Below are 72,089 nucleotides of genomic sequence, written 5' to 3'. Positions count from 1 at the left end.
CTGGACACAGTGCAGCAAGAACTGTTTTTGTTCTTCTTCAGCCGTGATAAGTCCGTTAAAATGTTGCATTAATTTAACAGCCCTTTCAGCAGTATCATTCACAGCTCTCAAATGACTTTTTTTTTTTAGCTTCCAGAAAAGCAGCATTACTATCCCAAGAAGATGCATCTTCCTTTAGAAAACTGCCGTCGATCTGCAGTAGTGATAGAAATTGTTTGCTCTTCTCCGATACGAACTTACTGTTTACTCTGAAAAAAAAAGAAAAATAAGTTAAATAACAAAATAAAAATCAGCAAAAGATTTTAGAATATCACAAAAAGTCAATTTAACTTACCAAATCACTTTTGAGACAGTTCTACCTTGGACGGGTCATAGCGTTTGCGAAAATCTGTGCTTTAGTCCCTGTTGAAGTTGGCAACCATTTTCTTTTTAGTTTGGTTATCAACTTCACCATCAAAAAGTAATACACTGACTGTCTCGTCACATAAATACCACAAGTGATGAGTAAACTTCCTTAAAGAAGCTTTAGAAATTGTTGCGTCAACTTTGTCGTACTCTTTTAACATCTTCAAGAAGCGCAAATCTTGGTTAGGTGCTTCGGTCGTCACTGTGCATTCGAGCCAATTTTTAAGATACAATCACAATCACGACAAGTAAGCAAACATCTTGTAGAGCCTTTTTGTTCTTCGCAGTCATTCTACATTGTGACTGAAGTCACTGCTTTGAAATACATCGCTCTCGTCATTCAGCGTGCCTGATGCAAAGCTCCGGAGGGCTTAATTTTAATTTTTTCTCTATGTCTGCTCCTAAAAAAACATACTTGTATTACGCACAGTTCGACCAATTCGCGGTAGTCATCTCTTACAAAACCTTTGTCTAACTCTGCCTTATAAAATATTAACAAAGCTTGAATGTCAGCCTCGGCGACACGCTCTTTTATGAAATTAACAGATGGTTCAGAGTTACAAAGATGTACGTTTTTCAAATATTCCCTAAACTTTTTGAACATCGAAATATCTGGGCTACTAACACCTTGCTTAATCTTAGTTTCCAAGACAACTTTTAGGACCAATTCATAAACATGATGACCACAGGCGAAAAGCAGCAATTTTCTTCCTAAAGTTTGCTCCAAAATAGCATAACCCTATTGAAACGGCCAGTATTGCAAGCTGTTGTGTCACAGCACAATAATTATATTTTACCATCGAGGTTCCAGTTGAAGAGAGCTGTTGAGGCGACCTTAGCTTGATGTCTAGTTTTGGCACTGCCAGAAGCTGTTCTCTATAATCGAACGAAGCAATAACTGGCAAGCGTTCTTTTTTGCGATTCGTACATCCAACCCGTGTAATAGTTTTCCATCCCAATGGAGTGTGACTACTTCAGGTACATTGTTTTGGTTTTATTGCTTCTGCCCTTAATTTTCTACTTTCAGGGAAATCATCGCTACTCAGACCAAGCGCTTCTACCACCGTATTAAGAATGTAAACGGAGTCTCCAATGTTTAACTGGCATCGATCTAAAGCCGCAACTAGTTTAGGTGCAATGAAATTCTTTCTACCTCTTTTTGTTCATGGTAGGTAAGGTCCGACAAGCTGAGTTCAGAATTCAAGATATGTTCTCCGTCTGAATTTTCTACACTTTCTAAGTTGTTTGTGGTGGAAGTAGATGCAACAGCCAGTGATGCTCTTTGTCTTACAATCCTTTCCTCTTCTTTCAGTCGTCGTCGTCGTCTAGATTTTTCTTCTTTTTCCGCCAATTTTTTGTCTACACCCCCTAAGCATCCCGTGCGACCTGGCCCTCTTTCTGTTTCATTACAAATAATTTTTCTTCCTCTATTTTCATTATCTCAAAAGCATCAGCAAGTGCAGTATCAAACAAATTATCAAGATCAAATTTGAAATTGTTCTCACGGCTCTTGAGCGTAACCTGAGTTTTCTAACAATTTTTTGTGACTCTCTCCAAACATGATATAAATCAACAAGTTTCTTTAGGCAGTGGCGAAATGCTTGCTTTTCCCCAATATATAATATAATGCACTCCCTAATCGCAAGATTTCCACTTTCACTAACAGTCAGTTCAACCTGACGGATATTATAACATAGGACTTGGAGAACTTGTCGATTAGATGGTAATGTTTGACCATTTATTTGATAGGTACTCAATCCGATAAGGAAAATGGAGCACTAATAATCTCAAGAATCACAAGTAGTTACAAGTCACAGCGCAGTACTCATGCAACTTGTATGGAAAAGTTTAAATCGCAAGCCGGCATGAGTTATCGATTATACAGGGTGACCAAAGGGAATCTGACGTTTTTGAAATGAACAGTACACAGTTATTTTAAATGAAATATTTTATTTTAATACACAAAATTCTTTGTCATGACATGCCATTTGAAGATGAATATTATTTGTGAAAAATTACGCCGGGTAAGTGGTGCCCATCCTCCTGAATGCAGTTTTCCAACCTTCTCCAAAAATTGGCCATCACACGAGTCATCAGTTCAACATCAATTGTAGCCACCTCTTTCCTGATTGCCTCTTTCAGTTCTGCCAATGTGCGGTAAGGGTGAAATTTTAAGTCTTTCTGTAAAATTGTTCGCAGAGATTCACGGCTCATTCTTAATTCGCGCGCGTGTTTACGTGCAGAGCGCCCAGGGCTACGAGTCAGCGCGGCTCTCACACGCTCGATGTTGTCTGGTGCTCTTGCTGTCTTAGTCGGACCTGGTGGCTTCTTTTTCACAATAGATCCTGCTGTTCGTAGATTATGAACCCAACTGAGAATCGTGTTGCGGCTTGGAACGGTTCCACGACGCCCACGATTGAAACGCACACGAAAAAGTCGCTGCACGGTAATAACAGACCCGCCATTCTGCACAAATGCGTCATACGCAAACATGCTATGTTCAACCGTCCACCGCTCCATAGCTACTGAAACGGCATCGAATGGCGAGATTACTGGCTTGTAATTCGCCTCCCTACTCCTCTCACCGGCAGAGTACTAGCCATCCCAAAAACGTCAGATTCCCGTCGGTCACCCTGTACATCGAGCTAATATTTTTTTCTAGACAAATTAGGGTTATGACGAAACTTTTAAGAAGGTATGCGTAAAAAAATATTGAACTTGAAATTTAAGAAATACCCTAAAACATACATAATTTTCATATGAAACTTTTATTCAACAAAACATCTTTTTCAGGATGAATTACATGACTCCCTCGCTTTCCGATAAAGGCAGCTGACCGCTGATCATATAGAATATATATTATATTATAAAAAAAATGTAAAATTAAAATATAAAATTTTGTTTTGGCTCAATAATCTTGCCGATTAGCTTTTGTAGAATTTTCAATACACAGGAGGTTGTTTTTTATAACGATTTTTTTCTCACCGGCTTAAGAATAGAAACTATTTTGAGTTGCCTATTGTTTTCAGAAATACCATATAAGTCATGCTAATGTAAGCCCCAAATATCGCTATCAGCAACTGTACTATTATATTTGTTTTTCAGCCCATGCCGCTGAATTAACTTAGTCACTTAAAAAAAATATTTGGAACGTGCGCCACTCTCATTACTGAATTCACTGCAGTGGTAAATTAATGGTCCAAGGTTAACCCGAAATGACTGAAATTTATTATCAAACCGGAACGACTCCAAGGTAATTGCCACGTAACTGACTTCATCGAACCTTTCAGCCACAAAATAAATAGACAAAATTACAATAACAAAAGAAACGAGAGTGTTAGGTTAGGCAAAATGCATGCGAATGCACCTATCCACAGCTACTGGCATGTATGTTAGCATTTGTCACTCATTTGCATCCCGTGAAGCACACCCCTCGCAGGTGAGGAGCTTCATTAAAGTAAATTGCAACGTGATGTCGATTTCGTGGAGCTGACATGAGCATACACGGACGTACATAAGGGTATGTGTGGATGTACAAGTACGCCGTATCACCTGCCACTTTGAAATTCCACTACGACCCACACGATTTGCACGACATCGTTGGTGGTGTGCGTTGCACATGGCGGGGTGTTAGCCGACGGCGAGGCGACAAATAAGCGACATTCCGAATTTAACAAACGAATGAATCGCTTCTAGCATTGCCAATGTGGCCTCCCGCTCCTGCTTGGTACTCGGAGCGCACACATTTGCAACTGCCACCAAGTAGCGCAATTTGCGTGCGGGTATTTGCTATATTAGTGTGACCAAGTTGCAAAAACAACAATACCATTGCACTTGATGGCGCGAACATGTTGCAAGCAAAGGTCGCGCCGCTGTCATTTTACCACTGAATTTGTGCTTCTTTTTGCTTTTGTTGCAACTGGTTGATTTGCTCCTTCTGTTGGTGCTGCACAAAGTCGATATTATTATTGCTGCCACGGGCAGCATTTAAATGCTGTTGTCGCCCTATTGCAGGCGTTTGGCGTTGTTTTCGCTCATTTTTCTATCTGCCTTTTTGAAACGATTGCATTTTTTTAGGATTTATTTTTCATGCCATTGTTTATTGCTTTCACGGCTTTGAATTGGCGCAGCGCATGGACTTTGCGCATTATTCTCATGTTGCACGTTGCACGTTATATGCGCTCCGTAGTGGCGTAAGTTGCATGCCAATATACGCGGAGTGTTGAATATTAAATGTAGAATTTTTACTAGCAATTGTAATGCGTGTCTCCTTCGTTGTGACACTCATTTTGAATTTCAATTGCGTATACGCCCTGGTTAAGCGACCGTTTGCTCGCAGCTTCGGAGACTTGAGCATTTTTCGGTGAGCGATATTACCTGCTTTATTTGCTTTACGTTTTTTATCACCGATGAACTCGCATACGTTTAGTATCGGTGCTGGTGACCTTCGACTGTTAGAAATATTTGCAAATACAGTCGAATCTCAATAAGTCGAACTTCGATATCTCGAATATTTGATATCTCGAATCAAATTGCTTGGCAATAGCGTTTATAGTGAGAATTGTGTGTAATTTTTACTTGATAACTCGAACTTCTATTACTCGAATGTCTTGATAACTCGAACAAAATATTTGGCGCCAGCTTTGATAAGTCGAATTTCCGGGGGAATTCCCTTATTACGTGTTGCTTATTTTATAGCAAACAGGTGTCAGCAGTTGGGTCGCTGCACTGTTTAAGTCCACAGGTATTTTATTAGTAGTTCTTACGCGAAAATAAAATCTGTTGACATGTCATCAAAACGTTGTTTCAAAACTTTATCTATTGATGAAAAATTTAAACTAATAAAGGAAGTAGAAATGGGTGCGCGAAAAAAAGATGTAGCTGTAAAGTATGCTATTCCGGCAAATACAGTCTCTTACTTAAAGAAAAAGCATTGGAATTTAGTCAAAAATTAGAACAACCGAATTTCAAGGCAAGCACTGGTTGGATCGATAATTGGAAACGAAGGTATGTCCATTCATAAAATAAATGTGCAAGCTGGCACCTAAAGTTATTTTTTTCTAAGATCTGGTATACCTATGTCATAAAAAGGCGTGTGGTGCATGGATATCGATGTTAAGCCTGAAACCATATCTAATTGTTTTAGAAAAGCCGGCTTCGGTCAATATTGTGAATGGGAGGAAGAAGATGACATTCCTTTGGTTTTCATAAGCGAACGCATAAAAGAAAGGAGTAAGGAAGAAATTCAACTGCAGAATGAATATGAAGCTTGGCAAAATATCAAAGGTACAGAAGGTGTCACCTTTAATGATTTTATGCATGTGGATGACAATATTGTTACTTCAGAGTTTCCCACAGATGAAGATATTGTGGAGCTATTGGGATCTAAATCCGAATTTGAGCATGATAGCGAAAGTGATATAGAAGATGATTTGCAAGATGATATGCTGCAACCAGTTTCAAATGAGCTAGTTGCAAATTCGTTCAAGATTTTGCGGTCATATTTAAAAACCAATAAATATACAACCGATTCTCTGTACAATGGTTTAAATAATATTGAAGCTTTTTTTGAAGATCATAAAAAAAAAATCCTCTCGTCAATCCCAAATAACTGACTTTTTCACTTTAAATGAATGAAAGCTATACATCTATTCATATAATATTCTTAATTATGTATATATAATTTTAAAATATACACATACAATATTATATAGCAACTATACACAATTTGAAGCATGTACTGTTTTATCAATAAAATTGTTTGCTAACCCTTGAGTTTTATGGATGGTTTTATTTTGTTTATGGATTTTTATCTATGTATATTATATTTGATAACTCGAAATCTTGATAGCTCGATTTTTTTTTGTGGCATGTCATAGTTCGAGTTATCGAAGTTCGACTGTATATTATCGAATATTTATTTATTTTTTTTTACTTTTTCTCTGAACTCTGATCCCTGATGATTCCTAATTGAGCAATCTACAAGTGACGCTGATGGCGCATTCCAAACTTACTACCTTTTAAAGGCAAATACATTTGTTGAGAGTTGTTATATTGCATGGAGATATGTATTACTGTGGACAAAAAGTAAGGTGAATTTATTTGTCAAACTTCACGGGATTAAAATTTAACTCTAGTTATTTTTTTATGAGTTGGCAGCACTGTTAATAACATCTGGGCCAACTTTCATGTGAATGTCATTATCAGTAATATATTTACGCTTGTGTTAACCAAACGACCAAGAGTGCATTTTCCGATTTTACAATGTCTGATTTGATTGAGCAGAGAAGTGCCATCAAATTTTGTTTGCGGAATGAAATTTCGGCTGCGGAAACGTTTAGCATGTTGCAGAAGGCATTTGGTGATTCGACCATGTCGCAGAAAAATGTGTATAAGTTGTACAAAGACTTCAAAGAGGGTCGAGAACTTGTTGATGAGTTGGAGCGCTCCGGACGACCATCGACGTCAACAGATGACCAACACGTCAATAAAGTGAAGGAGTTAGTGCTCAAAAATCGTCGGTTGACTGTTAAAGACCTTACTGATATGATCGGAATATCAGAAGGATCTGTGAAAACCATTTTGAAAGACCATTTGGGCCTACGAAAAGTTAAATCTCGTTTGGTACCGAAAACTCTCAATTTCTTGGAAAAAAGTCGTCGCGTTGATGTGTGTGAAACAATGCTTTCAGACTATCAGGACAAGCTCAAATGCATCATTACGGGAGATGAGACTTGGATTTATGCTTACGACCCTGAAACAACCGACCAATCAAGCGAATATCGTGCTAAGGGCGAGGTCAGACCGAAAAGAGCACGTCAAAGTAGTTCAAAAATAAAGGTCATGATGACAGTTTTTTTCGATTTTGGTGGTGTGGTGCACTATGAATTCCTTCCACCTGGCCAAACTTTTAATAAGGAATATTATTTGAGCGTTATGCGTCGTTTACGTGAAGCAATTTGTCTAAAAAGACCAGAATTATGGGCCAACAACTCTTGGTTTTTGCATCACGATAATGCACCGTCTCACACTGCACTCGTTCTTCGTGACCATTTCGCCAAAAATTCCACGCATATCGTTTCGCAACCACCGTATTCGCCTGATTTGGCTCCATGTGACTTCTCCCAAAACTCAAGAGACCACTCCGGGGAACGCGTTTCGAGTCGATTGAGCAGATAAAAGCTGAATCGAAGAAGGTGCTGATGGCTATACCGGAAATGGACTATTTGGCAAGTTTCGGGGATTGGAAAAATCGTTGGTATAAGTGTATTTCATCGAGAGGGGATTATTTTGAAGGGGATGAAATTGATTTACAAGAATAAATAAAGATTTTTCATTTTACAACCAAATTCACCTTACTTTTTGCCCACGGTAGTATGTGATAGGGTGATCCTATCATCCTTCCTATTGAAATCCTTAGATCGGTTGGGAAATGTGCCTATCAAAGGACAGATTAGCAACAAGCTATCACTCACCTTTCCAACATGCATATAGCAAAGGCAATTCAGTGGAGCCAGCGACCAACTTGCGGCTGGACACAATTGAGATATCTCTCCATTATACTATGCTGCCTTTCTGGACATCTATGGTAACTGCAATGACATATATCCGGAAGCAAGATGAACAAATCTGGCACGTAGAGTTTTTGTGTTTAGAAGTGCACAACGTGATTTGTATGAAGGAAAAGGTTTACTAAAATTCAGGATACTTATAAAGATAGCAAATTTGATAAAATGCTTCAAAATCCATTCTATACGCGTAATGTACAAGTTGTGTAGCCTTTAAAGTCCTATGCAAAGTAATTCTAAATCGCGTAGGCGATAAGATCAACACACACTTCGTAAGCAACAGGTTGGTTTTAGGCCAGGGAAATCATGTATAGATCAAATAGCTGTTCTCCGAATCATTACAGAGCAAGTAAATGAATTGCAGAAACTTCAAGTGGTCTTTGTGGACTTTGAGAAGGCATTCGCTAAGCTGCGACAACAACGTATCTGTGACACCCTTAAGCGACATGGAGTCCCACAAAAAATCTCTAGTATTATTCAAGCCCAATACCTGAAATTCAAATGCCGAGTACTACACAACAATGCCCTCTCCGAGCCTATTGTACCTGCGGCTGGTGTTAAACAAGAATGTATACTACCCCCCCCTTCTATTTTTAATAGACGTTCTAAACAGCGCTTTCGATATCATCTCAGGCAGGGGAATTCTCTGGAATCCTATCAGTATGGAACATTTAGACGACCTTAACTACGCCGATGACATCGCACTCTTATCACGGTATGATGGTCATATGCAGAGCAAACTTAATGACCTGAGCTCCCACGCCAAACACGTTGGACTGCAAATCAATGTCGGGAAAACTAAGTCCATGGAAATCAACATCTTACTATAAAACAGGTTCACAATTTATAGGGAACCTTTTGATAATTTAAATAGCTTCACCTATATAGGGAGCCAAATTACAATAGACGGTGGAGCAAAAGACGATATCGATGCGAGAACCAAAAAAGGCAAAGCAGGCCTCAAAAAGATCTGGTTTAGCAAACAGCTGACAACGTGTACCAACGCGGAAGCTGCAGACATTTGTGAACCGATATCTAAAACCGATTATCCGTATATGGTGGATTTCAAACGAACAACTCCTCAATCCAAACAAACAAAAACTAATTGCTTCTGAATTCGATGAAGAACATCACAAATCACTTTTGAAGGAGAACGGTCGCCAATTCTTTGATGTCAGCCTCATCTGGGTTCCTGGTCACAGCGGCATTGCGGGAAACTGTGAGGCGGATGAGCTGGCCAGACAAGGGACATGTGAGGTAATTTCCCCGCGAAGGGAGAGAATTGGGATCCCCTGACTACCTGCGGTCTGCTCCTGGAAAGATAGGCATCGCGCCAACTCAGCGAGGTCTGGGCAAGTACACAAACGTGTAAGATCGCGAAATCCTTTTGTCCACGTGTAGACCGGAGGCGCTCGGGCGAGCTTCTGAGGCCGAAAAAATATCGGCTCTATAATCTCGTGGGTTCTCTCACAGGACACAATGCGCGAGGAATGCATCCTGTGAGACTTGGAATCACCTCGAGACCTTTTTGCGCTGGATGTATGGAAGATGAGGTGTACTCATCAGCACCTTCTCCTTAGCTGCCTTGCTCTGGCGGGGCTAAGATCCAGGCATCTTGGCTCTTACTTCTTTGCCACGCCTCCTGATATAGCTGGCGCTGACATTAAAAATCTGATGAACTTCATCAGCAGCACAAAGCGGTTGACGCAAACATAGTCATCGTTCGTAATCCGCACGCTCCTAACCATCCCAGCACCACCTCTCCCCGCCCTCCCCCAGCATCCCATCGGTATTTCTCTTTCACCTCACCTCCTTCAGAATGGTATCACAAAGGACGAAGCTTTCTTCGACCAAGTGTGATCATTCTCTGGGCAACCATACCAACCTAACCTAACCTAACGGTCGCCAAACCAGTTGCGAATTGGCGAAAAAAATAAACTAAAATTATAAAACGATTCTCAAGCACCTTCATTCAATGGGATTTATCGAAAAATTGGAAGCCTGGCTGCCTCACGAGCTCAACAAAGAAAGTCGCCTTGAATTTGCTTCTCAGCATTTCACCCACCATCGAGCAACACTCGCTCATTAACAGCGCTTTTTGCACCGAATCATGCGGGAGATGAGAAATGGTGCCGATACATCAATGTACAGCAAAGAAAGGAGTGGGTGGCTCCAGCAGATATGCCAAAGTCGAGAGTCAAGCCGGTTCTTCATCCAAAGAAGATCATGATATGTGTTTGGTGAGGCTGTTAGGGAATGGTGCACTGGGAAATGCTCGAAAAGAATGCCACGGTAAAGAAGGAGCTCCGCATTATCCAGCTACACCATGTCAACGAGGCTATACGTATGAAAAGACCTGATCGACATAGTCAAACCATACCCCTTCACAACAACGTTAGTCCCCATGTTGCACAAGTCATCAAAGCTGCACTTTAAGAGCTCGAATCGGAGGTCATTCAGCATCCGCCGTATTTTTCGGACCTTGCACCAACCGATTACCATCTTTTCCACTCCCTGTCAAACCATATCAAGGGCGTTACCTTCGATAACTAAAAGGTTCTTAAAAACTGGCTCAACAACTCCTTTGACACCAGACTAGGCGATTTTTGGCAGAAAGGCATCGACAAATTGATCAAAAGTTGGGAGGAAGTTGTAAACAGAAATGGCCAATATATAATAGACTAACTTATTGATATATAGGTATATATTTCTTTTTTAATAAAAGTCTTCGGTAAAGACGCTACGAACTTATCCCCAACCCAATAAGCGTCGTGTTAACAAATTATCAAAAGAAATAAAAGTATTGTTGAAAGAGCAGCACGATAAATAAACGAGGCAGTTCCTATAGAGTTTGGACCCAACACACCCCACCAACTACTCCCTGCGGAAGGTCAGCAAAAAAGTAAGTACTACAATAGAGCACCGCCCACCACTTCGTAAACAAAGATGGTTCATGGGCGAAAGCCGCAATCGTGAAATCAGAACTTTTTTCTGAACATCTTCAAAATATTTTTATACCGAACGATACTGAAGCTGATCCTTGTTTGGAGATCACTGTCGCTGCCTTTTTAAACGAACCCTACCAAATGGAGCTGCCGATGCAGAAGTTCACCAAAAGTGAATTAGTTAGCACTATTAAAAAGCTTAATAAACCACAAGGCTCCGCATCACGGACGGAATTATCGAAAAACAACCTCCTGAACCCTTTAATTTTATTACTTATTTGTTCAATGCTTGCTTAACCAGAAACATTATCTCAGCTCAATGGAAATGTGCATAAATTAAAATCGTACTCAAGCCAGGAAAACCAGGCGATGAAGTGAAATCCCATAGCCCTGTCAGCCTTCTACCAATACTGTCAAAAGTTTTTGAAAAGGGTTTTCACTAACCGGAATTTTGCCGATGATACGGCTATTATGATCCGCATTTTGCAGAAGCCTCTTCTATGCCCCAAATAAGCATAAATAAAATCTCCAAATGGCTCCAGAACTGGCAGGTGAAAGTGAACGAAAATAAATGTCAACACGTAACCTTTGCCCACAAACCAACTTAAGCCACGTCTTAATCCTGCAATCTGTTGCTGCTAAATATCTGGAGGTCCATAAAAATGCACAACTTAGGCATATCTTTGCGAAAAGGAAAGCTTTAGAATTAATAATTCGAAATATGTATCGGCTGTTAAACCGTAAATCCACCCTCTCAATGGACAACAAGCCTGTCCTTTACGAATCTGTGACAAAACCAGGCTTATGACTTATGGAATCCAACTGTAGAGCACAGCATCCAATTCAAACTTGGAAATCCTGCAGCGTTTTCAGTCCAAGATCCTTCGCACCCTAGTCAACGCTCCGTGCTACGTGACAAATACCCAAATTCATTGGGACTCAAACATCCCTACAATAAAAGAGGAAATACAAAATTTAAGCAGAAAATACCGAAATCGACTTGAATCGCACCCAAATGAACTGGCCTCTACCCTCATGTGTCTTTTGAAGGTTAAAAAAAAACACACCGATCCAGCTCGTTGTTGTTATTGTTGCAGCAGCAATAATAAACCCTGCCAGTGTAATATAAATCACCGGTCGTCTGAGTCTAGTTCATCTAACAGTAGACTCAGGAAACTTGCTGGCTGGGTCCAGAGGTAGAAGGGTGTTAGATGAGTGGGTTTGATGTGGCATGTGAAAAGGTGGTTAGTGTCGTGAGGGGTGTCTTCACATTCTGGACATATGTTTGGTATGGCGGGGTCAATTCTGGATAAGTAGGAGTTTAATCTGCTACAATATGCAAAACGTAATTGTGCCAGTGCTACGCGGGTCTCTCCTGGGGTAGCTGGAACTCTTCATCTGCTGCAAAGGTCTCCCGATGAATGTCGTTTATTGTATGTCTAAACACTGTCCGGTCCACTAGTTGTCGACTCGTTTTGTCCTAGATCTCGTTGGCGTAGTTGAAGAGGGGCCTCCTGACGTGCCTAGGCACCAGCAGTTTGTTGTGCTCCTTTACAGGCAGCATTTGTGTCTCGTTGTGTAGGTGTTGTAGAGGGGTCATCAGGAGGCAACCCTTCGCTGCCCGAATAGCAATGTTTTAACATGACTGAAGCTTTATTCACTGCGTGTCACTAGTTCTAGGCGACCAGAGAGGCGCAGCGTAGTTTAGAACCGGCCGGCCGATTGCCTTAAATGTCATAGCAACATTCTTTGTCTTTGCCCCAAGTACTACCGGTAAGCGATTTGAAGACCTTGTTGCGACTTTGTACTTTAGTGGCAATGGGCTTCTAAGGTTACTCCCAAAATTTAGGGATTGTTTGCAGTTGGAATTGGTGGGTCGTCGACTTTGACCTTGAGTTGTAGTTTGACCTCCTTTGTCCAGGTGGTAAAGGGGGTCGCCGTGGACTTAGTGGGGGAAAGTTGTAGATTCGTCGCAGTGAAAAAGCGAGAAAGGTCGGTGTGATAGTTGTTTACTTTGGAGCACGGACCACCAATGTCATTTCCCGACACCATTATCGCGCAACCGTCAGCGTAGATGACCAGGGAGATTCGCCCTGGTGGCTAGAGGAACTTTTCCCATGGCAGCCAGTTTCACGTTACCGGAATGACTCGGATTTTCCCGAGCAAGGGCTGCCGCCCCACTAAACTAGCCCTGTCTTGTGTGCCGTATCCAGTTCGTCTAAGAGCTGCCTATAAAATATTGAATTTATTTACTTGGAAGGATATTTCACGGGAAATCAATCAAAGTCCCTTTTAAATATATTATTTATTACAAATGTTTGTAAAATGTCTTCTATGAATTATAGGTATAGACAGAATACAAAATGAAGTTTAACAACAAAAAAACTAAAATCGTGTTTTCTTAGGATTCTTGTGACGGATTCGACTTGGGCATCGACTTGAAGGTTATGTTTAAGAACTGTGGCAAGTTTTGGAGCAAAAAGACTGACAGTTGTCTTAAATTTATGAACAATTAATTTTTCATCTCCGAACTCAATTTTTTTCTACTTATTTTCTTGGCTTGATTTTTATTTTTTAGTCTTCTTTATATTGTTTTAATAATGATACATGGAATTGCAATTTGGTTACAAAATTAGCGATTCACGAATGGTTTTGATATTTCTGTACCAGTGTCGAGTGTTAGATTCGCAAGTTTCTGCTGTTTAAAAATAGATTTCTCGAAAAGAAAATATTAAGTCAAAAGAAAGGCGATATATGATCGATAACGAGAGGCTGAGTAAGTGATCAAAGCCACTTACCCTATTTTAATTGTAAAAAGAATACCCGCAAATTCGAGAAAACTTTTTTCCCCGATTTTCAATGTGGCTATGCTATGAAAAAGGTTCAACTCATTTCACCTGTGCAACTGTTAAATTGAGGAGAAATATGTTCATAAATCTAAACTTTCCAATATTTTGTCGTAAATAAGGAAGTAAACCAGTTTGAGAGAATTTGAAAAGATAAAAATAGAAAGGTAAAAATTCAGTAAAGAAAAAGCGTTCAATGCTGTCCGATTTTCAATGTAAGCCACCATACGTTTATACTTATAGATTACCCAGTAAATTCCATATTCACGATAATTTATATCGGAGTTTCATTAAAATTCCCATAAAAAAATTAAATAGATCAGGGAAAAAGTACCGAGACCTTGGTATTTAACTGGAGAAAAATATAGATACGAACGTTTCTGCGATAACTTATTGAAACACTAAGATTATGTTCATCTGATTTTACTCCCAATTATTTCTCTAAATTTAAATAGCCCTCTGTAATTTACTATATCTTCTAAAAATCGACTTAATTGCGATTAATTTTATCTCATATCCCAAAAAATGTGGATACATATGGCAACACATCGCTCTTATGGTACGCTGTTTGGAGAGGAGAGAGCACATTCGACGGTGCACTATTCGTTGCAGTGACTCTGCGCGCTCTATGCCAGAATGGTAGAATATTTTGACAACTGCGCTCTCTGTTCACCAACAAATTCATCGAGTTCGGAGAACTAAGCAGCTGCAGTATGGAAGACTGAATCATAAAAATGTATGTATGAGAAATTAAGAAACCCTCAAGTGAAGTGAATACTACTCCACCAAAGAGGAAGAGCCGTGACAGAGCCCAAGAGAGAGTTCAAGTATATGTAACCATCCAAGAATGAACAAAAAAGAAATTCGAATTACTTTAGTTAATATACAGTGGCACAAAAAATCTACGAATCCCTCAGAAATAATAGCAGCTTTTATGTATCAGAGCTGCAAAAGTGTGAACTCGTTGCAGTTCGTACTATAGAAAATTAATAAATTTATAAAAATGTATACATATACATACATACTTAGATATACATATATTTTTTTTTAAAAGCAAATTGTATTTTAAGGCCCACAAAAGTTCTCACATGCACAATTAACAAAAATAAATTTATCAAATGCAAATAAAACATGTAAAATATTTCGTTGGTTCGCCTTGGCGTTCTAAATTAGAGCATTTTTTTAAGTCCTTGCTTGTTTACTAAAAGCTTTTTAAGGAATTTTTATTAAATTTCAACAAAAAAAAAACAAAAAACACTGGAAAATAAATGCTGCATGAACCAATATAATACTCTTTACACGGGCTACTTATGGATGCTTTAAGTACTATTTGTCTAATGCCCGGTTTCACTAATCCACTTTAAATTTATCTCACTGCTATGATTTAAAGTAGCAAAATTTCGTATTGAAATTGCACAAATTTTAATTTTAATAGACGAATATTTAAATTTATTTCACTGCTATAATTTAAAGTAGCAAAATTTCGTACTGAAATTGCAAAAAATTTTAAATAATAGACGAATAAATTTTAAAATAATTTTTTTTTTTTTGGTATATAACCTATTTTTTACTTTTGTTTTAGAGTTTTTAAATGAGAGTTTTATGAGTTTTATGAGTTTTATTTAAACTATTTTGTGAGCTTTACTTTCACCTCAAACAAAAGTTGTTTCTTGAGTTTTCTTTTTACCAAATAACAATATTTTTTATCATTCCTGTTTTTTGTCAGAAAACTCGCTATGTTAACCAGGGACTGAAAATATGGTTAATTTAATATACCATACATAATATAACATATAGTATAGCGTTTGCTTTTGAACCACCTATTTTTTTGAGAAAGGTAACACAAATGAGATGTCAAATGTGTTCATAATTTACTTAAAGGTTTGACATTTACGAAATGGGACGCTTGAACGAAATTGGGAAATATTGAAAACCTATTTCCAAAGTGGTGAGTCTTCTTCTTCTTCCGCGGTTACAGTAAATGGCGAGCGTTACCCTGACATGCTCAACGAGCTTTTGTTTCGAAAAATTGAAGAGGATGACATGGACGACATTTGGTTTCAACAGGACGGTGCAACTTGTCACACTGCCAAAGTTACACTCGAACTTTTGGCTACCGTTTTTGAAAACCGAATAATCAGCCGAAATTCCGATATCAATTGGCCGCCTCGGAGCTCTGATTTAAGCCCGTTGGACTATTTTTTATGGGGAGATGTTAAGGACAAATGCTATGCGAACCATCCAGAGACGATTGATGCTTTAAAACACGAAATCGAAGTTGCCATTCATGAAATTGGAGCCCAAACAATCGAAAATGTGCTTAAAAATTGGGTTGATTGTTGTTGTTGTTATTTTAACAGCATAGGTAGCCCTGTCAGTGTAGGCATATCATCGGTCGTCTTCGTCTAGCTCATCTAGGGGTAGGCCCAGGAAACATGCTGTTTCGACAGGTTGGGTCCAGAGGGAGAGGGGGGTTAGATGAGTCGGTTTAAGGGTTGATCGAATTACCTACTGTAAAGCCAGCCGTGGCAGTCATTTGAACGATATTATTTTTCATTCATAAATGACAATGTTCAATCTTCAAATTAAAAAAAAAGTTTAAAAAAATATTGATTAGTTTTTCTTTTATAGCCGATTCAAAAAGCAAATTTTACACGGCCCATCCTATATAAAATTATTTTATTTTCAAAGCGAAAAGAAAACATTTTTTTTTTATTGTGCAAAAAATAAACCTAACCAAAAAATTTTTATTTGGCTTAAATTCACTCATCTCCGCAAGGTCCAATCCCGTCGAAGCATTTCATTTCCTGGACATGCCATCAGATGAATGCTCTAAACAAAGTTATAAATGTTTTCAATTTAATTCATTCTCAAATGCGTATTTAGTTAGAAAAATATATATTCATACATACATTTTTAAAAGTGATATAATTCTAGTTATTTTTTTCATAACAAAATTTTTTACGTCAAAACTAGGTTAATCCATTTTCATTATTTTTTTTACAAACTTATTGGTAAAAGCTTTATTTCTAAAAACGCCAACAATTTCGGTGCATATTCCAACTGAAGTACAAATTTTTTAAATAAAGTTGTTAAAATATTCCATAAAAATCGTATTGATGTAAACTAGTTCCGGACAGAGCGCACATTTATTTCCTAACGCGGTTCCACTATATAGAATCAAATCATAATTACGAGTAATATATGAATTTTGATACGAACCTTAATTTTTTTCGGCCACTGTTGTGGAGAATTACACCCACCCTGGTATTACTGAATTCGGGTAGAGTGGAAACGAAAGTGTTGCAAATAAGAATGCGATGAAATACGATACACGACAGATGACGCAAAGTGCAGTGACAGAAGAGAATCTTGTTTACCTTTTGTCTCTGGTTCACTGCCAGTCGCCATAGAAAAATTCATACATTTTCAGATATGCTACATAAATATGTTTGCCACATACTTGCCAATTTTATGCTTCCATTCTAAATTCACAAATAAGTGCAATAGCCTTTCCCTTTAATGTTGGTTTACATTTATTTTCAGTTAAATTATATTGAGTATAATACCTGTTAAATCTAAGAGTAAACAAGGCCTGGGCGTGACAGCATCAAAGTGGTGAAGCTCCGCAACACGTAACCATGGTGTCACCTGTGTATTTTGTGTCAACCTCGATACGAATTGTATATTAATCCAATGCTTCTCTGACTTCAGTTTCAATAGCGAAATCTTGGTACATCATAGTAGTTGAACTGGTTTCGTTTTCGATTGAAATTATATGTACGTATGTATGTATATATGTAAGTAATTACTGTTCTCCATATTTATTCAGTCAAACTTTGCAAGTGGACATGAATTGAAATACTAATACATTTTAGTTTGCATAAGAATTGCATAAATACTATAGTTTATACCGCACCGTCTGGGCTTTGAAATTCCGACAGGGCATGTATTGGATTTTGCACTTTCTTTTGTGAACCTTTGCGCACTTTAGCGCGCACCTCTTCGGGTTTTTCGGGGCGCACTAGTGGCTTCTTTTCCGGTGCCTTCATCTTCCAAACAACAATAGGCGATGTGACAGTGCCTTGCCGGGTGTATTTTGTTGATGCTACATACGAATATTTTACGGTCAACACAACTGCGTTCATCAAATTTTTAGCTGCTTGGATCAAAGAAGTGGCGCTGTCCAAACCAGATACAATTAGTTCACCGCTTATATTCTGCACGTCAGCTTTAACTTTCGAAGTTATTTGAATTTGATGACAATAGAGAGCGATACGTTGCAAATAAGCTAGTAAATCTTTTTTGGTACTACTTTCCGGGCACTGCTCAGCGATCTCGCGAGTAAGCTTGTCAAGTTTTGTGCCAGCTTCGGAAATTTTTTTAGCTGCATTTATAACATCCATAGTTGTTTTCAAAGGTCCGCGACCACGCGTGAAATCCGTCATTTCCATCATAATCATACACATATGTTTGGCTAGGAAAATAATATCATTGCCTGCGTCATCCCATTTAGCAACTTCGGAGTCGAAAGTAAGTTTTTCGCGTCGAAACAGCTCCACTTGTTGGGCAATTTTCTGTTTATCTTCTTCAGTCATCTTACGCATAGCTTCACGCGCTGTACATATACCACTGATTTCAGGATACTCGTCGACAGTTGGGCCACCGTCTTGTGCACTGGATTTGCTGCGCGTCTCTGACATCGTATTTTCAGCTGGTTCAAATTCTGTGTCCGTGTCCAGTTCATCTGAATTGCGATTCATTAGTACAGCACGTCGTATTTCACGTACACCGTCATATACTAGACGCGAAGCATCGATAAAGTCATTCTCATCGACATCCCTGCTGCAATTGTTTACGAGGGCGTCTACTGCAGTATCAACTCGTTGTGCAAAATTGGCCATCACCTGCTCCTTTAGCACTCGAACAGCATCCATTACTCTCTTCGTGTAAACGCATGGCTCATAATTATCCATTTCTGCTTCAACGACATCGCAGATACGCGCCGATCGGCCCTGAATTGCACCGGCCGTGGTACGTAGCTCCTGTGGGGCCCCCATTTGCAATGACATCACACACTTGTTGACATCTTCCAGTATGTGATTCTCGGAAACGGCCAGAAAATCGTCGATAGTTGTGATATCATCAACGGCTTCGGTCAGAATGCGCACTTGAGCTTCCCATGCCTGGCGATAAGCAGCCATGTTTTCCTGTGCCACCTTAGAGTTCGGGCGCACGCATAGAATTGAGGCGGCGTTGATTACTTGCGGGCAAAGGCTTTCTATTTGAGCTGCTGCAAAGCGTACCATTTTAACGCCATCTTCATTATTAGACATGCTGCACACAAGGTTTGCGACTTCCACTAACTTTTCTGCATGCCTGGTGAATATATCGGCCTTCTCTCGTAGTTTCGCCTCATTACCAGTCTTGGCGCACTCAATTAGGTCAATTAGAGGCGTAGATGTCTCCAAAAAGGAATCGGATACGTGATCCACCACAGCTTTGCGCAACTGTCGGCGGAGATCACGGGTTTTGCGGCACATTTGATCTATTGCCCTATCCAGGCCGGGTGTGTGATCTTTTTGTCCCATATTCGACATGTATTCGGATAAGAGATCCTGTAGTGCTTGTCGTACTGCATTACATTCCGCAACAATTCTTTCACGACGCTCATCGCGCGTACAATCTGCATCAGCCATTAATGCCGCCGCACTGATGATGCTTTCCAAACGTTCCTCAAGTAACTGTCGCGAATGTTCTTCACTATATGTCAACGTATCCATGATGATACCCTCATCAAAGTCATCTAATGCTGCGGCGAGTTCACCAGCTCCACTATATATTTCTGTCGGTTGTGAAGATTTGCCTTGAGCCACATCACTGATAGTGTTCACAGCCGCGCAAACTTCCTTCAATATGAAATCGCGATTTAGCTTGGCCAAATCCAGTTCTGGGTGCCGAACGTACACTTTGGATGCAGTGAATAGCATAGTTGAATGTTTCTTAAGCATGGCGCGTGCTGCAGCCAAATCATCACGCAATTGTGGATCCTTCAATTCTTGTTGTCGTTTTGCTGCTTGCTTAATCAGCTCGCCGGCATTTTCACCAAACTGCTCAATATTACTCAAAAGTTCATCCTGGCTGCAGGCATTCTTAAGCTTATTAAGATCATCTTCGACGACGTGCAACGACTTGAGCAATAAGTGCACATCCACCATATCCGCCAGTATAAGCAATCTGGTGACAGCGGAGAGAAGATTACGAGCAGCCCTCACCATGTTGCCACGTTTAAGCGAAGAACAAGGGTCAGCTGCAAACTCCCTGGCAGCCATGCTCATGGCATCACCAGTCTTACGTACTTCTTCTACTGCGGCCAGCATTTCCTGTGTGATATCCGGATTCTCGTAGGCGATTTGTTCCCCTTTGATGACAAAGTTTTCCGTAGCTTTTTCAATGGATGCCACAAGAGCGCTGGCACGTTTCGATTTTCCTTTCTTCTTCTTACTTGGCTCTGTTGTATTCACCAATGTGGTCACTTGCAACACCAACGGCTCCAATGTTTTCTCCACGGTCATTGTACGGATTTCCAAGTTTTTCAAATCCCATTTAGTAGCTATCTGTCCAAAATCTGATACAACGCCCATCATAGTACTTAAAGTTGACACAATATCCAAATGAAAAAATATGTATAAACAAATTTAGGTTGACTTTTCAAAGCAATAATATACGTGCGCGAAAATAGCTGCATTTACACTAAAATGAACTCACATCCATTGTTCGTTTGTTGCTCTCGTTCAGTTGCTCTGACGCTACTCTCATCTCCATTAAAAGGTTGTGTATCTGCACTTTACTGTGTATAATAGAAATTCTCTCTCGCTCTTAGTAAGTTGCATACAAATACAAACGTATTAGGGTGTATCGACTTAAATGGTTTGAAAAAGTGCGTTACTAAATATAAGTAAATATAGCTGTCGTCAAAATATCGTTATTCAATAAAAAATAACCATTTTGATACATTTGGTCCCATTATAAATGTAGTTAGAAAGTCTTTCCGCACATAACAGTTGGGACCTGAAAAATCAAATAATCATTTTTTTTCTCTAATAGCGGCCTCCCCGGGAAATCTTTAGTATAATGTAACACGCTGTGAAAAAAAAGTTGTAAAGGGGGGATAGAGGGATATGCCACCATCTTAAAACTGAAATTCGTACCTTCCGGGGGCTTATAGTTTTCAAGTAATTTATTGTTAAAATTGTGTAATTTAGCGAAAAGTAGTGTTGCCAGACACATCAAATATGAACGAAGTTCGCATGCAGAGACGTTCACTGTAGGGTTGTTTGTAAATCTGCAGTATTTTTTGCTTAAGTTTAGAATTGAGTACCATTTTCGAGAATATGAACATATAAAATCGAATTTTACAGGAGCGTCGGCTAGAAGGGCTTTTGTAAGTTTGTAGAAATTTAGCTTAGAACTTTTTACCGCGTGGGCGGCCTTGCGTGGCCATATAAAAAATTATTATTTTCGGAATAATTGAGAGTTATAATACGTTCTAATATAAGTAGATGAACTAATTTTTCGTGCTAAATTCCCAATCCGTAATTAAAAAGCGAGATTTCCCATGCAAAATTTCTCTCCCAAAATCTGAGATTATAAAATAATCCTAGATAATAACGATACGTTTTGACATACAACCCTGTGTTTTCTGTGTTATCGATAATTATTATTACGAATGCAATGAGAAACATCAAAATGAAAACTAAATGAAATGGATGCCGGATGAAATGGAACGGGTCTTTAAACATAACTCTAATAAAATCTTTGTTAAATACTATTAATTATGGATTCATTTTACAGAAAAAAACGTGTGTCCATAAATGTTTTGTCCTCTTATTAGTTATTATAAAATGTAATATAGAATATCCCATGCGCATTGTTGCCATAATTTTTTGCAAACTGAGTAAACATCGCATACCGATTTTCTCGAACTGTTTCTTATAGCAGCCAATTGCGCATTTAAGTGAGCTATTTCTTCTCCTTGTATTTTCTTCATATCGTTAATAATAATTAAACAAACCAAAAACACGGAATATTCCACCAAAGAAATTTTTATGAAAAAATCCCTTCCAAAGCAGTATTGACAGCTGATTGTCAATTTTGCAGGAAATCTCCCATATGCGAACGGGTAGATTAATTTTGTAGATTTGTTGGTAATTAAGGAATATGTGAACGTATTTTTATAAACGTTGTTCCTGAACCACTCATTAACATCTCCATTAAATAAGTCATTATACTTTGCCTAAAATTGCCCATGTTACATTATACCAAACCCCACCCGAATATTTTTTATTACAAAATATTATATAATATTTAACGTTTTTACATAAAAATTGATGGTTTAAAGGGTTAACAATGGCAATCAGAAGTTTTATTAGTGATTGGTATCGCTAATACGAACTGGATACTGTTGCCAGATTTCACCAAAGAATGAAAATTAGTTTTGCACTTCGACCCCATGGTCAATCGTCATTAGTGCCTAGAGAAGTGTTAAACCGCCGCGCGGTAAAATTTCCAAAATTTTAAAAATTTATATACCTATACAGCTAGTCGCTCAAGTAAGTATGCAGTAGATATATCTGCTTTACTTCCGTTATTGGTTCTTTGAGATAATATAAATTAATACAATATAATGGGTTTTATTTATAAAAAAGGGGCATACAATTTTTAAAAATAACCAAGTACACCTAATTCTGTTTTTACACGGTAGATTGGTTCCAGAAAAAACCGTGTAAAGACATTGATCGTATGCAACAATAGGTGATTGGTTCCTAACCTCTAAAACCTATTAAAATTAGTGAAAAACAAGAATTTTTTAAGAATAAGTATTCATGTTTATTTAATTAAATCACAAATACAATGTTTATTCTTACAAGCATAGTTATTAAAGCTAAAACAGATATGCACTCTAATCTTAAAAATGATATGAATTAAATGTATGGCAAGTTCCGGAACTAAAAATAATTATATTAAACAGCTATGTTGTTAACGAAAAGAATAGGTTATTCAATTTTTAAGGTAAAAAAATTAAAAAAATAAATAAATGATAAACATAAATACAGGAACATAAATTTAATTGCTGTCATCATCAGTTACTCGCATTCGCTTGCTTCAAGCGCGTATACAATCACTATCATCGCTGGAATAATTTTGAACTGGACTTTCTCTTGCTCGTTCAGCATCTACATTTTTAACAATGAACTCTGTTATGAGCCTCTTTGTATAATTCTTGATACCCCTTTGTATAATTCTTTGTAACGAGCCATACAAGAATTCAGTTCACGTTGGAATTGTGCAGCTGTTTCGACATTGGGATCATTTGTGATGAAATGGTGTCCTCATTTATTTGCAAGTTGAAGTCCTTCTTGAATTAAATTTGCTGTTAATTTTACAGGTTCTTCACTATCACTGCTTTCTGTGAGGCAAAACCAAATACATATTTCCTCTTCGCTAAAAACTTGATCAATCATCAGTTCATCAATGTCATCGAATACCAAGTCATCAAAACCCTCCTCACCAACTGCGTGTGTCAATTCACTTATATTGTGATATTCTTTTGTATTTGGATCCACAGGATTTTTACTTTTTACACATTCTCGCCAAATTGCTTTCCAACAACCGTTTAAGGTTGATGGTCGTAAATCTGATAATGCTAAAGCAGCATGCTTGACGCAATCTTTAATAGAAAACTTTTTCCAAGCTTCAATTACTGTAAGAGTTGTATCCTTATCCAAAGTGTCCAAAATGTACTGGAATGTTCTTTTGATGTAGTAAGTTTTAAATGTTGCGATAATTTCTTGGTCCAGCGGTTGGATTGAAGCTGTGGTATTCGGTGGCAGGAACAAAACGTGTACATTTTCGTGTTCCAACTGAGCATGCCCGGGTGCATTGTCTACCAACAGAAGAACTTTAAATTCTAAGCCTTCATTCATGTATTTTCTAGTTTCTGGTACAAAATATATATTTAATGAAACATTCTGTGAAAACTGTAGCTGTCACCCATGCTTTTTTATTGGCCCTCTAATTAACCGACAATGTACCAAAATCGACACCTTTCATTGCTCGAGGCGATCTCCAGAAGCGTTACTGCAAAATAAAAATGTGACTCGATCTTTTTCAACATTAAAAGCACCAGCGCTTTTGACAATTTGGCCACATACATATGTGTATGTTCTTCTCTGCATTTTTTTCCAAAAAAGACCAGTTTCGTCGGCCTTAAAAACCTGATCTGGACTGTATGCACCATCGGCTATTATTTTTTTAAGTTTTAGTGCCAAGAAATGTCGAGCCTTCTCCATTTCGAAGGTGATCTAAAATTTCAATTTTGGTTTCCAAGAAATTGCTTTACGTGTTAGTTTTGACAGAATAGCTCTTTCTTTAAACCAAGATATTGTTTTATAACTTATGTTATCAATGTCAGGATAGACATTGTTGACTAACTCTTGGATGTTGTCTATCAAAACACAAAGGTTTTCTAGGTTAATCCTTCCCTCACTTTGTGTCAATTCTCCATTGCCAACTTTTAGCAGCATCTCTGGAAATAGCCTGTTCTCACGTGAAGATGACGAAACCCTCATATTAGTTTTAAGATCTAATTTATTGACATGCGACCAAAGGTGGGATCTTTTTAGCGAAGCATTTATTTCGTCAGCACGTGTTCCTCGAGTCACAACTGGTAGGATTTGACGGAAATCTCCTGAGAACACAATTGTACATCCACCCATAGGTGAATTTTTGTTGCGCAAATCGCGCATTGTCCTATCCAGCGCTTCCACAGACGTGTTGTTTGACATGGTAGCTTCGTCCCAGACCAGTAATGAGCAGTCACGCATCAATTTTCCTGTATTGCTCTGTCTAGAAACACTACAGACGCTGTTATCATCATCGGTTGCGATTTTGATTGCTTGATTGTAGAGTGTGTGGTTCGGCCTCTTTCCAAAAGACTCTTTCCAAAAGAGTAGCGACAATGCCGGATGACGCAACAGCTAACGCAATTTTTCCGGTAGATCTCAATTACTAATTACTGATGTAATATCTTGAAAAATATTGTTTTTAATTATATGCTGTAAAGAGCCATATACATAGATCTATATGAAAACAACAATGTATTTAAGGTATTTAATTGGATAAGGATTAATGTTGTACCCATTTGTTGAAATCGCTTCGGAAATAAGCTATTAGTTGTCGTAAAAAGTAAATGACAAAAAATGTTATTGTATGGAATCGATAGCAAACTAAACGTGCTCCGAATCAATAAAAACTATTCAAAAACTGTATTTTAATTATGTGCGATTTACTAATATAGAACGTGAAAATAGCGTTTTATTTCGCTGTAAAATTGTATGTACATATAATTACATGGAACTCAGTACATACATAGATACATATGTACATACGTCCGAAATGAAATAATGCGAGCGATTCGTAAATACATACAGACACACGTCACCATACGATGTTATTCAACATTAATGAGGTGTGGTGAGATTATCGCTTAACGCCTGTTGTTTCATTCGGTTGACAGCGAACAAACACACAAACAGCTTTTTTTGGAAAAAGAGCTGCTTTTGTTTAAACAATTTTGGTTAAATAACAAATATATCAATTTTTTTTTTTGATGCAGAACGAAAGTAAATATTTCAAAGTTAAACTTCAAGAAAGTTTCATTTTAATTGGTTGATTCGTTTATGATTTATGGCAGTGAAAACAAAAAAATTATGTTTTTTTGCCACATTTTGACCGATTGCCACGCCCCCTTTATATATTTCTTCACATTATATAGATATAAACCTTCCTCTTCAATCAATCTATCTTTGAAAAAAAACCGCATCAAAATCCGTTGCGTAGTTTTAAAGATTTAAGCGTATAAGGGGACATAGGGACAGAAAAAGCGACTTTGTTTTATAATATGTAGTGATTTGACATTTTCTTTTAGGAATACATAAAATATTTAACAAAATTAAAAAATATAAATAACTGAATAAATATAAAATATTTTTTGGCTTACCTTTTATCTTAATGGGTTAAATTTAATGTAACGTTGGAAAAACAAATTTGCCAATAAAAATTTTCTTTACCAAACACGTCTGATTGCATTGATAATTCACAAAATATTAACACATTTCAATTGCTCTGACCAGTGTTGCCAACGCCAATAAATCTGAGTCGCGAGGGCCAATATCAAAAGTCGCTAGAAAGTCGCTAACTCCATCAGGGGCGGATCCTAAATTTCATTCTGAGAGATAGATTTAAATATTTTATATTTACTTAAAATAAATTAAAAAGTAAGTAAGCTAGAGGGTAGTAAACAATCCACTGAGCCGATACCAATTTAATTGTTTCAGGTACAGAACATAGTAAAATCCGCGATTCCCCGACCGCATTGCTCTTATGTAATCGGTGGTAAAAATAATTTGGTTACTCATTACAATTGTGTGAAACAACGCGTAATTGAATTGGATATATTTTATTATTTCTTAATACCTACAACGTATGATTTTTGTTAATTTCATAAAAAATTTTAAGGTAAAAACAATTATAGATCGATAGTTTATCAACGATAACACACCAATAGGTAGTGCGTTATTTTACCTATAGTCAGTAAATTGTTACTCTAGAGTATGGAAGGTAAAGGGCATTCACGGGTAATCAAGTTGACAGAAAAGTATCTATTGAATAAAACGGTTTTGATTTGCTCTCCAAAAGTCATCAGATAAGTCGCTAAATCATTTTTGTCGTGAAAACTTTTTTTTTGTCGCCAAGACTCAAGCAAAATCAATTCTAGCGACAAACTCGCTAAATTGGCAACACTGGCTCTGACCAGTAAATTTGCTTGTATGCACAAAAAGGGAATTCCCCTAAATTTGTGATATTAACATACATATGTATTTTGCAAAAATTAAATTTGACAAAAAAAATTTAGGCACAAAAAATTTTAAATCGTGCTAAATAGAATAAAATCGTGTAAAAAATTAAAAATATTTTATTTTCAAACCGTGCTATATCAAAACCGTGTAAAAAAACCGCGTAAAAACAGGATTAGGTGTATAGGATTTAAATTTTTCTCCATACTTTTTCACGACCATCGGACCCACTAATATTACATTTGAATTCATCAGAAAATATGACGTTGTTCCAAATCGCTTGGTCACACCATTCATGATCTTTTGCGAATGCAATGCATTTTAGCCGATTGTCACTACTCATTTACAGCATATGAAGGCGTGTGCCATTACGTAAATACATACATACATGAAAAAATTGTAATTTGTTAAAATTTGTGATTACGTATTAAAATTTATTAACTTTAACTTTTTCCAAAGACAAAACTCGTGTATACTTACTTAAGTGACTAACTGTATATGTGCATATAAATATGTACGAGTTCTTCAATCCGAAACAATTTTTTACTGTAAATTGGTTAGGACATATTATAGAAAGATGAGCGAGAAATAACAATTTAGGCGATAACTGTATTACATTTCGACACTCACAATGCCATCGGTACAGTCGGTTATCCCTTGACAACTAAGAAGATGCTGAGATTATTCCACCTTATCCTCAAGACAAATGGCGCAGAAAGGTATCGAAGCAATGCCGAAGGCATAGCTCGCGTACAATACCCAGTAAAAGAGCCTACAAAACTCGGACGCTGAGGCTTTGTTAAGTTTGGAAGCTCCCTCGAGCGCCTCTGATTCAAATGTAGTCAGATGAATATCGGCACCTTACAAATTTTTGTTGGTACTTGCCCAGCGTTCGACGCAAAGCTTACCTCTCTAGTAGTAGACCACAGACAGTCAAGAAGATACCAATTCTCGAACTTCGGAAACAGCCAGGCGAGCCCGTCTAGTTAGCTTATCGGTAAGGCGTCTTCCTGTAATTTCCATGTAACCAGGTTCCCGGATATGCCTATTAAAAAAAACTAAAAGCGAACGAAAAGACTAAACATTTCCCCCCAACTGGTTTTAAGCGCAGACCATTAATTGGTGGCTGATTTTCCGAGTCGCGATTTGAAATTTGATACCTTAAAATGCACTGTTACTTTATTGTCGTTTTGTTTGTTTTTTTGCACTCTCATTGAATTTTGACATACATATATACATATGAGCAACCAAATTGAAAAAACAAAATACGTACATGTAAATGTATTCTATACCATCTTCTATAAATTCGCCTTGATATATATTTAAGCTCTTGCCATAGTTACACGTATATACATACATACAAAGACCGATCATTATATTAAACAGACGTACATATGTATGTATATTAACTTCACTGCGGTGAACACGTGTTTGTTGCAATTGGTTTTAATCTATCGTGATAATACGGATCATATCTCTGATCGTAATACTGTTCGAAAACGCTTGCATCCGACACTTTTTGAACTAGAGTTGTATAAATTTCCATACCAGCTTTGGCATCACCAGCAGCATAGTCAATTTGTTCTTGTGTCAGATTATTCGCTTGCCAATTTGCAGACAAATCCAAACACTTTAGAGTACCGCCTACCACCCTCTCATACATAGCAGCCAAAGTACCAGGTTTTTCACCAGTAAGAACGGCAACAAAACGCAAATCTAATGTAGAAACAGTCGTTAGGTTAAATTCCCTTGAAAGCCGCCCAGCGTCGTCAAGTGGAGCGTTGCCAACTTTAACTACATGATAATCATTTAGTAAGCTGTAAAGTGATGGTGGCAAAGTGTCCATTGCACACAAACGAATTACTGCGCAATAGCCCTTGTGAGTGCACAACTGCAAAATATCTACTCCCTTCGATCCCCACACCCACTCGCAGTCAAAGCCTAATACTGGATTTTCTTCGCAGTGCCTAAAAGTGGAATTAATGTATGCTTTAAACTTGACTCCATTAAAATGGATATACCCACTCTCGTAAAATCTTCACGGCGGCCTCACATTCCTTATAGTTGTTTATTACAACTGTTGTTTGCCCGTTGGAGCCGCTCCTAAACCACCAATATAGGAGGCCAGCACCAGCTCCGATCGCAGCTGCTTCTAATGGATTCGGGTTTGGCATATTTAGAAATTAGTTTCCAAATAGTAAATTTAAAAAATACCGAAAATAGTTAATAAGATTTGTTATTGAAGAAAAATTATTCGACGCACTATGCTAAAAAGCTCGTTAGCAAATGAACGCCAATTTATAACTGCATTTCCACGTTGCATTTCAGTTTTTAACTGCATTTAACGTGTTATTCCCCTATTAAGAAATTGAAGTTTATATGTGTGCATGATCAATTATTATAATAATTTGATATGTGTGCATACATACACATACTCGTAAGTCTTAAACGAAATCTATAGGCACGATAAGCAAGGTGGATTTATTATAGGTGCCAGCACTCACCCAGCTGAATTTTTCGCCGTAGGTATGGCTTACGTCAAAATAATCATGCGTCAAAATGATATGCTTTGTTTGTAGTTATGTATTGGTATGTTTACATTCGTATTGTATGGCCTCTGGCGACGGTCAAGCATTGTTTGACAAGAACTTTATATGTGTGCGTGTCGGGTGATTGACGCTACCCAGCAAGAAGAGTGGTGGTCAGGTTACCCTGCACATGACCGCCACGCGTGGTCGTTAAACTGTCACTAGCCCCGCCCCTTTACAATCACTTTGTTAAAAGCGTTGGGAAAATTGTGCCAAATTTTTTGTGTACGTGTGATTTTTTATCCCTTTCATACATATGGATTCGTTTGCCAGTGCCAGTTTCATATAAACGTAGCGACGAACAAAATAACTTTTAGGCCAGCGGCGACAGCACAGCGCGATAGCCCAGCGGCTAGCAATGTGGGCTTCCGATCCGAAATCCTTGGTTCGAATCACAAAAAAAATTTTTTTTTTATACATTTATTTCATTTTGTTTTATGATATGTTTATGAGCAGATTTTTTTCATGGTAGAAATACACTCGGTGTTTTGCCATTGCCTGCTGATGGGCGACCGCTATTAAAAAATGTTTTTATTAATTTTGCTTTCACCGAGATTCGAACTGACGTTTTCTGTGTGAATTCTGAATAGCAGTCACGCACCAACCCACTCGGCTACGGCGTTTGTTTACTTTGACTGATTCAAAAATGAGGAAAAATATATGAATGAAATTTGCTTACTGCTTACATATTTGCCAAAGGTTGACAATTTGATTCTCGGCCTACTTTGATATCAAAAAGAGAGAAAAGATATCTTTTTGACTTATGGCTTTGACAGCCACTTGCCGTTTTTTTTGTTTTTTTTTTTCTATTGATGCAAAAATGAGAAAAAATATATGAATGAAGTTTGCTTACTGCTTACACCTTTTCCAAAGGGGACGGAGCATCAAAAAAAAAAGTCGATTTCCAAAGAAATACGAGTGCATATGTGTTTGTAACATATAAAAAAGTGTAATTGTGTTAGAGCTTCGGTCACGCAGGTTTTGCTGGGTAATATCTAAAATTTTTGATTTTTACCGACAACAAGTATGTGTGACACGACGCCACCCGACTGCACTAACACATACAAAGCGCAGTCAAGCATGCTGTATCGTCACCAGAGGCCAGTATTGTATTTTGACTTGATGCTTGTAAAGCGTTTTTCAATAGGTGCGCTTCAACTTTTTTCCGATAGGGAGGGTGAACGACGCAATATTTTTTATTTTTCGCTTGTCATTTGTAAACTTCATTAGTATACATTTCATCATGGAACGCTACACACTTGAGCAACGCGTTAAAGGTATTCAGGCTTATTATGAAAACGGGCGTTCAAATCAAAATGCATATCGCGCACTTCATCTTCAGTGAGGGCGCACATTTTCACCTCAGTGGATTCGTCAATAAGCAGAATTTCCGCATTTGGGCGAAAGATAGTCCAAGAGAGATTGCCGAAAAACCAATGTACCCACAAAGAGTGACTGTTTGGTGCGGTTTACATGCCGGCGGCATAATTGGCCCATATTTTTTCGCTGACGAGAACGATCGCCACGTTACTGTGAATGGAAATCGATACCGCGACATGATAAACGATTATTTTTTGGCCGCAATTGAATGGTATGGACTTAAACGACATGTGGTTTCAACAGGACGGGGCCACAAGCCACACAGCACACGCTACAATTGATTTGTTGAAGAGTAAGTTCGATGAGCGCATTATTTCCAGAAATGGACCGGTCGAATGGCCGCCGCGCTCGTGTGATTTGACGCCTCTAGACTATTTTCTTTGGCGTTATGTGAAGTCATTGGTCTACAGTAACAAGCCGGCGACGATTTGTGAGCTCAGAGCCAATGTTGAACGCGAAATTGCTGGAATTTCGGCCGATTTATGCAAAAGAGTGGTCGAAAATTGGGTTCAACGATTGGACTTCGTAAAACGTGCACCCGGTGGTCACGCAAAAGAAATCGAATTTTATACTTAAATGTATATGTTCAAACTCGATAATAAAAAAAAAATTAGTTAAAAAAGTCAAACCGTTTGTGTTTTATTCAAAAATGTTCAAAAGTTGAAGCGCTCTTACTGAAAAACGCTTTACCAAAGGCAACAACAAATACATGTAGTATTTTACTTATATGTGGTTGCTGTCACCTATAATAAATTCGCCTTGCACGATAAGCATGATACAAAAAAACTTTGAAACTTTTTGACGTAAACTGTGCTTTTTATTTGTTTGTTGCATTTTGATTTTGATGGTTGGTCAGCAGATCATATTGCCAGATCAGTTAAAAATAGTACATGCCAAAGTAAGAAAGGTCCATATTACAATATTAGAAGAAAAATATAGATGAAGTTGAATGTGTGTAACAGAAGATGACTTATACTCTACATAATTTTACATAGAGGTTATATAATATTTGAAGAAAAATATAGATGACAAATCACAATATTTCCGAATCATTCACTAAATCTTCAAAAACTTGTAATTTCTCCTACTTTTGTTTGTTTTGTATTGCGAAGGGAGCTGACGTCCGACTTGTCAAAATCGCGAAAAATAAAGTAACTGTTAATTAGCGACGCCAACATAGATACTCAATTCGTCTTGAATACAAAGCATATAAGATACCAAAACAAAAGTATTAATTCGCCTTGAGGCGAGACAGAAGTCGGCAGAAGTTACGAATTGCCAAATCTAGAAATTACGGTATTATTCAAAATATTGTTTTGTTAATTTTTTTTGTTATTAAGCAAGTGAAATAATTTAACTTTTATAAATTTATGAATACACCTGAAATCCGAAAAAAACTACATGAACAGTTTTTTTTCAATTATTGTATACCCTCTGGGAAATAAGAAAAATGCAAGAAATCAACGTAGACTTAAGTCCTTCACTGTACAGAAGCGCAAATTATTTCTGCTGCGTTTGCTTTGGAATATTTAAGTGTGTATGTATGTTCATATTATATATGCATAAATTTTTCAATCAGAAAAAAAAATGTGGCCAAATTGGTTAGAACTTTATAATGTTCGACCCATCCTAATGTGTATACAAAATATCGTGCATTCAAAAGATTTTGGTCTGGTCTGCAAATACTCAACATATATTTAATGGCATTTGAATTTTTCTGCTCAGGTAGTACATGTTTTCTTTTTATTTGTTAACATCTCCAATTTCAAATCAAATGGAAAAGGCACTGTTTTCTGATAACCAATGCACCTTATGTAGAAAACAAATGCTGGTGCAGCACCTTGAGTCAATGCAGACATTGAGAGCGCTGTGTGAGTGTGTGAGTCACTGCTTCGTAACCAGTTTGCTCTCTTTGGCATTCGCTCATCGATATCTACTCTCGGCGTGTTGCTCGTCCAATGGGTATTCACTAAACCTAATGTGCAAGTGTTATATGCAAAAATTTACTAAATATATCAAGCAATTTATTAGTTTGGGGAAAAATAAATCCATTATTTTCTGGGTAGATGATTGTAGTGATCGATACCTCCTAAAGTATCGTTCAAGCAATTTAAAGTTTATGCTCGTTGTCAGGTGACGTTTCACAATAAAAAAAATTATTTTGCTGTTTATTGTTAGTTCCATTTAGTTGTTAGTGACAGGGTGTTAACAATGGAGGTTAGCAAAGAGAAAATTCGGTATGTTTTACAGTTTTTCTTTGATAAAAGCAAAAATGCAAGCCAAGCCGTCGAAATTGTGAATGGTATTTATAGTACGGATGCTGTAACAGCTACCTGCAAGTTTGTTTTCGTCGATTCCGTTCAGACATTTTTGATGTTAAAGAAAATTTTGATAAAATCACTGAAATAATAGAGATTGACCGGCATTTTAGTAGTCGTATTATCGCTCAGGAGCTAAAGATCGACCATACAAAAGTTTTAAGCCATTTGCGTAAAAATTTGACGCAATCTAATAGATATATATCCCTGTCGAGAGTACTGGATCCATTATTGCCTGTAGATTCGTTCTACTTGATGTTGGTGAATACCTTTAGTGTCTGCTGAGTAATTGGAACAAGCGTTGTTACAACAAACAGCGTGTGTTTGTTGATATCTGAGTAGAGGTGTATGTGTGTGTACTGAAATAAACTTCAGCTGTTTTCCAGCCATGATTCATGACTTAGACGATAGTTGCCATACGATAATAGTTATTTTAAGCTAAGAAATAGTAAAAAAAATTGCTAAATATTGTGATTGTGCTTTTTAATTGAAGAACTAAATTTTTTTAAATAAATTTTTAAATATTATTATTTTTAAAATATACTAAATATAAATCCAGATTTTTTCTTTCTTTCTTTGCTATAAGATTTAAGCAGAGGGAAACAATGGATTCACTCTTTAAAATTTCAGCCCCTTTCAAATATTAAGCTTTCATTTTAAAATTAAATGACACGATAAATGACTTTTGTTAAATAATTAGGCCAATTTTTTCGCCTTATTTCGAATTTCAATTTATTTTCGAATTCTTCATTATACGTATATCACGTGTATTTTTCGAACTTTGATTATAGTTTCAACGGATTAGCGATTGATATTTGTGATAAATAAATCGATATATTAAATATTAAAAAATCTAGGCACTTAAACAAATTTTTGATGCATTACGAGCTACGAACTAAGAGTAGAATAAAAGCGACAGTCGATTCTACATTGCCACAGCAGATAAGCATTTAATAGTAGGCGTCTTCGATTCGCTACTTCTCTGCTCGCTAGATTTTGGTTCTGATTCTTCTTTTTCTTCTAATTGGCGCGATAACCGCTTATGCGATTTTGGTCGAGTTTAACAAAGCGCTCCAGTCCTTCCTTTCTCGCGCCAACCGGCGCCAGTTGGACACATCAAGTGAAGCCAGGTCCTTCTCCAAGCGTTTGTATCCATTCGGACGCTGCGCTATGTCTATGTCATCGTAAAGCTCATACAGCTCATCGTTCCATCATCTGCGATACTCGTCGTTGACAATGTGCAAAGGTCCAAAATTCTTGCGCAAAATCTTTTTCTCAAACACTCCAAGCGTCGCTTCATCGGATGTTGTCATCGTCCACCCTTCTGCGTCATACCTTAGGACGGGCAGGACGAGAGCCTTAGAGAGTCTTTGTTTTGTTTGCCGAGAGAGGACTTTACTACTCAATTACCTACTTAGTCCAAAGTAACACTTGTTGGCAAGAGAGATTCTACGCTGGATTTCCACGCTGACATTGTTATTGGTGCGAATACTGGTTCCTAAATAAACGAAGTCTTTTACAATACTGTCAACAGTGCGGCTCGTATGATCCTCCTTTCCAACATCAGGTTAAAGAAGTCACACGACAGCGAGTCACCCTGACTGAAACCTCGTTTGGTGCTCGAGAGGGCCTTCCCTCGAGAGGTTATTCCATTCTTTTTTAGATGGAAAGAGTGTGGCAAAATTCCTATTGAACGTTACCATCGGGACGATGTAGTCAGTCCTCACCGAGGTTAACTGAGTTTGTCGCAATAATAGACTAGCGTGACCATAAGTTTCTCGATTTCTTTGCTTCTCTGCAGCAAAATTCTGTTCGAGGAGATGATTAATATCATACTGAGGATTATTATTATTATTATTTTTCATCAAGCATTTTCGCATTTTTATGATAAAACAATTGCGAGTGAACTTGTAAAGCGCTGTTCTTTCCAACTAAGTTTTTAAAATTCGCTAGCGGCCGACTGACGAGTATTCCAAGAGAAACGTTCTGCTGATATCCTCCTTCATTTCCAGGCGTAAACCATGGACAATATTTACAGAAAAGCCTTTTCTTTACATCGGATAGTAGGAGCCAATCTTTATACTGGTCTAAATGGTTTTGTGAGATATAATGCTTTATAGCTTTACCAGAAACAGTTTTCGTTGAAAATGGAAAAGTATAATCTTCTGCTGGTTTCCAAGGGTTTTCAAGTCAAGTTTTTCTCACGTGCTTATCAATTCTCTTCCCTATATAATCGCCCACGTCTTTCGAAACGTTGACTGGTATTTGAGAAATTGCAGGAAGCGTCGGAGTTTTTGAAGTCGAGGGTACACTGGTAGATAAAGAATCAGTCTCATCAGGTGAAATATTTTCCGTCGTAATAACGGGTCATGGGTTGTTTTCTATCGGCGTTGAATCCATTGGAACACTTGCATCATCTTTTCTCAAATAATTGGCTACCAAGAAATCAATGCGTATGAAGGCGCTCATTATACTCTGAAACTATATTCCACGTGTAATGGACACCCTTTGGGACAACTATCACATTCATGTTTAACATGTTTCAAATTCTACTATATTATAAATGACTTTGATTTTTGTAGAATTATGTAGAAGTCAAAAAATCATAAAATTCTTTTCGTGCTCTGCAAAAACTGAAAAATTTCTTCCTCTCTGACTAATAATACAATTTAGCTTACTAATTAATAATAGATAAGAACTAGAAAATGCAATTCAATAAATTTAAAAAAACGAAACAAGATGATCAGTTTTGTAAATTAATGCTTTCGAAATCACAGTATTAAACAATTTTTTATCCTTAAAAAAACAATCGGATGCGATCGTCAAGAACGAGATTTGACATTGAAAATAAATTCAATTTTTCAATTAGCAAAAAGTAGCACTCTTTATTTATTTTTGACTTCTGTTTTATATTGTTTCAAATTCTTTGGAAAAACAACAACTAAAGCAACAAAACAAATAATACACCATTTCAACACTATGAATAAACTGTTTTTAAAAACTTCTGTTAATTTTTTTGTTTAATACATTATAGGCCTCTTCTATTCGCTATTTCCACGCTCGGTATCTCTATGCTAGATTAACTTGACGAAAAATTGCATGCGAAAGCAACAACAAAGTCATCGAGTAAAATTCGCCGCTAGCGAGTACGGCTATAGCTCATTAGACTCCTCCCGCGTTGCCGACATATTTCATTTGTACCAGTTACTTTATCTATTCGCCACTTGCTAACTCTTGGCGAAAAGAAGAGGCCTAATGTGAATGCATAATTTTTTGATTTCTCTTGATTTCGCTTTTTCATGGAATGGACCCATTTGTTTATGTCGTTTGCGTTCGGTATATTTTGCCATTCCTTCATTATTGCTGCATTCTTGGATGTCTTCTAGCGACTCTGCCCACAAGTTTTCAATCACGTTGCGCGATTGTAGAGAAGCCACATCTGCACATTAATTTCAATTTATTTGTTTTCTGGGCTGTTGGCGTAGACCTTCTCTTTCACGTGGCCCCAAAGAAAGAAGTCACAAGGTATTAAATCACAAGATCTCGATGGCCAATTGTGATCACCTTTTCGAGAGATAACACGGTCCGGAAACTTTTCCCGTAAAATATCAATGGTTTCGTTGCTTGTGTGGCACGTAGCGCCGTCTTGTTGAAAATAAACGTTGTCCAGATCAATACCATCCAATTCCGGCCATAAAAAATCGTTACTCTTATCTCGATAGCGCAATCCAATTCAAAATACTATTTCTTATATACTAAAGAGAAACATTCTAGGAAAGTATGAAAATAAATGTGAAAACGAAAACCGAAAGGGAATAGGAGAATAAGCTATACAATAAACAGTAAGCGACTTAAACATTAGGTCGCTTAACAATAAGCCTTATTGTACATACTAGCCATATACTGCAGCTTACGGCTTATGTCATATGGTGACATATGGCGTGATGTTACAGACGCAGACGCCTAGACCCGTAGAAAACGACGCGGATTTCTGCACTTTACGTGTTCATCTAAATTATTATTAAATAATATGGTATGGGGGTGAAGTGTACGTTGCTTCTTGGGGCAATGCACACAGAGGCGTATGGCAGTTGTGCCAGTAGCCTAAAGACCGACTATTGTGGTAGAATGCCACTCCTGCATGAGGTGCCCCTGCTTTTAACTAAAAATGGCGGATCTAGAGAGGCAAAACTCGGAAAACCCGTAATCCTAGGTGTAATTCGAACCGTGCCTATAGGATGAATGGCACTACGTAAGTGTGTCTTATAACGGTGACCTCCAGATATCGGGCGCCCTCTGGTTGTAATTAGCCTTACCGCGACACTGGGGCACTGTCGCGGCCCGACCTTCCCTTCCCCTTTACTCGTGGGACCACATGGGCAGAGTCAAACATTAATTTATTAAAAAGGGCAGGAGTGCCTAATATAAACCAGGTCGATAACGACCTTTCGGTAAACAGTGCCGAACTACCAACAACATCGCAGGCAGCTAAGTGCAACCAATGTCCTCCAACTGGCAGCGAAATCAAGGATATGGAAGTTGACGACATGGACCTGGGGCCAGATGGCAAAGCTTCTGTAATATCATCAGAGGAAGAGGAGAAACTACTAGCTTCTCTCACTCGTGACTCAAGAAGAAAGAATGAAAACATGGCAGGGTGCGGCTGTTTGGTGCCGCCAGAAAACGTCTAAAGTACTTCCTGAGAAAGGGTCACAGCATTGACGAGGCAAGAGAGCTGGCTCAAAAACCAGCTGATCTAAAGAAAGGCAGACGAGACTACCGAAACGGAAGGACCAAAGGAAGCAGTGCCTAATCCAGAAGTCAAGGTAGACTTAACAAAAATGTCTTACAAAGACGCGGCGTGTAGCACCAAGTTGGGAATAATACCTCCTGACTATCCAACTACAATATGGTCGACGGAAAAACTAACGGCCATACAACATGCTATCCAGGAGGCTATGAGGCAGACTGGTGCTGCAAAGCCCAAATTTAATAGCTGCACCTTTCGCCCAGGATACATAATTATCTCATGCGGCTGCGATGATACGGCTAATTGGCTAAAGGAAGCCGTTCCTAAACTGAAGCCGTGGAAAAATGCACAGCGGAAGATTGTACAGGAGGCAGATATACCGTGCCCACAAATCTTCGTTGATCATATTTAGAAATTAGTTTCCAAATGATAACTTTAAAAAATACCGAAAATAGTTAATAAGATTTGTTATTAGAAGAAAAACTATTCGTCGCACTATGCTAAAAAGCTCGTTAGCAAATGAACGCCAATTTATAACTGCATTACCACGTTGCATTCCAGTTTTTATACTGCATTTAACGTGTGATTCCCCTATTAAGAAACTTAAGTATATATTAATAATAATTGAACCATGATATGTGTGCATACATATGTACATACATATACTCGTAAGTCATGAATGAAATCTATAGGTATGATTAGCATGATACAAAAAAACTTTGAAACCTTTTGACGTAAACTGTATTTTGCAAAAATTAAATTTGGCAAAAAAAATTTTGGCACAAAAAATTATAATTCAGGATAAATTATAATAAAGGATAAAACAGGATTAGGTGTATAGGATTTAAATTTTTCTCCATACTTTTTCACGACCATCGGACCCACTAATATTACATTTGAATTCATCAGAAAATGTGACGTTGTTCCAAATCGCTTGGTCACACCATTCATGATCTTTGCGAATGCAATGCCTTTTAGCCGATTGTCACTACTCACGAAAGGTTTCTTTCATTTACAGCATATGAAGGCGTGTGCCATTACGTAAATACATACATACATGAAAAAATTGTGATTTGTTAAAATTTGTGATTACGTATTAAAACTTATTAACTTTAACTTTTTCCAAAGACAAAACTCGTGTATACTTACTTAAGTGACTAACTGTATATGTGCATATAAATATGTACGAGTTCCTCAATCCGAAACAATTTTTTACTGTAAATTGGTTAGAACATATTATAGAAAGATGAGCGAGAAATAACTATTCAGGCGATAACTGTATTACGTTTCGACACTCACAATGCCATCGGTACAGTCGGTTATCCCTTGACAACTAAGAAGATGCTGAGATTATTCCACCTTATCCTCAAGACAAATGGCGCAGAAAGGTATCGAAGCAATGCCGAAGGCATACCTCGCGTACAATACCCAGTAAACGAGCTTACAGAACACGGACGCTGAGGTTTTGTTAAGTTTGGAAGCTCCGTCGAGCGCCTCTGATTCAAATGTAGTCAGATGGATATCGGGATCTTACACATTTGTGTACTTGCCCAGCGTTCAACGCAAAGCTTACCTCTCTAGTAGCAGACCACAGACAGTTAAGAATATACCAAATCTCGAACTTCGGAAACAGCCAGGCGAGCCCGTCTAGTTAGCTTATCGGCAAGGCGTCTTCCTGTTATTTCCATGTAACCAGGTTCCCGGATATGCCTAATAAAAAAAACTAAAAGCGAACGAAATACAGACTAAACATTCCTCCTTACGTGTGAGGCGTGTAGTTGTGTAGTTTCTTGAGATTCCGAGAAATTGTACGTCATTTCGACGAATGGTTAGAATTTGTGTACTTTTTTTTAATGTCGTCAAGAGGAGTGTTATCTGAGGAATCTATTCTTCGTTTCTTATTGGAGGAGGAAGATCCCAGTGTGCTGGATGACTCGTCTGGCAGCGAACTTGAAGATAATGTGGAACTTGATGATGTAGAAAGCGATTACGTAGACGATTATTCAGATAGTGTGGATAACTCCCTAAATACACAATATCAATATTCTCTTGTTTCGCTGGACCGTTCACTAGAGTTCTCCTTCAGTTCAACTTTCAAAAATCAAACATCCATTCGTAGTCGCTCACGACATACTTGGGCTACAAGTAAAGGGAGTAGCTCAAAAATACCATCTTCAATTAATATTGTACGTGTTGCTAGAGGACTTGCCCTTTCTATAAAAAATATAACTGATCCACTTGCATTATTTGAGCATTTTATGACTGATCAAATGTTAGAAGAAATTGTGAAGTAGACAAACTCAGAGATTACAATCAGGAAAGAAAACTATGAGCAAGCTAAATTTTCACAGACTGAAACTAGCAAATTTGAGATAAGAGCTCTGATTGGTATTTTAGTATTAACTGCAGCGTTGAAAGATAATCATTTGACACTCAACGAATTGTTCAATATAGAGTATTCTGGGACTAGATATATATCGTGCATGAGTAAAGAGAGATGCGACTTTCTTCTTCGGTGTCTACGTTTTGATGATAAAATCTTACGATTACAAAAGCAAACAGAAGATCCTTTTATACCCATAAGAAACATTTGGGAATTACTCATAGCTCAGTGCCGTCATAACTATATGCCTGGAACAAATGTCACAACTGATGAGCAATTATTAGCGTTTCGTGGAAGATGTAAATTTCGTATGCATATTCCGAATAAGCCGGCAAAATATGGCGTTAAATTGGTTATGATGTGTGACAGTGGCATTAGATATATGATTGATTCAATGCCATATCTTGGAAAAGGAACAGATACTGGAAGGCTGCCTTTAGGAGCCAAAGAACATGCTCGTAGTATATATGGCTCAAACAGAAATGTTACCATTGATAACTGGTTTACGTCAATACCACTAGCGAAGCAGCTACTTCAGCAGCCTTATAAGTTGACAATTGTAGGAACATTGCGAGCAAACAAAAAAGAAATCCCAGAAGAAATGAAAAATAATCGGTTGAGAAATATCAATACATCGATGTTTTGTTACAATGACCCACTTACTCTACTGTCATACAAACCTAAACCCTCTAAAATGGTTTACCTATTATCATCTTGCGATGAAGAGGGGTCGGTGAATCCCGAAACAAAAAAACCGTCTATGGTCGAGTTTTATAATAGTACAAAAGGTGGAGTAGACACGTTCGACCAAATGATCTCAGTAATGTCATGCAACAGAAAAACCAATCGATGGTCAATGTGTGTCTTTTATGGTATGATAAATATATCTTGTATCAACAGCTACATACTTTATTGCCTAACGCTTCTGTACTGGGACAATCAATAATTACCCGGCGAGAGCTCATGAACCAGCTACATTCAAAACTTGTAGAACCTTGACTCAAAACCCCATTAGAGTGTCGCACAATGACACGGAATGTAAAAGACAATATTCTACATGTATTAAAAGGAAATGGGGTCAAAAGTCACGATTAAAGTCTGCCATCAACCAGCAATGAGTTTCAGCCAGTAGAAGTACCCAATCTCAACAAGAGAAGAATCTGTAATCTCTGCTCATATAAAAAGAGACGTATTACAAAGTCATCATGCTCGAAATGCAATATTGCAATTTGTGGTGAACACAATATCGACTTTTGCACACAATGTGCTTCAAAAAATTTGCAATGAATATTGTTAAATATCGCCAAAAAAGAAGAGGCTGTTTTTGTTGCGTTTGTTTTTTTTTAAGATTTTATAAGTATGTTATCTTACAGTGATCTCAAAACAGAGCGTATTATAAAATATAAAAACATAGATTCTAAAAAAATATACTAACAAAATTTATTGTGTGTTTTACTTAAGATATATTTGGTTAATATAACTGTATATTTTCAACCGATTTTATATATCGCGAATAATAGCTCGTCGAAATGACGAATGGTTATGTTTAAAAGGGCAGCTTAGAAGGTTATGTGTATAGGGTTAAAATGCACTGTTACTTTATTGACGTTTTGTTTGTTTTTTACATTCTCATTGAATTTTGACAAACATACATATATACATATGAGCAACCAAATTGCAAAAACAAAATACGTACATGTAAATGTATTCTATACCACCTTCTATAAATTCGCCTTGATATATTATATATTTAAGCTTTTGCCATAGATACACATATATATATACAAAGACCGATCACTATATTAAACATACGTACATATGATGCGGATCATATCTCTGACCGTAATACTGTTTGAAAACGCTTACATCCGACACTTTTTGAGCTAGAGTTGTATATATTTGTATACCAGCGTTGGCATGACCAGCAGCATAGTCAATTTGTTCTTGTGTCAGATTATTCGCTTGCCAATTTGCAGACAAATCCAAACACTTTAGAGTACCGCCTACCACCCTCTCATACATAGCAGCCAAAGTACCAGGTTTTTTACCAGTAAGAACGGCAACAAAACGCAAATCTAATGTAGAAACAGTCGTTAGGTTAAATTCCCTTGAAAGCCGCCCAGCGTCGTCAAGTGGAGCGACGCCAACTTTAACTACATGATAATCATCGCAGTGCCTAAAAATGGAATTAATGTATGCTTTAAACTTGACTCCATTAAAATGGATGTACCCACTCTCGTAAAATGTTCACGGCGTCCTCACATTCCTTATAGTTGTTTATTACAACTGTTGTTTGCTCGTTGGAGCCGCTCCTAAACCACCAATATAGGAGGCCAGCACCAGCTCCGATCGCAACTGCTTGTAATGGCTTCGGGTTTTCCATATTTAGAAATTAGTTTCCAAATGATAACTTTAAAAAATACCGAATAAAGTTAATAAGACTTGTTATTAGAACAAAAAATTATTCGACGCACTATGCTAAAAAGCTCGTTAGCAAATGAACGCCAATTTATAACTGCATTACCACGTTGCATTCCAGTTTTTATACTGCATTTAACGTGTGATTCCCCTATTAAGAAATTGAAGTTTATATGTGTGCATGACTCAATTATTAATAATCATTTATTAGACCTCTTTTCAGAAAAAACAAAAGAAGATGTACAAGGCGCTATTAGGAAGTATGTTCGTTTAAGCCACAATAGGTCTAACTAAAAAAAATACAATATATTAATAGAAAAACTTTAAATATGTAAATATGTAAAATCTTGAAATCTGTAAATATGTAAAATCTTGAAATCTGTAAAATCTTGAAATCTGTAAATATGTAAAATCTTTAAATCTGTAAATATGTAAAGTCTTTAAATCTGTAAATATGTAAAATCTTTAAATCTGTAAATATGTAAATGAAAATTCTTAGCTTGTAAACAAGAAATGAAAAATATATATTATTAGAATAAATTTAAATATGTAAATATATAATATAAAATTTTATAATAACTAATTTGTAAACAATAAATGAATATAATAATATAAATGTAATTTCGTTTTCGTCGTGTAATTTCGAATGAGGAGTTTGAGCCATTTGTGCTGATGAGTTTCTAATGACAACAATGAGGAGTTTAGGCCATTTGTGCTGATGAGTTTGTGATGACAACAATGAGGAGTTTAGTGTGCCTTTAGAGCAGGGCAGATATATTTTCCAGTTATAAGAAATTGCTATTGGTAAAAGAGAGATAGAATATCACACCGACAAGGGGAAACTATCAGAACTTTCCCACGGCTAGAACAAAAATGTGTAGTTGGATGATGATAATATGAGTGCTAATATGATAGTCAGCTGTCTTGTAGGGTTATATTAAACAGACGTACATATGTATGTATATTAACTTCACTGCAGTGAACATGTGTTTGTTGCAATGGGTTCTAATGCATCGTGATAATACGAATTATATCTCTGATCGTAATACTGTTGGAAAACGCTTACATGCGACACTTTTTGAGCTAGAGTTGTATATATTTGTATACCAGCGATGGCATCACCAGCAGCATAGTCAATTTGTTCTTGTGTCAAATATTTCGCTCGCCAATTAGATGCAGACAATTGCCAACACTTATCTAGAGTACCGCCTACCACGCTCTTATACATAGCAGCCAAAGTACCAGGTTTTTCACGAGTAAGAACGGCAACAAAACGCAAATCTAATATAGAAATAGGCGTTAGGTTGGTATATTGCTTTGAAAGCCGCCCAGCGTCGTTAAGTGGATCGACGCCAACTTTAACTATATGAGAATCATCCAGTAACTCGCCAAGTGATGGTGGCAAAGTGCGCATTGCACACAAACGAATTAATGCACAATAGCCCTTGTGAGTGCACAACTGTAAAAGATCTACTCGATCCGATCCCCACACCCACTCGCAGTCAAAGCCTAATACTGGATTTTCTTTGCAGTGCCTAAAAGTGGAATTAATGTATGCTTTAAACTTGACTTTATTAAAATGGATATACCCACTCTCGTAAAATCTCCACGGCGGCCTCACATTCCTTATAGTTTTTTATTACAACTGTTCTTTGCCCGTTGGAGCCGCTCCTAAACCACCAATATAGGAGGCCAGCACCAGCTCCGATCGCAACTACTTCTAATGGATTCGGGTTTTCCATATTTAGAAATTAGTTTCCAAATGATAACTTTAAAAAATACCGAATAAAGTTAATAAGACTTGTTATTAGAAGAAAAATTACTCGTCTCACTATGCTAAAAAGCTCGTTAGCAAATTAACGTCAATTTATAACTGTATTACCACGTTGCATTCCAGTTTTTGTACTACATTTAACGTGTGATTCCCCTGTTCAGAAATTGAAGTATATAAGTATGCATACATACACATATACCCGTAAGTCATGAACGAAATCTATAGGCATGATAAGCATGATACAAAAAAACTTTGAAACTTTTTGACGTAAACTGTGTTTTTTATTTGTTGCATTTTGATTTTGATGGTTGGTCGGCAGACCATATTGCCAGATCAGTTAAAAATAGTGCATGTCAAAGTAAGAAAGGTCCATATTACAATATTAGAAAAAAAATATAGATGAAGTTGAATGTGTGTAACAGAAGATGACTTATACTCTACATAATTTTACATAGAGGTTATATAATATTTGAATGCATTATTCCGTTAATTTCTAGATGTTTTTAAATATATGTCATCACTTAATATCGTTTGTATTAACAAACTCTTTTAATTCGTAAAAGTGTGCCGAAATCTTAGTTAGTAAAGTTTCTTTAATGGAAATAAACTTGGGGAAGGTGGTAAATTTCGATCTGGTATTATTATAGCAGCAAACCGAGAAACTTTTCGAGCCGACTCACAACAATACAAAGCGAGAATGATGGAGAAAGAGATTGCGCTTTCCGAATTTGCCATGTCCTAAGAGTCGAACAATAACTGCATTTGGAGGCTTTATATCAATTTATGGTTTCACAATTTAACACACGGCACTTTGTTTTCATAAGTTTGATTAGTTTATATCTGATAAATCACAATCTTTCCGAATCATTCACTAAATCTTCAAAAACCTGTAATTTCTCCTACTTTTGTTTGTTTTGTTCGTTTGTTTTTTTTTCAATTATTGTATACCCTCTGGGAAATAAGAAAAATACTGCTGAACGTAGACTCAAGTCCTTCACTGTGCAGACTAGCAAATTATTTTTGCTGCGTTTGATTTGGAATATTTATGTGTGTATGTATGTTCATATATGCATAAATTTTTCAATCAGAAAAAAAAATGTTGCCAAATTGGTTAGAACTTTATAATGTTCGACCCATCCTAATGTGTATACAAAATATCGTGCATTCAAAAGATTTTCGTCTGGTCTGCAAATACTCAGCATTTGAATTTTTCTCCTCAGGTAGTACATGTTTTCTTATTTATTTGTTAACATTTTCAATTTCAAATCAAATGGAAAAGGCACTGTTTTCTGATAACCAATGCACCTTATGTAGAAAACAAATGCTGGTGTAGCACCTTGAGTCAATGCAGACATTGAGAGCGCTGTGTGAGTGTGTGAGTCACTGCTTCGTAACCAGTTTGCTCTCTTTAGCATTCGCTCATTGATATCTACTCTCGGCGTGTTGCTCGTCCAATGGGTATTCACTAAACCTAATGTGCAAGTGTTATATGCAAAAATTTACTATATTAAATATATCAAGCAATTTATTAGTTTGGGGAAAAATAAATCCAATATTTTCTGGGTAGATGATTGTAGTGATCGATATCTCCTAAAGTATCAAAAAATTCTTTTGCTGTTTATTGTTTGTTCCATTTCGTTGTTAGTGACAGGGTGTTAACAATGGAAGTTAGCAAAGAGAAAATTCGCTATGTTTTACAGGTTTTCTTTGATAAAAGCAAAAATGCAAGCCAAGTCGTAGAAATTGTGAATGATGTTTATGGTACCGATGCTGTAACAGCTACCTGCAAGTTTGTTTTCGTCGATTCCGTTCAGACATTTTTGATGTTAAAGAAAATGTTGATAAAATCACTGAAATAATCGAGATTGACCGGCATTTTAGTAGTCGTATTATCGCTTAGGAGCTAAAGATCGACCATACAACAGTTTTAAGCCATTTGCGTAAAAATTTGACGCAATCTAATAGATATATATCCCTGTCGAGAGTACTGGATGGAATATTGCCTGTAGATTCGTTCTACTTGATGTTGGTGAATACCTTTAGTGTCTGCTGAGTAATTGGAACAAGCGTTGTTACAACAAACGGCGTATGTTTGTTGATATCTGAGTAGAGGTATATGTGTGTGTACTGAAATAAACTTCAGTTGTTTTCCAGCCATGATTCATTACTTAGACGATAGTTGCCGTACGAGAATATTTATTTTAAGCTAAGAAATAGTATAAAAAATTGCTAAATATTGTGATTGTGCTTTTTATTGAAGAACTAAATTTTTTAAATGAATTTTTAAATATTATTATGTTTAAAATATACTAAATGTAAGTCCAGATTTTTTCTTTCTTTCTTTGCTATAAGATTTAAGCAGAGGGAAACAATGGATTCACTCTTTAAAATTTCAGCCCCTTTCAAATATTAAGCTTTCATTTTAAAATTAAATGACACGATAAATGACTTTTGTTAAATAATTAGGCCAATTTTTTCGCCTTATTTCGAATTTCAATTTATTTTCGAATTGTTCATTATACTTACAGTGTATCACTAAAGTAAGTATGCAACGATGATTTCACCATGGTACAAAAAAATAAAACTCAAAAGTAACACTACGAAAACAAAATACAATTTTATTTATTTTTCAAAGTCTTATATACATATTTACAACAAAAAATAATATAAAAGTAATTCTTGTTTTAGCCAGATCGGCTGAATATGAAAAAAGTGTTAAAATCACATCACAAAAATAAGTATGCATTCAATCAAAAACCGAATTCAAGAAAAAATTTTAAAATTATAATAAACTGTTAATATTTCGTTGGATAGCCTTTACTCTTTTTGACAGCTTTTAACCGCGATGACATAGAGTTTACCAGATTCTGAGTCACAGAAGTTGGAATCTTTCCCCATTCCTCCATAAGTGCTTTCTTTAGGTCATCTTTGCCATTTATTTTATGTTTCTTTATTTGTCTGTCAAGATGTTCCCACAAATGTTCAATGACATTCAAATCTGGTGTTTTAAATTGCTTTGGTGTGTTATACAGCAGCCATTCTCTCACAACTAGAGCAGTATGCTTGGGGTCATTGTCCTGTTGGAAGACAAATGATCGCTCAAGCCCCAATTTTAATGCACTTTGCTTCAAATTATCCTTCAAAATGTTGAGATAAACAGTTTTGTCCATTATCCCTTCAATCACAACCAGATTTCCTACACCAGAAGCGCCATACAACCCCACACCATTATTGAACCGCCACCATGTTTAACTGTGCCGGTCATGTTTTGAGGATCGAGCTCTGAATTTACTTTTCTCCATACTTTTTCTCGTCCGTCGGAACCAAAAATATTAAATTTACTCTCGTCAGAGAAAATAACGGTATTCCAAAAGTTTTGGTCTTTGGTTTCGTGCAGTTTTACAAATTCAAGTCTTTTCTTTCTGTTAGTACTATTTACAAACGGCTTTTTACGGATGTTCCGACCATGGAAACCAGCAGTATACAAAGCACGACGAATGGTTTGGGGGTTAGAAGTCTTGCCAGTTTCTTTTTCCATTTCAGCCTGTATTCTAGGGGCACTCGTTTTGGGGTTTTTCTGTACCTTTCGTACAATTATCCTGCGTTCCTGCTCCGTGAAAATTTTCGGGCGACCAGTTCTTAGTTGGTTCTTGGTATTACCTTCTCTTTTAAATTTTTCAATAATTTTTTGTACCGTGGCGTTGCTTTTATTAACATCTTTTACAATTTGGTGTTGGCTTTTATTATCTTTGTAAAATTTTATTATTAAATCCTTCATATCTTGTGAAAGTTCTTTGCTTCGAGGAGCCATGACCAAAATTTTAGCTTGAATTCACTTTATAACTTTAAAAATAATTCGCGCTTACACAACGAAACAAATTTGATGGGTTTTGCCGCAAATAAATCACATAAAGACTAACGAAATACACAAATTTGCGAACTGCATATATACTTTTCTTATATGATTTTTACCGTTTCCTACGTAATGACGCCAGACAAGATAACGGAACAATATGTCGGCATCGTATCTTTTATATTCTTGTTAGGGATTCTGCATAGCAATTACATACATACATTTGATAAAAATATGTCGAATTATTTTGGGAATAAATTCACATATTCGGCTGTTAATCATGGTGCATACTTACTTTAGTGATACACTGTATATCACATGTATTTTTCGAACTTTGATTATAGTTTCAATGAATTAGCGATTGATATTTGTGATAAATAAACCGATATATTAAATATTACAAAATCTAGGCACTTAAACAAATTTTTATAAGCATTTAACAGTAGGCGTCTTCGATTCGCTACTTCTTTGCTTGCTAGATTTTGGTTCTGATTCTTCTTTTTCTTCTAATTGGCGCGATAACCGCTTATGCGATTTTGGTCGAGTTTAACAAAGCGCTCCAGTCGTTCCTTTCTCGCGCCAACCGGCGCCAGTTAGACACATCAAGTGAAGCCAAGTCCTTCTCCAAGGGTTTGTATCCATTCGGACGACATGACCCAGCCAACGTAGCCGCTGAATCTTTATTCGCTGCGCTATGTCTATGTCATCGTAAAGCTCATACAGCTCATCGCTCCATCACCTGCGATACTCGCCGTTGCCAATGTGCAAAGGTCCAAAAATCTTGCGCAAAATCTGTTTCTCCACACTCCAAGCGTCGCTTTATCGGATGTTGTCATCGTCCACCCTTCTGCGCCATACGTTAGGACGGGCATGATGAGAGCCTTAGAGAGTCTTTGTTTTGTTTGCCGAGAGAGGACTTTACTACTCAATTGCCTACTTAGTCCAAAGTAGCACTTGTTGGCAAGAGAGATTCTACACCAGATTTCCAGGCTGACATTGTTATCGGTGCTAATGCTGGTTCCTAAATAAACGAAGTCTTTTACAATACTGTCAACAGTGCGGCTCGTATGATCCTCCTTTCCAACATCAGGTTAAAGAAGTCACACGACAGCGAGTCACCCTGTCTGAAACCTCGTTTGGTGCTCGAGAGGTCCTTCCCTATTCTGACGCCGCTGTTGGTGTTAAGCAAAACAAAATTTAGCAAATAATAGCAAAGTTTTTTATCAATTCAGCTGAATTTTCAAATAAAAATGTACGCGGTAACATGTGCGATTACGTTGATGGAGGAAGAAAGTCCCTCCAATGAGCATCCCTGAAATGAACTATTGTAGAATAACATAGGAGTACATGCAAAGGGTAGAAAAAATGTAGAAATCCTGAACTTTATTACCAACCTTTGAAGGTACGCCAAATTGTCAACGTTGCTGCAGCTTTGCACTACATTTGTCTTCTTTATAGTGTGGTTGATTAGGTTTCAGAAACTGTGGAATCACTTACAATAAAATATTTTATTAAGCTTTTTTTTATAACACTTCTAGGCTCTTATTTTCTATTTCTAACATTTGTTGCTTTATTTGGTTTTGGCTCCAGCTGGGAAGAGAACTGCAGTTATCCGTCTGCATGGATACGTTCGAATCGGATCCGCTATTCTCTGTTTTGACATCAGCAGGTAGTCCCACACTTACTGTACCAGTGATACTGTGTCAGGGGCGGATCCAGAGGTCATTTTTGAGAGGGGAAAATTTGTTTCAGAAACAAAGTAGCTTTGTTTATTAATGTTTATTTATTGAATTCTGAACTTTTGTTTTGAATAAACGTTCTACGTTCCGAGTTTTGCGAATCTTTCAATGACTGCTTCAGGGCTGACTTCAATGCCTTGGTGTGTGTATAGCAAAGCCAAACCAATCAGTCTTTCTTGTAGCATCGTTGACCTTAGCCACGTTTTCATGCAGCGGAGACCAGAAAAAGAGCGCTCGGAACTTGCACTCGTCACGGGAAGTGTGCAAAATAGACGGAGATAAGCATGAATAGTCGGGAATATTTCCACATCACAGTTCTCCAAAGCTTGCAATGTAGTGGTTGGAAGTTTATTTGTTGGAATTTTCCTCTTCTGCTGCCAATAACATCTCCAGTGGTTCAGCTCGCCTTTGAACTTTAAACGTTGTACGATGTCATTAGATATGAGTCTTTTGAATCTTTCCACCAAACAGCTGATAAGATTTTCCATCTCAGTCGTATCAAGCGCATATACTTTTAGAGGAAGCAGTAAACTCAATTGGAAACCGTCTGGAACTTCTCTTGAGAAACGTGATTTAAAATCTTCGCAGATGGTATCCAACAAAGGAATGTACACCGAAACCCTCTAGTAATCTTCGCAAGTGCTGACACTGTAATTCTCGCGTTTCGTCCACAAGTTCTTGGTTTCCGTTCGGGAATATCAAGTTTCTGTGCCAGTCCTTTTGCATCTGAATAAATACTTCTGAAGTTTGCATCAGCTTCTTCTCTTCGATTTTGAAAAGTTGCAAGCAGCGTATCTCTCATTGCCGATGATTTTGCATTATGGATGGATTCTTTCTGAAGCTGTACGCTGAGTGAATGAGTCAAAGACAAAATATCACACAAACAGAAAAGCCCAACGATAAATTCAAATTTACCCAAAGCTGCTATGAGAACTGTTGATTTCCCTGCTGTTTTCTTGTTTACCCACTCACTTATTTTTGTCAAAGCTTCAACAATTAACGACATTTTTGCGGCAAATTGAATAACAGCATCATGCCGTTGAACCCATCTTGTTTCGCATAGCTGTATAAGTTGTTCTCCAAGTATTTTTGCGAACGCAGTTGAACGTTTAGGAAACGATTTTTTGAAGAACTTGTCAACTTCGCGTATAGTGTTGCAAACCATTTCTATCACTCGAATTTTTGCAGACTTAGAGATAGTGCTGTTTAGTTTGTGAGAAAAACAGGGTGTTACTACCGCGTTTTCTGCTACTTTTCGAATTTCGTTGATAGCTCCACGATCTGACAGCATAACAGCACAGGCATCAGTCCCTATTGCGGCGCAAAGTTTTAAGTCAAGATTCATCTTTTTCATCTCCACCAGAACAATTTTCCCAAGAGCAACCCCCGTGAGAGATAATTCCACATCAGTTTGGCTTTCTTCTTTAGTGGTCTCAGTAGAGGGATCTTCATTTTCCACTTCAGAGTCGTCGGAGTCACTATCTTTTGCGGTGTCATTCTTTGACAGTTCACCAAAAGCACCAATGTATGTCATAGAATCTTCTCTAATGCAAGATCCGTTTGCAGTTAAATCAACATATCGTAGGATAAGGCTCACCTGCAACAATGCAAAGTACCAAATTTCTACATTATTAGATAAAGATAACAATTTACATGTTGTACATTACTGAAATTCTACAAAAAATATTTTGCTAATAAAATATGGATGTGTTATTATTATAACTGAATGTGTTCGTGAAAGAGTTTTTGGATTATAAACTCTTTCCGAAATCAAATGTTTGACAAAAATCTAAGAGAAACTCCACACTAAATGAATAAATATATGATTCAAAAGTTTTTCATTTTGATAAAAAATGTTAATTGAATGAAAAACGTTTATAAAAGAAATGAATAAAATATACTGTTTATGCAAACGCTCGAACTAATTACATATGAACGAATAATGCATTACCTGAGCTTTTCCTGAAAGATCTGGAGATTCATCAAACACAAGTGAATAGAACTTTGCCAGTGTAACTTTATTTAAAATTTTACCCTGTATTTCAGCCTTGCAGCACTCGATCAATTGATTTTGGCTCTTCTTGCAGATATAAGTAGCTCGTGAAGATGCGTTCTGAAGATGAGTCTTCAGAATTGTATCACCTGAATTAATCATCAACCTTAGTGTTGGCCGAAAATTCTCCTCATTCTTCATTGATGGTTCATCTGGATTCATGGGGCCATCATCTCTGTGACCACGGAACGAAACGTTTTGCTTGCCCAAAAAAATTGTTGCTACTGCGAAGCGAGAAAGTATCTCTCGATTTCTTTGCTTCTCTGCAGCAAAATTCTGTTCGAGGAGATGATTAATATCATACTGAGGATTATGAGAATTTTTCAGCAAGCCTTTTCGCGTTTTTATGATAAAACAGTTGCGAGTGAACTTGTAAAGCGCTGTTCTTTCCAACTAAGTTTTTGAAATTCGTTAGCGGCCGACTGACGAGTACTCCCAAAGAAACGTTCTGCTGATATCCTCCTTCATTTCCAGGCGTAAACCATGGACAATATTTACAGAAAGCCCTTTTTTTACATCGGATAGTAGGAGCCAATCTTTATACTGGTCTAAATGGTTTTGTGAGATATAATGCTTTATAGCTTTACCAGAAACAGTTTTCGTTGAAAATGGAAAAGTATAATCTTCTGCTGGTTTCCAAGGGTTTTCAAGTAAAGTTTTTCTTACGTGCTTATCAGTTCTCTTCCCTATATAATCACCCATGTCTTTCGAAACGTTGACTGGTATTTGAGAAATTGCAGGAAGCGTCGGAGTTTTTGAAGTCGAGGGTACACTGGTAGATAAAGAATCAGTCTCATCAGGTGTAATATTTTCTGTCGTAATAACGGGTCATGGGTTGTTTTCTATCGGCGTTGAATCCATTGGAACACTTGCATCATCTTTTCTCAAATAATTGGCTACCAAGAATTCAATGCGTATGAAGGCTTAGCATACTATAGGTGCTTGCAACTATAACTGCGCATTACATTCTGAAACTTTATTCCACGAGTAATTGACACCCTTTGGGACAACTATCACATTCATGTTTAACATGTTTCAAATTCTACTATATTATAAATGACTTTGATTTTTGTAGAATTATGTAGAAGTCAAAAAATAATAAAATTCTTTTCGTGCTCTGCAAACTGAAAAATTTCTTCCTTTCTGACTAATAACAAAATTTAGCTTACTAATTAATAATAGATAAGAACTAGAAAATGCATTTCAATAAATTTTGAAAAACCAAACGAAATAATCAGTTTTGTAAATTAATGCTTTCGAAATCACAGTATTAAACAGGTTTTTATCCTTAAAAAAAAAAACAATCGGATGCGATCGAAATCAAGGCTAAGCATTCCTCCCAACCAGGCCTCAATTGCTGCCTGGTTTTCCGAGCTGCGCTTTACAGCCTTTGTTGTCGCTTTGTTTTTTTTTTTTTTTTAATTTACATTCTCATTGAAATCTTGACAGACTACTCTTTGTCAAGAATGAGTTTTGACATTGAAAATAAATTCAATTTTTTGACTTCATTAGCAAAAAATAGCACTCTTTATTTATTTTTGACTTCTTTTTTATATTGATTCATATTTATTCAGAGTATTTAAAAACTTCAAATTCTTTGGAAAAACAACAAATAAAGCAACAAAACAAATAATACACCATTTCAACACTATGAATAAACTGTTTTTAAAAACTTCTGTTAATTTTTTTGTTTAATACATTATAGGCCTCTTCTTTTCGCTATTTCCACGCTCGGTATCTCTATGCTAGATTAACTTGACGAAAAATTGCATGCGAAAGCAACAACAAAGTCATCGAGTAAAATTCGCCGCTAGCGAGTACGGCTATAGCTCATTAGACTCCTCCCGTGTTGCCGACATATTTCATTTGTACCAGTTACTTTATCTATTCGCCACTTGCTAACTCTTGGCGAAAAGAAGAGGCCTAATGTGAATGCATAATTTTTTGATTTCTCTAGATTTCGCTTTTTCATGGAATGGACCCATTTGTTTATGTCGTTTGCGTTCGGTATATTTTGCCATTCCTCCATTATTGCAGTTTTTAATACTGCTGCATTCTTGGATGTCTTCTAGCGACTCTGCCAACAAGTTTTCAATCACATTTATGTCTCGTTGTAAGAAACCGCAATTGTAGAGAAGTCACATCTGCATATTAATCTCAATTTTTTTGTTTTCTGGGCTGTTGGCGTAGACCTTCTCTTTCACGAGACCCTAAAGAAAAAAATCACAGGGTGTTAAATCACAAGATCTCGATGGCCAATTGTGATCACCTCTTCGAGAGGCCCGAAAACTTTTTCCGTAAAATATCAATGGTTTCGTTGCTTGTGTGGCACGTAGCGCCGTCTTGTTGACAATAAACGTTGTCCAGATCAATACCATCCAATTCCGGCCATAAAAAATCGTTACTCATAACTCGATAGCGCAATCCAATTCAAAATACTACTTCTTATATACTAAAGAGAAACATTCTAGGAAAGTATGAAAATAAATGTGTAATAAATAAATACAATAAACAGTAAGCGACTTAAACATTAGGACGCTTAACAATAAGCCTTATTGTACATACTAGCCATATACTGCAGCCTACGGCTTATGTCATATGGTGACATCCGTATACACGCGCATGCGCGTGATATTACAGATGCAGACGCGTAGACCCGTAGAAAACGACGCGGATTTCTGTACTCTACGTGTTCATCAAAATTATTATTAAATAATATTTAAATATATATTCCGTGAAAGTGAAGTTGAAATTTGCAAATTAATTTCCAGTTAGAACAGGTATGGTATGGGGGTGAAGTGTACGTTGCTTCTTGGGGCAATGCACACAGAGGCGTATGGCAGTTGTGCCAGTAGCCTAAAGACCGACCATTGTGGTATTGTAGAATGCCACTCCTGCATGAGGTGCCCCTGCTTTTAACTAAAAATGGCGGATCTAGAGAGGCAAAACTCGAAAAACCTGTAATCCCAGGTGTAATTCGAACCGTGCCTATAGGATGAATGGCACTATGTAAGTGTGTCTTATAACGGTGACCTCCAAATATCGGGCGCCCTCTGGTTGTAATTAGCCTTACCGCGACACCGGGGCACTGTCGGGGCTCGACCTTCCCTTCCCCTTTACTCGTGGGACCACATGGCAGAGTCAAACATTAATTTATTAAAAAGGGCAGGAGTGCCTAATACATATAACCCAGGTCGATAACGACTTTTCGGTAAACAGTGCCGAACTACCAACAACATCGCAGGCAGCTAAGTGCAACCAATGCCCTCCAACTGCCAGCGAAATCAAGGATATGGAAGTTGACGACATGGCCCTGAGGCCAGATGGCAAAGCTTCTGCAATATCACTAGAGGAAGAGGAGAAACTACTAGCTTCTCTCACTCGTGACTCAGGAAGAAAGGATGAAAACATGGCAGGGTACGGTTGTGTAGTGCCGCCTGAAAGCGTCTAAAGTATTTCCTGAGAAAGGGTCGCAGCATTGACGAGGCAAGAGAGCTGGCTCAAAAACCAGCTGATCTAAAGAAAGGCAGACGAGACTACCGAAACGGAAGGACCAAAGGAAGCAGTACCTAATCCAGAAGTCAAGGTAGACTTAACAAAAATGTATTACAAAGACGCAGCGTGTAGCACCAAGTTGGGAATAATACCTCCTGACTATCCAACTACAATATGGTCGACGGCAAACTAACGGCCATACAACATGCTATCCAGGAGGCTATAAGGAAAAAGCAGACTGGTGCTGCAAAGCCCAAATTTAATATCTGCACCTTTCGCCCAGGATACATAATTATCTCATGCGGCTGCGATGATACTGCTAATTGGCTAAAGGAAGCAGTTCCTAAGCTGAAGCCGTGGAAAAATGCACAGCGGAAGATTGTACAGGAGACAGATATACCGTGCCCACAAATCTTCGTTGATCATATTTAGAAATTAGTTTCCAAATGATAACTTTAAAAAATACCGAAAATAGTTAATAAGATTTGTTATTAGAAGAAAAACTATTCGTCGCACTATGCTAAAAAGCTCGTTAGCAAATGAACGCCAATTTATAACTGTATTACCACGTTGCATTCCACTTTTTATACTGCATTTAACGTGTGATTCCCCTATTAAGAAATTTAAGTATATATTAATAATAATTGAACCATGATATGTGTGCATACATACATACATATACTCGTAAGTCATGAATGAAATCTATAGGTATGATTAGCATGATACAAAAAAACTTTGAAACCTTTTGACGTAAACTGTATTTTGCAAAAATTAAATTTGACAAAAAAAATTTTGGCACAAAAAATTTTAATTCAAATTAAAAATATTTTATTTTAAAACCGTGTAAAAAAGACCGCGTAAAAACAGGATTAGGTGTATAGGATTTAAATTTTTCTCCATACTTTTTCACGACCATCGGACCCACTAATATTACATTTGAATTCATCAGAAAATATGACGTTGTTCTAAATCGCTTGGTCACACCATTCATGATCTTTGTGAATGCAACGCCCTTTAGCCGATTGTCACTACTCACGAAAGGTTTCTTTCATTTACAGCATATGACGGCGTGTGCCATTACTTAAATACATACATGAAAAAATTGTGATTTGTTAAAATTTGTGACTACGTATTAAAACTTATTAACTTTAACTTTTTCCAAAGACAAAACTCGTGTATACTTACTTAAGTGACTAACTGTATATGTGCATATAAATATGTACGAGTTCTTCAATCCGAAACAATTTTTTACTGTAAATTGGTTAGAACATATTATAGAAAGATGAGCGAGAAATAACTATTCTGGCGATAACTGTATTACATTTCGACACTCACAATGCCATCGGTACAGTCGGTTACCCCTTGACAACTAAGAAGATGCTGAGATTATTCCACCTTATCCTCAAGACAAATGGCGCAGAAAGGTATCGAAGCAATGCCGAAGGCATACCTCGCGTACAATACCCAGTAAAAGAGCCTACAAAACTCGGACGCTGAGGCTTTGTTAAGTTTGGAAGCTCCCTCGAGCGCCTCTGATTCAAATGTAGTCAGATGAATATCGGCACCTTACACATTTGTGTACTTGCCCAGCGTTCGACGCAAAGCTTACCTCTCTAGTAGTAGACCACAGACAGTCAAGAAGATACCAATTCTCGAACTTCGGAAACAGCCAGGCGAGCCCGTCTAGTTAGCTTATCGGCAAGGCGTCTTCCTGTAATTTCCATGTCACCAGGTTCCCGGATATGCCTAATAAACAAAAATAAAAGCGAACGAAATACAGACTAAACATTACTCCCCCCCTCCCAACTAGTTTTAAGCGCAGACCACTAATTGGTGGCTGATTTTCCGAGTCGCGATTTGAAATTTCATACCTTAAAATGCACTGTTACTTTATTGTCGTTTTGTTTGTTTTTTACATTCTCATTGAATTTTGACATACATATATACATATGAGCAACCAAATTGCAAAAACAAAATACGTACATGTAAATGTATTCTATACCACCTTCTATAAATTCGCCTTGATATATTAGATATTTAAGCTTTTGCCATAGATACGCGTATATATATACATACAAAGACCGATCACTATATTAAACATACGTACATATGTATATTAACTTCACTGCGGTGAACATTTGTTTGTTGCAATTGGTTTTAATGTATCGTGATGATGCGGATCATATCTCTGATCGTAATACTGTTCGAAAACGCTTGCATCCGACACTTTTTGAACTAGAGTTGTATAAATTTCCATACCAGCTTTGGCATCACCAGCAGCATAGTCAATTTGTTCTTGTGTCAGATTATTCGCTTGCCAATTTGCAGACAAATCCAAACACTTTAGAGTACCGCCTACCACCCTCTCATACATAGCAGCCAAAGTACCAGGTTTTTCACCAGTAAGAACGGCAACAAAACGCAAATCTAATGTAGAAACAGTCGTTAGGTTAAATTCCCTTGAAAGCCGGCCAGCGTCGTTAAGTGGAGCGACGCCAACTTTAACAACATGAAAATCGATCAGTAAGTCGCGAAGTGATCGTGGCAAAGTGTCCATTGCACACAAACGAATTAATGCACAATAGCCCTTGTGAGTGCACAACTGCAAAAGATCTACTCCCTTCGATCCCCACATCCACTCGCAGTCAAAGCCTAATACTGGATTTTCTTCGCAGTGCCTAAAAATGGAATTAATGTATGCTTTAAGCTTGACTTAATTAAAATGGATATACCCACTTTCGTAAAATCTTCACGGCGTCCTCACATTGCTTATAGTTGTTTATTACAACTGTTTGTTGTTGTAGCAGTAACTTTGGAGTAACTCTTTGCTCGTTGGAGCCGCTCCTAAACCACCAATATAGGAGGCCAGCACCAGCTCCGATCGCAGCTGCTTCTAATGGATTCGGGTTTGGCATATTTAGAAATTAGTTTCCAAATGATAGATTTAAAAAATACCGAAAATACTTAATAAGATTTGTTATTAGAAGAAAAATTACTCGTCGCACTATGCTAAAAAGCTCGTTAGCAAATTAACGTCAATTTATAACTGCATTACCACGTTGCATTCCAGTTTTTATACTGCATTTAACGTGTGATTCCCCTATTAAGAAATTGAAGTATGTATATAAGTATGTGTGCACACATATAAGTCATGAACGAAATCTATAGGTATGATTAGCACGATACAAAAAAACTTTGAAACCTTTTGACGTAAACTGTGCTTTTTATTTGTTTGTTGCATTTTGATTTTGATGGTTGGTCAGCAGACCATATTGCCAGATCAGTTAAAAATAGTACATGTCAAAGTAAGAAAGGTCCATATTACAATATTAGAAGAAAAATATAGATGAAGTTGTATGTGTGTAACAGAAGATGACATAATTTTACATAGGGGTTATATAATATTTGAATGCATTTTTCGGTTAATTTCTAGATTTTATTGTTTAAATAAGTAATGTAAAATATTAAAGGAAATAGAGTTCACAATTTGTGTAGCTCTGTGAAGATAGGCTGTAATTGTAATTATTGTCTTAAATATTATCATTTAATATCGTTTGTCTGAGCAAACTCTATTAATTCGAAAAAGGGTTCTGAATTCTGAGTTAGTAAGGTTTCTTTAATGGAATTAAACTTGGAGAAGATTTTCGATCTGATATATTCAGCGGCCACCGTAGCCGAATGGGTTGGTACATGACTATCATTCGGAATTCCGAGAAGGTAGGTTCGAATCTCCGTGAAACAGCAAAATGAAGAAAAGTTTTTTGTAATAGCGGTCGGACCTTCACAGGCAATGGCAAATCTCCGTGTGTATTTGAGCTAGGAAAAAGCTGCTCATAAAATATATAGGGTTTTTCAGTAAGAGCGCTTCAACTTTTGAACTTTTTTGAATAAAACACAAACGGTTTGACTGTTTTAACTAATTTTGTTTTTATTATCGAGTTTGAACATACAGTGAGTCAAAAAAGTTTAAGTACACTTAAGTTTTGTTCAAAAATTTACTAAAATAATTTTTATTTTTAAATATAAACATAAACTTTTGGCATGTAGTGTAAAAAGAGAATACTGTTAACTTAGTTTCACTCCTTTCACCTGTTGTGAGTTGAAGAATAATTGTCGTAAAGGAGAGAGAGAGAGCTAAAACAGCCAACAAAAATTTACGTACGTTGTTATTTTTTCGTTGTTTCTTCTTCCAAAACTTACGGTTTTCCCCGTTATTTCTCATTATCGCTCAAATGATCATAGTTAGGGGGCGTCCATAAATTACGTGAGATGTTTAAGGGGGGAGGGGGTCGAGTCAAATCTCATCTAATCTTACGTTGGAGAGAGGGGGGGTCTCGGCAAATATCACGCAATTTTTTTTCTGATTGAAACAAAAAAAAATTATACTATTTTGGTCCATTATCCAGATTGTACATGCTTAAGATTTAATCTTAAGCGTAATCGTAGTATGATTAAGATCATTCACTAATTCGTTCGAAAGAAAATAATTTCATTCATACTTCGACGTTATACATTACTACTGTCAAACAACCATATTTGTTTTATACCAAATAGCTCAATTTAATCTGAATTTACTGTACAGTGTAGCCCGTCGTTTGTTTTCGCGCCACTATCAGCCGAACGCGCGACTCGATGAACATGAGCGTACGAGCTGAGTGGCAGCGACACACGGACACACGGATCTGCATATGATTCTTCACGACCGTTTTCTGCCACCTCCATACCCTATCACTCAGGTAGATGGACGTTCGACAATTCCGGACTTTAAAGAGCATGACGCAAAGTCATTTGCTCCATTTCTAATACGCCTACGTATGTTCATATCTGCATAAATTCTTCAATTAGAAAAAAAAATGTTGTCAAATTGGTTAGAACTTTATAATGTTCGACCCATCCTAATGTGTATACAAAATTCCAAAACATCCTAAATCCAAGCACCTTCCTTTTGAATTGATTCAACTCGAACTCATCATACGGTGGTGTAGCTGTACCGATGCATAAATCTATACAACTCGAAGTAATGCAAACTCAAAAGGACTTTGACAACAATACACTCAAAAACTAAAAAAAAAATTGAAATCATCCTGCATTTTTCACAACCGCAACTTAGAGGCTGTATTTAATCAAACTAACCACGCGTGCGTCATCACTGGTGACTTTAATAGTTGGCACCAAAGCTGGGGTTTACGCACTAACAACCGAAAAGGTAAAATATTACCGAATTTTTTTAATCAATCCCGCAAATAGGCCTGACTTTCTGTACGCCCGATCTTGCAGTTCACGCTGATTGGGGCACTCACAATGATTTAAACGAAAGCGATCATTTCCCCATTTTCATTTCGCTCTTTCAGTCTGTTTATCAATCAAACGCAACAAGTAAGACTTCATTCAAAACTGACCTTGTAAGCTGGGAACTATTTGAAAAGAAATGTAAACACTTCGAATGCAGAAACAGCCAACCGTAGGAAAACCAATCTGCTAATGAATCTACACTAAAAACACTTAATAATAAAAAAACAGAGATCAGTGCCGTGGTGGAATCATAACTTAGGTAAGTTAAAAACTGAGAAAAACAGACGCACAGTGCGGCCGATTCCCGAAAAGCTGGCCAAAACTCAAAAAATTAAGTAATTGATTCAAAATTTCTTACTCGGGGGTTGTCGGTGTCGCTGATTACGCATTTGATCTTAAAATTTTGAAAATCCACCCCCTTCCACCCCTATTGGCCACCCCCTCACGTGAAATAGCGTATATTCAAGAACATAATCAAGATGCATGTAAATTTATATGTTTTCGGGGTCGCAAGGTAGCAAGTGGTAGCAGCTGAATCTTGTTTTATTCAGTAACCATTACTTTTTTGAGTAACCTTTAATAGGTTTCAAAGCAGCATATGACGGCGTTGTATTACTATACAGTTTGAAAACTCAAATTTTTTAAAAAAATTGCAAAAAATGTATCTACGTATTGCTGCAGCTAAAAATTTTGTGTCGAGGTATTGATATGTACTAAAGTTTTCTCGTATTTTACTAACCTTCCGAAGATGATTCCATTAGGTTTTGTTCAATTTACTCCATTACAAAATCTTTGAAATGTGTACAACTTTCACTATTCATCGACAGTAATACGATGTTCAAACGAAGGCCACGTTGCGACTGAAAATACAGAGGATACTTAGGGTACAGGACGTTGCTATGAACGGTTTTCACTACTCAAGACATTACTGTAGCCAACCCAAAGACAAAAAAACTCTATCTAGAAACTTTTTTTTTCGACTTTTGGCCAGCTTTTTGGGAATCGGCCGCACTGTGAGACGGTGCCATATATTCAAGACAAACATGACTGAACTAAATTTAATTGAGGCCAAATATTTAGGATTTGATCGAGGGGAAAATCTGCACCAAAGCTTGCACCTCTGTCTTCAAGCAGAAGTCTTTCCTATACTTCAGGCTTGCAAAATGCTTAGGGAACGTGGGAAGAGAGATATTAACATTTTCTCACAAGCCGCGATCAAGGCTCTGACTGCGCCATGGTGCAAAACCAAACTAGTAAACTCCTGTAAGGAGAAGATTAAATCGCTCGGGTGTACAGGTAACATTTTTCTGATCTAAGTTCCAGGACATAGGGACATAGAGGGAAATGAAATTGCTGATGAGCTTGCCAGGAAGGGGACTAAATCGGCCTCAGGGACCTTAGTTCATACGACGATCGATCAATTTGTTGTATTATATCAACAGCCCTGGCTGGCTGTAGATATCTGCCTGTTGGAGGTCTTATAATGGGGTCAAAATGTCGCTTTAGTGCTACTTGGGGAGTGCCAGAGTGGCACTTCAACCATTTGGCGGCATATTTACAGAAAAATTTTCTAAAAAGGACGAGCTAAAAAGGGCTTTAATTGAAGAGTGGCACAAAAGCTCTCCAGACAAAGCTACTTTTTGGTGCTCGCAGTGTATTGCATGGTATGTAGTTACTTCCATTCAGCTTTTTTGCATTTCTGGGAATCATTCATCTGGTGGGAAAACTAGAAAGGCACCTTAGTGAATCGTTTCACATTCATAGAGACACAAATAAGTTTGAATGTAGACGCGAGTACAGTTGACTCGTTAAGTAACGAATTTTAAACTTGTTTTGCAACATCTTGAAAAAAAAAAAATGTTATAAAATATGAGTTGTTGCAGTTGAAAGTGACTATGTTGCAACTTAGTTAGCTAGCCAGTTGTGTGCCGTTGCTGCTGCTGTTTATTGTTTGGTAATTAATGTTTCAAGTTGCATGTTTGTTGGCAACATAGATGAGAGCAATTCGAGCGCAAAACAATTGGACACAGAGCAAAGTGAAATAGTCTTATAACAACTACAAAAAAAAGAAGATAATTGTAAATAGCAACAAAAGGAACAGATGCAGATAGAAGCTTGAGAAGTAGTTGCACGTGTTGATAACTACACGATGTTGCACAAATAAGTTGCATGTCGCAGCAGTTGAAGAACATACAGTCGTCGTGGCATGAGGAGAGCCGACTGTGCTGTTTCCTCTTGTCTCGAGAGTGTTTCTGGCAGTCGAGTCAAGGATAACTAAGCAGAGAGCTTGCATCAAAGCGGTTGCTTGTTGCCAAAGCCCGCTACAGTTGTATGCGCTTTACACTTAATGCAGTTTATGCCACTTACTCACATGCCATGCACCACCACTGAGCAAATTCGCCCGCCTTGCAGTCACTTAACTGGGTTAACCGAGAAGATAATAAGTGGCAGGTACCATGCGATGTGTGAAGAGTACCGCATTTGTAGTTCTTAGTTGCCACATTGTTTTTTTTACTGATGATTATTTTTTTTTTATTCTCGTTGTTGCTTTTTCATCCTTCTGGCAGTGTAAGAAATATGCCAAAAGCTCGGTTGCCACCAAAGCCAGCAGTACACCACTACAAGAATGTTTGTGTGGCGTGAAATTTAGACACTTGCCACATTTGCTTGCCGCCCAGGTTGTGGCGCTAAGAGCGTTTCTTGCTATGTTGTTGCATTGGGGGCGGGAGTTGTGGGGCGTGTTGCTTTGAGTTTTTATAACAACTACTTAGCCTGTGCCAACATGTGGGTGCATGTATGCCGAGGGTACGTAATAGTGATGTCAAACCCGGATAACCAGGATCCCGGATTTTCGGTAGTTTTTATTTCGAGATTTTCGGGACTTGTCATTTCTTTCGCAGTATATGAAATTGAGGGAAAACATTGAGGAAAATATGGAAATATAGAATTTTTCGAGCTAGTCTCGGGACTACAGGATTGTAATAACGAATCCCGAAAATCCCAAGAAAGTAAAACCAGAAAAATAGTACATCCTTACATATATAGTATATATAATTAGACCTTTTTGGGTATTTGGCCGAGCTTCTCCTATTTGTGACGGGCGTCTTGATGTTGTTCCACAAATGGAGGGACCTACAGTTTCAAGCCGATTCCGAACGGCAGATATTTTCATGAGGAGCTTTTTCATGGCAGAAATACACTCAGAGGCTTGCCATTGCCTGCGGAGGTCCGACCGCTATTAGAAAAAACTTTTTCTTCATTTTGGTGTTTCACGGAGATTCGAACCTACCTTCCCGGAATTTCGGATGGTAGTCACGCACCAACCCATTCGGCTATGCAACTTGCTTTGGATTTTTATGTAGTCGTATCACATACACACGCATACGCACACCCACACACGTGCACTTATGGTTCCAATCCTTTGTGTACTTCGTGACGCTAAATCGCCCAAAACACCAACTAAAAAGTAGTCGCCCTAAGCTTTGATATGAAGAGCAAAGAAGAAAAAATAGATAAAACTATGAATATTTCACCTAAGCCCAACACTGAATGCTTTAATTTATTTGCACAAATGTAGATGCTCTCAAAAATTTGCGTATCACCTTGCAATGCATTCGTAGTTGTTGCACTCAGAGTTCAGTGCTTGGCAGATTCCTTGTTTGGTCCTACACACAAATGTGCCACATTAAGTGGCAAATGAATGTGCGCACAAGTGGCCTTTCAACTAAATTAAAGTTCTAATCTATTATAACAAGTTATGTGGCAAGATAAGCAACTCGTTGTCGGGGTTATTCCACTACATTAACCTCTTTGGTTACAAAGCGACACATGAAATGAAGTTCCACGATTTTTGAGCGAATCAGTACACAACGCTTTAGTTTGATTTGCCACAATGATAATTTGTATTTGTAGCTCATCTTTTTTCTTTCTGCATAATGGCAAGGAAATAAATCAGCCAGCTCTGCCCCTTTATCATCAAGTAAGCTCGGGATCAGATCGATCTACATCGCTCTGGGCCAACGGTAGATGGACCGCGGCGCTCCCTCGCGAAGTAACTACACAGGTATGGCGTAGAAGGCGTGAACCCAAAATCATCAATGTACAGCGACCCTTCATTAGTACAGTGGTTGGCATCATGAACGGGCACTGCTTAATGGGAATACAAGCGAAGGAAGCGTACGTACATCTATAAGACTAGAAGCGTGTCTTCCATCTATCGTAACATGATCGAACTGGTTTCGCGTTTTTCGATCAGGAGACATCCACGTAGCCTGGTGTATCTTCATATGTGAGAATGTGGTGCTGTAGACTGCCATGTTTCGAGCCTCGGCGAAGTCGATCAGCCTCTGTCCGTTACCAGGTATTTCGTTGTGCAGGCTGAATTTTCCGACTGTAGAACGAATTTCCCTCCTTGCTCACTCTCGCGTTGAAGTCACCAAGCACGATTTTTATGTCGTGATGGGGGCAGCGCCCATATGAAAACGTTCCAGGCGCTCATAGAAGAAATCTTTGATCGCATCGTCTTTCTCTTCCGTCGGGCCGTGGGCGCAAGTGAGCGAGAGGTTAAAGAATCTCGCTTTGACGCGGATTATTCCGAAACGCTCGTCCACCGGAGTGAACGACAGTACTTGGCGACGAAGTCTCTCACCCACAAAAAATCCAACACCGAATTTGTGCTCCTTTACATGGCAGCTGTAGTAGACGTCGCAATGTCCTATGTTTTTCTTCCCTTGTACCGTCAATCGCATTTCTTGAATGGCAGTGATGCCAGCCTTTACTTTCACTGTGACATCAACCAGCCGGACAGAGGTACCTTCCCCATTAAGGGACCGGGCATTCCAGGTGCATGCCCTCAAATCGTAGTCCTTAGTTCGTTTGCAGGGGTCGTCATCAGTATAGGAAGTTCTCATCCGAGGCTTTGTTTGTGTTTTCATTGGGGGGGATTTTTACGTGGCGGGTTCCAAATCCAGCGCACAACCAGCTAACCTGGGAAAATTTATTACAAATTGAAGCAAATCAAAGTGGGGAGACATTTACAAAGAACATATCGGAAATTACAGTAGAAAATTGCTAAAATTAAAAAATAGTCAGAAATGGGTACAAAAAAAGTTATCCCAAATGACGAGTTTCAATTGACTTGAGCGAATACGACGAGGAGACGCGCGATACTTCTTTTCACCATGAAATTGTGAAGGAATTTTATAAAGTTAAGCCATCAGTTCTGTATCTATACTGTCTCTATACTCTATATAAAAAATTTGTCTCAATAGAGTAGAATGGGGTAAGATAGGTATGGGGGCACAATAGGTAGGTCGGGTTTTAGTCGCACTGTTTTTGCAGAGGTCACTCGTCTTATGTGAATTGAATATGTGGTGGGGAACAACGTTTGCGACTGTCATTTCGGCCGTCACCATTGATTAGTTATCCTAGTTCTGGCGTCGTTTAGTTTTTTGTGAGCTTTTCTCCGACATAGCATTTTTTTATTCTACGGTCCAGTGCATTTAATGTATGTAAATATTTGTCAGGTGAGTTTTATTTTACGTAAAAAATAATGCTGAACACGAATAATGTGTTAGTTTTTTTGATATTTTTGTTTAAAAAAAAAAATATCGACACTAACATAAAACATGTGCTTGGGGGCACTATAGGTCAGCCGTCAGGGGGGATTATAGGTCACTACTTTGAATTGAATAAAATAAATTTTAATTGTTTTTGCAGCAAAATGGTGCGTAATTATGTGCGAAAAACGCCGAAACGATGTGAAGAGGACGTAAAAAACGCAATGATTTCACGCTAGATCAAGAGGCTGGTCCATCGATTGCTCATCAAGAGACTGGTCCATCGAATGCCCATGAAGAGCCTGTTTTATCGAATGCCGATCAAGAGCCAGATCGATCGAATCTCGACCTATTAATTCCAATTGAGGACATTCGGCCGTTTCCTAAAGCTCCACTGCGCAACCCATTAAATCGAGGCCGGAAGCGACGTAAAGCTGCACTTCTCACAGATGCAGTGATGCTAGAGTCTTTACGCGCTGAGCAAGCAGCTGCAGCTCAGAAGAAATCGGACGCGGAAGCAAAAAAACAATTTGCCGCCGAAAGAAAAAATGAAAGAGAGGCTGCAAAGAGGCAGAAGCTCATACAGTTATTATTATTATTTATTTATTAAATTATAATTAAAATTATAAAGTAATATGTTTACTGCACTAGCTACCAGGGCTATCGGCTAAAGCTCATACAAAAGCTCCAAAAATTGACCAAAGAAGAGAAGAAAAATGAATTAAAGAAAAATTCCTAACTTTTATAACATGTGCAGTGTTCATACTCTATAAATAAAAGTTAAAACGTTAATTTCCAAGCCATGTACATTGTTCTTTTCCCCTCCCATATAGTGACCTATCTTGCCCCCCGATTTTTGAAAATATCGAAAAAAGTACCTTTGTCTTATTGAATGCAGCTTCCAAAATATTTAGCCAAACATAAGTCAGTATAACCAAAATGTTAGCAGATAAATAACCTTTCAAAATCTTGCTTATTTTTCAAAATCAATGCAAAAACACCGTAGCAAGAGCTCTCCAAAAAAAAAAAGATCTATCTTACCCCATTCTACTCTACTATTTTAATAATCACGTAAAGTATGCAGTGCTTTTTTGGGATACTCAATATTTATTGTATTTTTTTTGAGACTTACACGGCTTCAAAATGATTTTCAAACCAATTAAAAACTTGCCTTAAAAATTGAGCTAAAAGTTTGCTTTTTAGCAGTCGACTACGAATTTGCAGGTTTGTATGCACTCACATTCATAAATGCTTTGCTATTGGTGCTCTTGCCTAGTGGCACTCTCAATTATGAGTGGGATCGAAAAATTCGAAATCGTTTTTATTTCGAGTCGATAATTAGCTGGAGTGGCTTTCCGTAGTTTGATAGTCCGCATTCGACGGCTCGATGCTTCAACTCGATATCGAACGATCGACGATACCGCTTTGGTTTGCGTATTTCGATATGTGCACTCTCGTTTTCATATTTAAGAAAGTATTTCGAAAGAGTTTTGTAGCTCTCGAAAGCTGTGTGAAATAAATATAAGTAAAGAGTCATTTCAAAGTGCAAAAAGGACAAATTACGTTTTTTGTTCTTTTTTGCTGCTTAATGCCCTTCAATTAATAGAAGAAGTGTAAGAGATGCGTCAAATTCTACAGAGTTGCTAAATTTATAGTAAGTTAAGCTAATATTGTAGAAACTAAGGAGCGATACCAATTCATTTTTATTTCGCAACTTCCAAAAAAAAAAACACCGACTCACTGAACAAATATTTATGTGCGTTCCTAATGAAGTACAATTGAAGGAAGGCAGCAGCAACACTGGAAATCTTAGCAGCTAGCGGTTACGAACGGCAAACGGGAGGCGCACTCACAGCAGCCATGGGACCAAGCAGTCTGTCGAAGATCTTCCGCGACACGTTGCCATTCTTCCATGGACTTTTGGGAAGCCAATGAACAATTTATGAAAAATACTTACAGCGTGTAAAGAGTAGTTCAATGAATCCAATGAAGGCAGTTATTTATGCCGACGATGGTACTCATTTGCGGCTGCTAAAACTGTAGAAAATTAACCCTTATTACGTATTTAGAAATGGAAAACAAAGCATTATGAAATAAAAAGAATTCAAAATCACAAAAACATTTATAATTTTTAATTTACACATTTTTGTGGTTAACAGCTGCGAATGGGCATAACGTTCTGTTCTACAAAACTTTGTTAATTTTATTTTTGAGTTATTTAATTTTTTATTAGTTTTGAGGCTTAGAAATGGAATTTTCAGGAGGCATAAATCAACATTTTTGACACCTGTTCTTCTTTGCTCATCATCAAGGTCAAAAAGCTGCCGAAACAGTCCGGGACATTTGCGCCCTGTATGGAGAAGGTGTTATAGGCGAATCTACAGCACGGAAGTGGTTTGTAAAGTTCAAAAATAGCGACTTTGACGTCGATGACGCGTCCCGCAGCGGAAGCCTACTGAATTCAATGAAGAACGTCTCAAATCACTTTTGAAGGAGAACGGTCGCAAAACCAGTTGGTGAATTGAGCTGCGATTATAAAACGATTCTCAATCACCTTCATTCAATGGAGTTTGCCATAAAATTGGGAGCCTGGGTGCTTCACGAGCCCAACGAAAAAAAAGGAAAGTCGCCTTCACATTGTTTCTCAGGATCTCGCCCGCGAAAAGGAGAAATTTGTTCATTATTGAATTATGAAACTTTTCGTTTCGATCGTTTGAGCTTTGCTTAATACAAACTATGTTTGTGTATAATTTTTGTGGAAAGAATTATTTATTGTAGTTTTATGAAGATTAAAACAGCAAATGGAATCGAAATGCCCAGCAGGGCCGTGTATAAAAGGTGCATACGGTAGTTAGGAAAATGCATATATGTGGCTATAACTTCCCGAAACCATAATTTTTCGTTTTGCTCCTTTTTAGATTAGACATGAAGGACTACAACTTAACTCAAGAAATGAAGATACATGGAGTTATCGTCGCTATACAGGGTTTGATTGAAAAGTAATAAGCCTTATTTTTTTTAAGCAGTTTTTTTAAACCTTTTGACTTATAAAACTACGATTCTTCAAAATAGGACCCTTGAGCGTCAATACACCGCTGGTAGCGGTTCTTCCACTGCAGGAAACATTTTTTAAACTCATCCGCCGGAATCGCGTTCAATTCGGCTGTCTCAGTTTTTTGGATCGCCTCGATGGAGTCGAAACGCCTCCCCTTCAGCTTTCTTTTCAGGCGCGGGAACAAGAAGAAGTCCGGAGGGGACAGGCCCGCGCTGTAGGCAGAGTGGGAAAGCACCGGAACCCCCATCTTGGCCAATGCAGAGGTGCAGAGGAAGGCGGTGTGCGCCGGCGCATTGTTGTGATGAAGGGTCCAATTGTGCGACGTCCTCCCGGCCTTCCTTGAACGACTTGTGCCACCGTTTTACTTGGGCACTGGACAGAGATTGGTCCCCGAAAGCCTCCTTGAGTAGCCCAATGGTTTCGGTACTCGTTTTGTTTAGCTTTACGCAAAATTTGATCGAGTAACGTTGCTCCAACGATCGCTGCATTTTCGCCACTGCAAAATCCTAACACACTTTTAAAACAACTTTTACGCGCGGAGCGATGTTGACTGCACCGCTGTTGCCAGCTAACTGGGATCGGTTTCTAGTGGAATGGGAAGGTCCAACGATCCTTTTTCCCTACCAGCCGATTTGGTTGATCGCTTGGCAGACGCTCCGCGCGAGAAGGCTCATTACTTTTCAATCAAACCCTGTATGTGCAAATGACACCGATTTACAAATCTCTAATTTTCTTAAAAGCGCCCGTTCATTCGTTCATAAAGTTCGCCGTGAATTCGAAGCATCAGGCGGCAATACAAAACCTGTTGCAATACGCAAAAAACACGAGGAATATTCTGACACTGTCCAATTTGCAGAATTTATCCAACAAGTGCAAGCGATAATTGACGAGGACCCTTCGAAATGAATGAGGCCCTTTGCGAATGAGTTTAATGTTTCTGAGTGTATTATCCGTCGTGTTTTATTCGTTATAAATCCTACGTTATGCGCAGAAGACAGTTTATATCGGAGCAAATACGAGAACACCGAGTTATCCGGTCAAAAAGCGTTCTGAACAAAATTAAACACCCTGAAGCGGCTGAGATGTTATGGTTTTTTCTGACGAAATTTTTTTTTTACCTAATTCTTTTGCATACATCGAGGTTATGGAGACAGTAGTGAAACCCTGGATTGCTGGTGTACGTTGTGACAGCCCATACATCTTTCAGCTGGTCTCTGCTTTTTTATACAAAGCGAGGGCGACACAAAATTGGATGGTTGAAAATTTCCATAACCACATAACACCGAACTGAAGGCCGCCTAACTCCGCAGAGCTTAATCCCTTGAATTACTATGCATGGGATGTAGTTGAGAGTGAAACTAATAAGCCTCCTCATAATACCATTTCTTCGCTGAAGTCTGCAATTAATACCGTTATGGTCAAGTGAATAAAGAGCGTTTGATTTGGGCAAGCAACTATTGAAAGATTTTATAGATATATTATTACTTATTATATATAGGGTGTTTTTGTTTAGAGGTTAGGTTTTCAAGATGAAATAAAACGTATATAATTTAATGTTATGGCCAAGAATTTAGCTTTATTATAAAGATAAGGGTTTGCCATTATGTTTTAAAAATGATACCCATTCAACCAAAAGTGAGCTTCATCGCTGAACAAAATTTTCTTCGATGCGTCGCGCGAACCGAACCATTATTTTCGTAATAAATTTGCACGATTTGCAAACGTTGTTCAGGTGTAAGTCTATTCATTATGAAATGGCAAACCAAACCATAGATGACTAGATGTGAAACTCTTTTTCTCGTGAGAGCGCTGAAAAATGTGCGTTTTTTATAACATTTTCCAATATTGCCACACCGGTAGAAACATGAATTGGGTATTTTTGAACCAAAGGTCTGGAATTTTTAGTTTCCACACCACCATTGAGGTTAGTATTTACTGTGCGGTTGCCCAATAGCCTTATATCACTCGTAAACACCTACATATACTAAAAATAAGCACAATCCGTATGAAATATGTACATAAATAAGAAAAAAATTTAAAAATTTATGTGTAAATGAAATTATTTAAGACTGAAATACAAAAGTAATTTAATAATAATAAAGTAATGAACGCGAAAAACATAAGTTATAATTAAAAACATGACTTATTGCGATTTTTTAATATAACACAGAAATTGGGTAACAAAAAAAATTCTCAAACAACGAACAGAATAAGTTAAAGCAGATTACCTTTAATTTTTGTAAAATATCTTAAACAGAAATTCAGTTCCCTTACCTACGCTTTTCAACCATAGAATATTTACGTATATACAAATTTACATAAACCAACACACAGTTTTCAATAAAATTACATTATGTACATAAGACTAATTAAAAGTAGAAGTCGAAAAGGATATAACGAGCTTTGGATTCTACAAACTCACTTAAATTCAAATTATTACATTTCAATTGAATTAATTTTAAGACAAATAATTATAAACATTTTAACACGTCATTTCTCCATTAAGCAAAAACGAACTGTTTTCGTCTGTTATTTTTGGAGTGTTTCATCTGGAAGTCTGCCATTTCGCCTATCAGCTGTTCAAAATCCCATAATGTGTGAGTGCTGGCAAGTTTTGAAACGTCCTCATGGGCGCGCTCTCTCTCAAAATGAATAAGTTTCACATCTAGTTATCTATGAACCAAACTGAGCATAAATCAAGTGACAGCTGTCAAAAAGACCATCTACGAAAAAAGTAGTGCCAACTTGAAAA

The 72,089-nt window shown here is 37.6% G+C and overlaps 5 protein-coding genes across 6 annotated transcripts; all 5 read right to left on the bottom strand.

The window, feature by feature from the left end:
• Positions 1–17,276: 17,276 nt before the first annotated feature.
• On the bottom strand, positions 17,277–20,544 carry LOC129244724 (catenin alpha). Its single transcript, XM_054882520.1, has one exon. It carries the CDS (start codon positions 20,409–20,411, stop codon positions 17,673–17,675), a length of 2,739 nt encoding a protein of 912 aa, XP_054738495.1. The 5' UTR covers positions 20,412–20,544; the 3' UTR covers positions 17,277–17,672.
• Positions 20,545–27,842: 7,298 nt separating this feature from the next.
• LOC129246059 (exonuclease 3'-5' domain-containing protein 2-like) lies at positions 27,843–28,993 on the bottom strand. The gene is made up of 2 exons (XM_054884579.1): positions 28,707–28,993; positions 27,843–28,648 (listed from the first exon to the last, which is right to left on the bottom strand). Exons 1-2 carry the CDS (start codon positions 28,853–28,855, stop codon positions 28,093–28,095), a joined length of 705 nt encoding a protein of 234 aa, XP_054740554.1. The 5' UTR covers positions 28,856–28,993; the 3' UTR covers positions 27,843–28,092.
• Positions 28,994–41,681: 12,688 nt separating this feature from the next.
• On the bottom strand, positions 41,682–42,872 carry LOC129245018 (exonuclease 3'-5' domain-containing protein 2-like). Its single transcript, XM_054882964.1, has 2 exons — positions 42,335–42,872; positions 41,682–42,276 (listed from the first exon to the last, which is right to left on the bottom strand). The coding sequence occupies exons 1-2, from the start codon at positions 42,481–42,483 to the stop codon at positions 41,898–41,900; spliced, it is 528 nt and encodes a 175-aa protein (XP_054738939.1). The 5' UTR covers positions 42,484–42,872; the 3' UTR covers positions 41,682–41,897.
• Positions 42,873–43,470: 598 nt separating this feature from the next.
• LOC129245750 (exonuclease 3'-5' domain-containing protein 2-like) lies at positions 43,471–44,449 on the bottom strand. Of its 2 annotated transcripts, XM_054884116.1 has the most exons (3): positions 44,342–44,449; positions 44,112–44,287; positions 43,471–44,053 (listed from the first exon to the last, which is right to left on the bottom strand). In XM_054884116.1, the coding sequence occupies exons 2-3, from the start codon at positions 44,258–44,260 to the stop codon at positions 43,489–43,491; spliced, it is 714 nt and encodes a 237-aa protein (XP_054740091.1). In that variant the 5' UTR covers positions 44,261–44,287; positions 44,342–44,449; the 3' UTR covers positions 43,471–43,488. The 2 variants fall into 2 exon arrangements, with proteins under 2 accessions (XP_054740091.1, XP_054740090.1); XM_054884115.1 differs by having other exon boundaries at positions 44,112–44,410.
• A 12,839-nt stretch (positions 44,450–57,288) lies between these two features.
• Positions 57,289–58,486, bottom strand: LOC129245749 (exonuclease 3'-5' domain-containing protein 2-like). The gene is made up of 2 exons (XM_054884113.1): positions 58,169–58,486; positions 57,289–58,110 (listed from the first exon to the last, which is right to left on the bottom strand). Exons 1-2 carry the CDS (start codon positions 58,345–58,347, stop codon positions 57,555–57,557), a joined length of 735 nt encoding a protein of 244 aa, XP_054740088.1. The 5' UTR covers positions 58,348–58,486; the 3' UTR covers positions 57,289–57,554.
• Positions 58,487–72,089: the final 13,603 nt, after the last annotated feature.

The sequence above is a fragment of the Anastrepha obliqua genome, chromosome 4, assembly GCF_027943255.1.
Source record: "Anastrepha obliqua isolate idAnaObli1 chromosome 4, idAnaObli1_1.0, whole genome shotgun sequence".
Taxonomy (NCBI): Eukaryota; Metazoa; Arthropoda; class Insecta; order Diptera; family Tephritidae; genus Anastrepha; species Anastrepha obliqua.
Note: the sequence above shows the minus strand (reverse complement) of the source record. Positions and strands in the feature narration are given on the sequence as shown.

Bases quoted from the DNA above. Each gene is read 5' to 3' on its own strand.
- LOC129244724 (XM_054882520.1), bottom strand. From the start codon at position 20,411: ATGATGGGCGTTGTATCAGATTTTGGACAGATAGCTACTAAATGGGAT.
- LOC129246059 (XM_054884579.1), bottom strand. From the start codon at position 28,855: ATGCCAAACCCGAATCCATTAGAAGCAGCTGCGATCGGAGCTGGTGCT. The intron at 28,649-28,706 runs GTGGGTATATCC...TTCCACTTTTAG, and splicing joins GCCGTGAAGATTTTACGAGA to GCACTGCGAAGAAAATCCAG.
- LOC129245018 (XM_054882964.1), bottom strand. From the start codon at position 42,483: ATGGAAAACCCGAAGCCATTACAAGCAGTTGCGATCGGAGCTGGTGCT. The intron at 42,277-42,334 runs GTGGGTACATCC...TTCCATTTTTAG, and splicing joins GCCGTGAACATTTTACGAGA to GCACTGCGATGATTATCATG.
- LOC129245750 (XM_054884116.1), bottom strand. From the start codon at position 44,260: ATGGAAAACCCGAATCCATTAGAAGTAGTTGCGATCGGAGCTGGTGCT. The intron at 44,054-44,111 runs GTGGGTATATCC...TTCCACTTTTAG, and splicing joins GCCGTGGAGATTTTACGAGA to GCACTGCAAAGAAAATCCAG.
- LOC129245749 (XM_054884113.1), bottom strand. From the start codon at position 58,347: ATGCCAAACCCGAATCCATTAGAAGCAGCTGCGATCGGAGCTGGTGCT. The intron at 58,111-58,168 runs GTGGGTATATCC...TTCCATTTTTAG, and splicing joins GCCGTGAAGATTTTACGAAA to GCACTGCGAAGAAAATCCAG.